This window comes from Euprymna scolopes, chromosome 7 (assembly GCF_053919585.1).
Source record: "Euprymna scolopes isolate OS-2025 chromosome 7, ASM5391958v1, whole genome shotgun sequence".
NCBI lineage: Eukaryota > Metazoa > Mollusca > Cephalopoda > Sepiida > Sepiolidae > Euprymna > Euprymna scolopes.
Window position 1 is genome coordinate 54,483,499 of NC_136488.1, and position 72,089 is coordinate 54,555,587.

Sequence of the window (72,089 nt, forward strand, 5' to 3'; positions counted from 1 at the left end):
AAGAATGGCACTTTTTAGATATCGTTAACAATAAATATTAATTTTTAAGAAAGCCAAACGATATAAGTCCTTTTCCTTTAAAATAGATGTTTATTTACTTTTTAAGATATCAAGAAAGCTTTCTCCCCAAACAAAAGTTTTATAAAGCGATTCCTATTTTTTAATCATTTTTCTAATCAGTTAATTAAAAAAAATATTTCATTCATAACGAAATTAAAAAAAAATGTCACTTTTTCGAAATTGTCAATTGTTGCACCTGAAAATACTTTTATGTTTCCCATTTAGCACCTTAACGAACTATTCTCTAGATGGATTTTTACATCTCCAAAGAGAAAAATATTATTAATAAAATAAAATTATTTGATAAAACCCCGATCGTGGCGACATATTTTTTAGTGAAAAATCTTATACATGAGAAAAATCGTCCGGATAATACAAAAATATTTATCAATCCTGATCTAAAAAATATACATTCATCATATCAACAAAACAGATATGACCCAGATTTATTAATATATAAACATAGAAATAGACTTGGCACTGTTTGCGCTTTGAACTCCTAACGGCTATGTTCGTTGGGGCAGAAAGAAAAAAAAACATTTCACTATTCACCAATAACAGCCAGTGTTAATACACCTGAGGATGGCCGGGGGTTACATCGGCCGAAATGTTTTAAAAATACAACCAATATGGGAATAATAGTCCAAATAATACAAAACTAATTATCAATCCTCATCTCCAAAGTATACATTCATCAAAACTTATATCGTTTGGTTTTATTATATATTATAATATTAAAGATTCTATCATTATTTCCACAGTCCAACAAGGTCACAGCTCACAAGAGCCACGACAGCAAACAAAGCGGAAGTCTTTGTCAAAGAATCGAGTTGCGCCCTCATTTGGACTAATAAATTAGGGCGAAACTAAAGTCTTAGACTTCCGGTTTGTTGGCTGTCAAGGTTCTTGTGAACTGTGACGTTGACTATGGAAATAATGATATATATATATATATATATATATATATATATATATAAAGATGAGAAAAAGGTAGGTAATATAGCAATATAGATAGACAGACTTACGGGCAATAAGATAGTCGAGGTTGAAATAGCTTACTAAACCAGTTTGGCAAATTGTTAGATTGATAGATAAACGATAACACATTCACATATACATTGATAGTCACACGGTAGACACATACTTACACATATACATTGATAGTCACACGGTAGACACATACTTACACATATACATTGATAGTCACACGGTAGACACATACTTACACATATACATTGATAGTCACACGGTAGACACATACTTGCACATATACAGTTATTTCCTGAATTTATATTACCTCCCAAATCCTTTATTTAATTTTTCGTCTTCTGGCACATCCCTGGCTTTTCAAGTCGGAAGTGACATTCTCATAATATTTGTTTATTTTTTCTTTCTTTCTATTAACAAAATCCAATTCATCTCCTCAATTTTGTATGTCAGAAACGGCACATCCTGCCAATTTCTTATTGCAACTTAGTAAAACTGGCCTGCCAACATTATATTCTGTGGATGACAGGCTTTATTGAACGAACATTTCCCCTTAAATTGGTTATATCAAAAGAGATAAGTAGAGAGAGCCTTATGAAATATCCGCCGTCCTTTTACACCATAAAATTAGAATTGGACTCGAAATTTTCTCATGTCGGAAATGCCGTTCTCGTGCGGTGGTTAACCAGCTCGAGTTTGATGGCATGCAAGCGAAAAAGAATGAAAAAAAAACTTGATATAAAAGTTACGATTGACATCTTTATTCGTGACTCCACAGATACAATCAAGAATTTGCCAGATAATTTAACTTTTTCAAAAAATAGAATATATGTTCCTTACTTTTCTACAGTATACTACGAGGTTGACGTCATTATATGTATTTCAACGTTTTATTAAACAGGGAAGGCTGCATGGACTATGAGTTGAATTGCAGAATATGTAAGACCTCAGCAGCAATTTAACCAGCTCTCCAAGATCTGGAGAAATAAAACATCCACCTTAAGATCTAAATCTATATTTTATAATAGCGACGTATTGTCCACAGTTCTACATGAAAGTCAAATTTGCCATTATAAAAGTGAAAAGAATAACATTTGATGCGCTTGATTCAAGTGACTTAAAAAGATTTTAAGTATTAAAGAGAGCGATCAAATACCAATCAAGAAGTCAGTGATCGCACAAACCAACAGCTGGTATCTTCAATAATCTGCAAACGACATATAGGCTGGCTCGAACATATTCTAATATTGGCCCTAAGGAGAAGTGGAAACCAACTGCCCAACGGACCGATGATAGAAAAAAAGAAGATAACAAACAGACTCGAAACGGACAATCTAGAGACATTTCATTGCAGCAGGAAAAATTATGGGAGGCTGTGGATTTGGTGTCAGATGGAAAACGATAGTATGCTTTAACTCCCTCATACATCTCAAGACGCCGGAGTTCCTAAGTTTAAATAAAGAGTTTTGATGCCGGTAGATTTATGGTTCACGTGGGAGTAATAGATAAAAAAATTAGGTAAAATATTGGCAACATTTACGCTTTGTTTCAGCACCTGATTTAGAATCGGTAAACTAGTGCTAACACATAAACAACGTCAGTACAAAATCGTAGCACAGTGTCTGCTTTATACTAATATTATGGTCAAATAGTCACTAAGAGTCATTAGGGAAATGATGAAAAATATATCTATCAGGCGTATAAGCACTATATCAACCGGCTATAAAAGACATGGAAAATGTTAAGATGTCTATTTTAAGAGGTTTCAATTTGCGATGAAGTCGATTTTAGAGAAAAACGATTAGTAAAATTTATTTTAGGTTTATGAGTCAATGCGAGAGACAGAGAGAAATGTAAAATTATATACACAAAACATAATGTGTTCCAACTTATGGATTCAATATATATATATATATATATATATATATATATATATATATATATATAAAGAGAGAGAGAGAGTGAGAGATAGATAGATTAATAGATAGATAGATAGATAGGAAACATAGATTGTTCGTTAATATTTCTATTGAGTCTTTACAGAGTGAAAGGCTTTCTTACGTTAAGATATCGAATAAGTCGGATTTAATAATTTAAGCCTCGTGAAATATCCACGTGTCTGAAAAATATCAATCAAATCTTCCCACTCAATATTATTTATTAATTGAATTCTTTGAGATGAGTAATCTGTATATTTGTTTATTTATTTGCGAACTGTCAGCTTCATCTTTATAGTTGCTGTTTCACGATATTTCGGCCTACGTCAGTGGTTTCAATCCTACACAAAGCCGACTAGAGGAATAGTAGACCAAAACGTGGTGAGACGCTAACAACTATGGAAGGCAGTAGATACAGAGGAAACAGTTAAGTGTCTCAGCATTCTCATCCCGTCGAGGTTAACCACCTGAAGAAAGTCAGAGAAATAGTTGTTCGAAACGTCGTAAAACAACAACTGTGAAAATGAGGATAACAATTCGCAAATAAATAAATAAATGAATAAATAAATACATAAATGAATAATAAATAAATAAATAAATAAATAATAATAAATAAATAATAATAAATAAATGAATAAATTTCTCCACTCAATTATATTTGATTAAAAGTTATTTAAAAAAAAGTAATATTCATTTTATATTTATGATTTTCGTTGTAGAAAAGTTCAGTGAGAAATATTATAAGCGTAAAAATTTATACTTTTATACATTTCTTTACAATCATTGTAAATCAACAGACCACAATTGCATAAAATCAAACAGTGTGTGTATCCGACCTTATATGGGGTTCTGGTGCAACCAAAAATGGCCATTTTGATTGCATATACAAAATCTTACGATTGATGAAAACTTTTCTTATTTGTTTTTTATTAATTCAGGTGGATGCATGCACGAATCCGATTGCGCTGTAAAGAGTTTAAGCATTTTCATTTTGGACACCGAAGGATACAGTTCGTTGTCACAAATGTACTAAAACATTCCAACCTAGAGCTTTATCATTGATGATTTAATCAACTGCCACAAACGTGTCTTCAATGACAACCCACCGCCTAATATTACCTTATTTTAGCGTATGCACTCTCCGAAGTCATAATCATATCGTATGAATCCTAAGATTCTGTTGTTGGCAGTCGTTTACCCAATATTCTCCTATTCTGAATTCTGTGTAGAAAGACAGCGGGGATTATGAGTGGGACAACGTGAAGGTTGCAAGCATCCTATATAAATGTGATTTTTATGGAACAAACTGGATTCGTACTTAAAACACAATCAGTGTCGTTAACCACTAGCTAACCGTTAGCCTCACTCTACAATATTAACAGCCAGTTGTTCGTTGTCCACGCGAATTCATTTCTATTATACTAATCAGATGATTCTATTATTGGCAATGATTTTTCCCATATTTTTCTAGTTTGGTAATTTCATTTGAAAAAAAAATACTTGATATCATGTTTGTGGCATTTTACACTCGTCTTGTTCTATTTGCTCTGACGCCCGACCTCTCACCTATGGTCTTTTTATAATGTCTTTTTAGGACAACTAATTTATTGCTATACAAATGAATACGTATCAAAATACAAACCCATATGATCCTTACAGGTCCTCTCATAAAAACCCGTGCCCAGATCGGCACGCACATCTCAGGGCTTCTAGACAAGGCTATCACTCAATACACGGCTAAATACAGCTAGCGTTTTCCACACAGCTAGACATAGCTAACGCTTACTACCAGGCTAGACATAGCTTAGCCTTTTCACACACGGCTAATACAACGCTTACATAGACGTAACAAGCAATTTACACACAGCTAGACACAACTAGCGCACACCACAGGACGACACCAATTCGAAAGAAAATATTTTTTAAAGTCCGGCTTGAACTGTAACTTATTCCTCTGTTTAACAAAGCACGTCTCATACATCAGACGCGAACAGTGTTCTAATCACTCAATTTCACAACGTCGGCACTTTTCATAAAATCCAACCGAATCATATTTTAATCTCTTCATTTTACGTCGACGACACATTTTTTTTTATAAAATCCGACTTGTCTCGCAACTTTACATTTTTACTGAAATAGTTGTAATCTCACTAGAAAAATAATTGATATTTTATATTCGTCTTGTTCGATTTGCTGCCAACCCGTTCTTCTAGCCTACGGTCTTTTTATAATGACTTTATAGAGTAGCTAATCGATTACTATGCAGATGAATGCATATAACATTACTAGAAGACACGAGTACTTGTAGATGAGCATGTGCTTGTTCCAGCTTATTGACCTCACCTGACCTTGTGCCAAACCTCCTAAAAACAAGGTAAATAAAACTTAAAGGCAGGAATTAATGCATTTCTCTCGAAAGAATCAGATTATTATGTCATTGGTACTGGTTTATCCCGATATATGTCTCGTCAGAGTTCTTTTAAAGAAGAAATCGGTTACTTATGGGACGAACGACATAAAGATTCTGAACATAAAAAAAAATTATGTGAAGCGAACTCGATTCGAACTTGACAAACCTAGGTCGTCAGTCCCTGTCATTAATCATTTAACCGCCGTTCCCTTCTATCCAATCGAATGACGACACGTCACTTTTTTACACAAGCATCACAACATTATCAAGGCCAATAAGCCACTCGAGGATAAGGGTTAAAGAGTGTACAGTAGAAATTGGACAAGATAGTAATCAATTCGGTAAATTTGTTAACTTATATGGAACGTCTCATCAAGAACTTGTTTACGTTAGATTTGAAGACAACCATATTGCAGTCAGCCGGAAAGCAGGAAAACGGAAGACAATTCCACAGGCGTGCAGTTCTAAGAAAGAAGCTTTGTTCATGGAATCTACGTTTAGGTTTAGGCACAGATAAAGAGTGGGGGATTATTGATAGTATTTTCAGCTAAACGAGTGTTTCTTGTAAAAGTTTGGAGATGGGGGACCATAGACTGAAGCTCAGTCGAACACTTTCCATAAAAATAACGATACATCAGAGACACACTCGCGACATCTCTTCTGTGAGATAGAGGTTGCAGGGAAGAGAAAAGGACATCTACTACGAGACTACGAAGTCTATTTTGAACTCTATCAAGGCAGGACAAGTCCTTTCTAGCAGTTCCTGGCCAGACGTGGCAACAGTATTCCATCCTTGGACGTACCTGGCTCTTATATAGATAGAGAATTGCATCAGCAGTGAGATATCTACTGGATCGATAGAAAGATCCCACCATTTTTCCAGCGGCCTTGGCAACAGATTTGATTACGTGTTCCATTTAAGATCAGGAGTAACGGTTAAGCCCAGAAGCTTGTAAAAACTTGATGCCTCCTGAAGACGAGAGCAATTCATTTCAATTGATGCCAGATGTGTATCAGAGTGTTGATGATGTAAAGAGAGAAGTTTGGTTTTAGAAACATTAAAAGTAACTAACCACTCCTTTCCCCATTGTACTACGTGCTCAAGATCAGAGGAGAGAGAATCACTTGCAATATAGTTAATCCAGAATAATTTCCCATGTTGCTTTGAATGGATAATACATAGCATCGGAGCAGTACATGTGCAAAGTCATCTAAACATTACGATTGAAAACCCAAACATGGCACAAACTATGCATAATGATTTATTAAAAACTAAATATTAAACAGTTAATAATGTAGTTATAACACGCATTAACCTCGCAAAAACGAAACTCTTTTCATAGAGTGGTATAAAACCAATGTTAGTGTAGCGGATTGATACGTGATACCGATACTTATTTTACGATGTGATTGCTATCTGGTTTCTTCACCTAAATAAAAGAGTAAAACGTAGAAGACTAGAATATTATCAAATCATGGGTAGTTATTTTTGAAAAAAACCCCAAAAAACCCGAAAATCAAAACTAAGAATTTCCGATCATTAATTTCAAAAATACATTTAGATTTTTTACATTCAATGCTCGAATGTATAAAATCTACATGTATTCTCTTTTGAATATTGTTTACTTTTCTGTTTGACTAATTTTGACTGTTTTAGAGCGGCCAATCTGATCAGTCCCACTTTATCAACTAAGCCCCAGCCCCTGTCTCATCGCCGCAGTGCTTCTCATCAATAAAGAAGCATACTGCGTTATTGTTCACTACTGTAATCTTGGTGACAGGCGAATTCGCGCATTACTGTATATTTTCAAGGACCTGTTTAATTCTCTATCTTGTTACATCACTTCAAAACCGTTCGCTCAATATATATTTCTTTTTCAAAAATTATTTACGTGTTGAATCCGATCAATACGCCACAATATAACAAATTACACACAAAAATAATTCTCTTGCGCGAAATATTAAACTCTGACTATTCATTGCTCGAAAATAAACTTTGCCTACTCTTATGTTGTCACTAGCGCCTGGCTTTGTGCGGTCGTAAAATACGCTTAAATATGATATTTTAATTTGTCCAGATTATAGAATCGTGATTTCAAAATAAAAAAAAATATATATATTTGGGTCCCATCGGCTAGAATCGAAACCGAAAGCAAAAGTGCAGCATTATGCGACTTTTAGTTTCGAGGAGATAGAGTTTGAAGATATAGAGACCGATAGACAGACAGATAAACATACAGTCTTTTATATATTAGATATAAAGATTACAATCTAAAAGAAAACATTTATAAAATATTTTTGAAAGATAAATATATTTTAAAGAAATGTTTTAAAAATAGAAAAGAAAAAAGTTAATGAGTTGATTCATGCAAACGATTTCCCATTTTCACTAATTATAAAAACGCATGTGAGAAGCAGAAAAATATGATTAGTGAACGAGCCAAATTTAATAAAGTAATGTTTGTAAATATATCTTGCGCCATTTTCCGACTTTACATTGATACAATATATACACGACTTTCATTTATATAATGCATTACATATCATTTCATATCAATGTTCAATGAAAGAATTTCTCACTTAAAGTCGACACCCATAGATCCTGGAAAGAATTTTAATAACAAAAGTTGCTTATATTCTCCCCAAGGCAATAGTGTGGGTTGCATATCTCGTTTAGAATTTTTATGTTGATGTAACAGACCGAGGAAGCATGTATGGCAACTATATGCAAATACCGAACCGTGTGCGAAATGATGTCATGGTAAAGAAAAAAGTAAAATACTATAAAAAGGAGAGAGAGAGCACGTTCGAGATCACGTTAAAGAAGACGACCACGCTAGAGAAGTTGGTAACGCCACAACCGGAATGGGAAGGAGAAATAAAGGTATTTTCTTTAAAAATGAAACAGGCGTTCAATTTCTTTCCTATTCTTTGTCCCCTTTGCAACTGAATTGACAATGAGTTGCGTCCCGGATGTCTACAGGTGTGCACGTTTAAAAATTTGTAACGCCATATAGATTCCTATACAAACAGAGAGCTGTCGTTTATAAACACGAAAAAAAAAGAAGGCATTTTTGTAGATGAACTGTATAAACATAGAAGCTTTATATTATATATTTATTTTTAATTTTATCTAAGACTAGCAGGGAGATCCGACGTTGCCCGGGGTTGAATGATCATAAACGAATGTTTCAGACTCTTATATTTTTATTGTCATCTAAATCCGTGAAATCGCACGGGAAAAATTTTCACATGCCCCTATGTCGTAACTTAGTCCAAAATATATATTATTTTACATTGCAATTATTTTATATCAACTTCTTTCCAGTTAGCGAAAAAAACACATTAAGAAATTTACGTGCGGAATTTGAAACTACAGTCCACGTCATGCAAAAATAAAAAAAATCGTAAATTTTCAAGTCTTATAAAATTGTTTGCAGTTAATGACAAAAAGAAAGAGATTTGCGTGCGAAGTTTGAATCTATAGAAAACGTCATACAAAAATAAAAAAGAAAAGCCAACCAAAACAAAGAACGCTATCACTTACCTACAGTAGATTTTACGGCCCTTTGAGGCGACATGGAAAAATTGTTTTACAGATCATAGATAAATTAAAACAACGGTTTAGATTATTGATTATCGGTAATTTTCGGGGTTATTCTGAGACAAAACTTATCTAAGATCACTCCCAAACTCATACACTAAAGTTCTGTAAATTTTAAAGAAAATCTGCTCAGCAGGAATGAACACACACAGAGACAAAGCTGCATTTATATCATTATAGAAAAGAGATTTGTCCGAACAGTTACCAACAGTTAGCTGCATCCGGAAAAAAAAATCGGCATCCATGTTATTCCATGTTACGATTATATAATAACAGTTTATGATAGATAGATGCCTTAAAACACATATATTAATCCAGACCAATTATTACAAAACCTTGATACTGTCTAGATTTTTATACTATCTTTTTTTTTAATAAACGTTTCTTTAACAAAAGTAAATAAAAACATGAACTATCATTTCTTTTTTGATTTCGTTTGAAAATAAACACTTAATCCAAGCCATCTGCTGAATTCGATCTGACCTATTGTTAAAACTAAAAAAAAAAAAAAAAAGACAAGAATAGTTCCCTGACACCACCATACGGAGCTGAAGTCACACACCGTTTCGCTCTAAATAGTGAAAGTAAAAAAAAAAAAAAATCTGAAAAATAATAATGTAACCTTCCTTAGTGTGTGGCAGCCATTAAAAGAATTGTGTTTGCTATTTTTCTCAGCTTCTACTAGCGGGGATGGAAGTCGATGGAAGTCGATGCTTGTGAAGCAAGCGGAAAGCTTTCACACAGTTTTTGCAATTATTTCAGCTTTTCTATCGAAATATTTTGCCAACAATTGAAATAGATGAGAAAAAATCGCCCAAGGAAAAGAAGAAAATAGATTAAAAATAAGAAAAAAACAACAACAAAAAAACAGAATAAAAAGAAACGCACGAAAACGATTGCGCACATCGACGTAGCGTATTATCAATAAGAGAAGACAACATATGTACTGGATAACTGAACGAACGAAATGTACCGATCGGCTATTGTGTAGAGGAAGATCTAGTTGGGTGGCTTTACTATCAGCACAATAAACAGAGGTTGTTAAGTCTTGTCCTATTTGCTATTTCCTCCTATTACTTCAAATAAAGAACTGGGCGTATTCTTATAGTATCGCAACAATAATATTGAACTTGTATTATATATAATACAATGTTTATTTTTAATGACTCGTTGGATTTCTATGAAGACGCAAACATGAGATAATTTATATTCTGGTATTAGGTATCACATTTAAGTTCTGTGAATAAACATTTGGTTGATTTTTCGAATGTCGCAATAATGAACAATAGTGTGAAGTAGATATTGTACTAGTGTCTACTAAAACATATCATAAGGACGCACATTATATTCGGGGTAGACCATTTTAATAGGGAAAAATAAGTTGGAAAATCAGTTTAATATTCAAATGCAATAATGTCAAATATAACCTTAGCTGCTTTCCAGCTTTTTCCCTTTTCCCTTTCTTCTCTCTCTCCCTCTCTCAATTTATGTCTGTCCTTTTTTATCACTATCTTTTTTCCCTTTCTATTTTGGGATACTGATTGGATAGTTTTATAGTTTTAACGGTATTTTTAATGATTTGTCGCTACACGATATATATATATATATATATATATATATATATATATATATATCGTGTGTATATATATATATATATATATATCGTGTATATATATATATTGTGAATGAAAGTATGTGTTCTGCGACCCGTTTCAAGGAACATTTGGAGAAGTTTGGTCTGGAAAGCAAGACCTCAGAACAGCTGAGATTGAGATCACGCGTATTGGGATTACATGTCCAGGAGGAGCACGGAAAATTATTATGGCGCGTGGAAGTAAACTTACTCGCCGAAATAGTCGGTCGCTATACGAGGGAGATAAAGCGCCATATATATATATATATATATATATATATATATATATATATATATATATGAAATTGGTATATTTAGGCAGTATTTTTTCATTCAAGCAAATATTATTAAATGTAACGGGGACACTTTGCTTTATGATTCTTTTTTTTGATTTGATAGAACATAACTGTCCCGCCTCCAATCTTAGAAAGATCCTCGTTGACAACATAAAAATTATACAACATGAAAATAATATAAAAAAATGCAAATTCTTGAAGCATTACATATTAGAACCATTCAACCCACTATAAATGAAATCACATTCGAGAAAAGCAGCAACGTTCTAAAATGTCCTGCGTAGTTCGTATTGGACGAACTTTGATAATGCTGTCCACGAACTTGATAACTATAATACCTGAATTTTAATCGACCTCTATTTTTAATCATCTTTTCATCGACTCTATATATTTTAACTTATCGCAGTTTACTGTATATTTTAGTTTTCACTTTTAATACTCATTATTAATAGTTTTTATTTTAATACAAAATTAATATTTTTTATTTTGGCACAAAAAAGATTATACGGAAAATCAAAAAGTTAAAAAAAATAATCATAAATAAAGTGTTTCGTTGCATTTAATAATATTTGCTTGAATATATATATATATATATATATATATATATATATATATATATATATATATATATATATATATATATAGTAAGTTATAAAATACATATGGCGATTAAGCTACACTGAATATTCCGCGTTTCATCCATTCTAGGACTCTTCAGGCTTATCCTCATAAGCCTGAAGAGTCCTAGAGTGGATGAAACGCGGAATATTCAGTGTAGCTTAATCGCCATATATATTTTATAACTTACTAACTAGCTCTACCTACGTATTGAGAACTTTTGTAGTAAATACTTAAAGTTTACGCATAAATTTATACTTTCGTATATTACTCTTATGTGAGTAAATGAAGTAGTTATATATATATACACACACATATATATACACACACATTTATATATACACAAACATATATATACACAAACACACATATATATACACACATATACACACACACATATATATACACACACATAAATATACACACACATACACACATATATACATACACACACATATATATATACACACACATATATACACACACGCATATATATACACACACGCATATATATACACACACACACACATATATATATATATATATATATATATATATATATATATATATATATATATATATATATATTAGAAAAGCATTTCATCCAAGGCATGAAAATTGTTAACCAAAATGTTTTTACTATAGGCTTTAAAAATAAAGGTACAAGATTCAATTTGAAATTTAGTTATCTTCAAAGTGCACTTTTATAAATTTTACAACATAAGGTGTAAAAATTTAATTTAAATTGAATCAAAAAATTACCTTGGCTTTATATTATGTAATGAACATTCTGTTGCACTTTTTAAAATAACTCATTGAAAATTTTATATCTATATCATTAATTGCTCGATGAAAGATAATGTTTTTAAATTGCAACAAAATGTACTTTACATAAAATAAATCCAAGTAATTTTTGGATTTAATTTAAATTAAATTTTTAAATATTCCTTTGTAAAATTTATAAAAGTGCACTTTGAAGATAACTAAATTTCAAATTGAATCTTGTACCTTTATTTTTAAAGCCTATAGTAAAAACATTTTGTTTAACAGTTTTCATGCCTTGGATAAAATGCTTTTCTAACTTGTATCTTATCTTTTTAAGATTATATTTAAAAATTTCTTTCTCTCTATTTCAGTTTGTATTTCTCATCATACCACAACTCATTTTTGCAACCCTCTCTTTATATTATTACAGGTCTGAATATTTTATGTTTCAGTGTGTATTTCTCTTCACACCACAACGCATTTTTGCAACCCCCTCTTTGTATTTTTACAGGTGTGAATAATGAGAAAATCTGAATTTTTCAAACTAAAACTTAAAAAATCTTTTAGATGAAATTTTTAAAAACTTCTTTCAGGATAGAAAATATTTAAAATTTAATAAGGAACATATTTCATATAGGTTTCATTAACAAATAATCAGTACATAACGAGAAAAATAGAGATGAAAATTTCAAAAGAACTGTATAACTGGTTACGGTCAATAGTAGTCCTCGCCAACGAAAGTCTTTGTTATTGGTATTCTATTATTATTATTATTATTATTATTATTATTATTATTATTATTATTATTATTATTTAAAATATTTTGTGTCCTGCTCTTTCGCGCGAGATGTAATATATATATATATATATATATATATATATATATATATATATATATATTCACAATTTACGAGACAGTCTTTCACAAATTCTTCCACGCAATTCCGAACACTACTGCCGGATGGACACGCCACAAACTAATTCGTTGAATCGACACACACGTTTCTACGCAACACCGAACAGTCTCGCCGAACCACGGGAATGAAGCAGACACGTTATCAGAACAAAGTATTTCAACCACAAATCACTTATTGGCTTGTTTTTTATAATCGTTGAGCGAAATTAAATCGTCGCTTTGGTGTAAGATGGGTATAGTTCATCAGTAGACTTGATTTGTAATCGAAAGTCCCTGGTTCGCTTTTCACCGCAGTTAGGCCCGAACCATACGCTTGTGCGCTTCCGCATATGCTGGGCACACCCCTCTGATCTCGAGATCACACAAATGACAATGCTGGGCAGGCCGTTTCTTCCTGGTACTTTGCCTTAAGCGTAAAGTCTAAGGAGCTTCCACAGTGGTGCCTGCGTCTACCGCATCACTAAACTCTCTCTGTTCTGAATCATTGGGTGCGTCATCTTCTGAAGAGCTTTCTTCATCTGGTTATTTGTACAGCAGTGGGGTTTCGTCATCTGATGAGGTAAGTTCGTCACTGATTACGCAATCACGTAGGCACGCTAGACGCACATCCTTGATGCGGCGTAGTGTTCCATTAACTGAGATCGAATGTTGGTTATTTATTTTTTGTCACTGTTCATGTGTCAAACTGCATCGTGCATCTTCCCTGTGGATTCCTCACCCAAACCCAAACCGCATCTCCTTTGTATGAATTAACAACTGTAGTGTCGGACATCACTTTATCGATAGCCTTGACACGGATATTATAATTGTATAGCACATACGCAGGTGCCGTCATGGCCGTCTTGTCGTCCTTAGGCGTGACGTTTTGCCAGTACACTGCTTTCAAGATCGTGCATTTGTTCTTGCCGCAATGCGCTTTATTGTGCGATGGGACCTCTCAATTATTTCGTTTCCGGAGGGTATATGGGCGCACCTAAATCGAATGTGTACGCCATATATGTGTATGAGCTATCTCGGCCATCATGGTCTTCGATCTGAAGCTCATAGCTGTATTAGATGGCAGTGAACCCAAACAGTCAATAGTGGAGTGGTCGGAGAAAGCTGAACAAATATGTCAGCTAAGTGGGGTGAAGCGCATCGAGTGCATTATTCAGAGGCGCTTGTCAGGCGGCGTGTATGTTGTGTACCAGCAATTAAGTGACGAAAAAGCGGGTCGTTTTGAGTGTATAAAAAAACACTGCACACAGCGTTTACTTTGGATCCTTCCGCTGCATGAAAGCAGTTTGCAGCACGCCGCCTCCAGCCAGGTGAAACAGTCGGCGTATTTTTGGCAGAACTACGCAAGCTTGCCGTCCTGTTTGGCGGAGTATCGATGTGCATTCATTGCCGGATTGCCAGAGCATGCGGAAGACTTGTTACGAGCATCCTCCCAGATGGAAACCTAGATCTATCACACATGCTGGCGCGCGCTCGTACCATTTCAAAGAACTACATGGGAATTCGAAAGTAAGCTGCATTAGCTGCACGGTCAACACAAATTAAACCTAAGAAGACGGACACTTCACGGTTGTATTAAAATGTAATGGACTCAATCATAGAGCAAGGGATTGCCTACTGGATAGTGCGATGGGAAGATATGTTAGTGTCAAGCCTCGACAACCTACCACGTGTTACCGATGTAAGCAGCGGAGGCGCATTGCTCGATTTTATCGGGGAAACGAGCAAGTGGACGGGAATTAATCGCCAATCTCATTCCTCAATCTGGTGTAAAGTGTAAATGGCGCATTGCCCGTTATCACTGTTCACATCAATGAACTACCGCGTACAGCTCTAGTAGATAATGGATGCACACATTCACTGTTGTGCAAGTCATGTTGCAAGGAATGGACGAGAAAAGTTGTCCCAGTATTCCCAACAGATGGAAGCACACTTAGCAGCTGTGGAATAGGAGTCGTGCAAGTGAACCTTGGTGCAAGGCGAAGCATAAGCTTAGAAGACTTAGTGTTGGATGGTTACTTACTGGGATTTGATTTATTGTTTGGGTTTGACGCAATCAAGCGACTGTGGGAGTAGCTGTGTCTAGTGAAAGTGAGGTGACATTTCCTCATTTTAGTAAGGCCAATTTTTCTGCTCTCACCCTCACCGAGCCTGACTCCTCTGCAGAGTATGAACGGAACACTTGAAAGTGGACCACATTGTGGAAATAGGCTGGCGACCATCCTCCACTTACGCTGAGAAATAGACTTGCAGAGTATCCAGCCCCAACACCAATTCATGAGGAATATGATCGCGAACTGCAGATGTGGATTGCTAGGGGTTGGCTCCTGCAATATCCTGAGGACGAACTTGCCCCCTAGGTCTAATTCCTTTCATGGCTGTTGTACAAAACAAACAGAAAGTGCGACCCGTTATGGATTATTGAGAGCTAAATAAGTATGTGGGTGTTCATACCGCCACTACGGATGTTTGCTTACAAAAATTGAGGGAATGGCGTCAATAGGTACCAAAAGTTGCACTGCTGGATCTACGCAGAGCCTATTTGCAAGTACACCTTGACAAATATCTTTGGTCGTTCCAAACAGTAGAGATAAATGGACACTGATATTGTATCACGCGCCTCAGATTTGGACATAACGTTTCCCCTTAAATAATGTGGGCCATTGTTAATTCTGTCCTCAACCAGGATAAGACTATAAACGCGGTTACGTCTTTGTATATTGACGACATTTTTGTGAATGAAAGTATGTGTTCTGCGACCCGTGTCAAGGAACATTTGGAGAAATTGTTGTCTGGAAAGCAAGATTGGGATTACGTGTCCAAGAGGAACAGGGAAAATAATTATGACGGCGTGGAAGTGACCTTCCAATAGTTTCGATAAATTATTCATCGAAATAGCCGGTCACTACACGAGGGAGATAAAGCGCCAAATATATATTATATGATTATAATAACATCTTTTACTTAGGTCATTAATTTATTACTATAACTTAAAACCGGTTTCGAAACTTAGAAGCTAATGATTTTTCTTTTTCATTCAGCCCCTTTTCAATAGCAGAGAGGTCGCGAGCTTGTCTGCTCTATCGCTATTCTTATGCCAAGTGCTCACATTTATGGTTCCTTCTGCCAAACTTTTACAAAAACACACGACTAGCCACAACCAATATATAGGCAATTTAAAAACAATGGCCAGAAAAAAAATGTAAGCATTTTCTACTCATACAGTTAAACATTTGTTTGTACGCAAGTTCTGGTGTGTTTGACTGTGTGTCATGTAGTGGTATTGGGTTCCAGAATTTTTGTAAAATTTTCTGTGGTCGAATATGTAAAAAAAAAATTCTAAGTACAGCCCAACTCTTGCTTAACGACTAATAGATCATTAGATTGTTTTAAGTGGATTAAAATGGCCAATGACGTCATAAATGGAGAGTTAAATACCATATATTAAAAGTGTATCGGATAACAGAAAACATAAATTCCGTTTTTGAAACGATTACCGCAGAGAGGATGTGCAGTTGGTTGATAATTGTTGTCAAAAATCAAATAAAATAGAAAAACAAAAACAAAAACAAGTCGCTGATTACAATAGTATTCAGAAACGATGCCAAGGTTTATCCATGCATTTATGGGTATACACAATAATATTGTTAAAGGAGAATTATCGAGGAACAACAAAAATTCTAATCAGGTTCATAGCCGGCAAATAATTAAACTATTAAAAAATATTCATCAAAGAAAAATATAGATGAAGAATTTATTGAAATTTTCTTTACAAAGTTTCCGATTGAACAGCGCCTTAAAAATACAGGAACCGAGGAACCAAGTTAAAGCTGAGGAAGACCCACTTAAAGTTCTAGATTAGCCCAAACCGAAAACAGTATAACTCTGACGGTAATTAAATCCAATCATGGACGATTGGTATATCTTACCCACCAGACTGCAAAATAATGAGTAGTCATCCAAATCGGTTCGGGATCATTCAATCATATTCCAATTATTTGCCTTTCTCATAATGTTCATCAATACTAAGACAGACGTCTATCTTTGGAACAAAATTGCTGAAAAGATTTGATAAAAGTACAATTCATGAATTTATACACAGTGAGAAAATTTTATAAATTGACAATGATATGTTTAAATAATTTTCATATGCATGAAACAAATTAAAATGGTTTATAATGCCCCTCATGAAAACAGGCAAAAGAATTTGAACCAACCTCATAATATTTATAAATTTTCTAAAATTTTTTAACTACTCTTTTATATGTGGAATTATTACTATAAATATGTAGACATGAGACCTACATTATAGCAACGATTTATATTCGTTTCAGCAACATAATCAGGTTATAATTTTATATGGCATCAGGAGCGCAAATAGACATTTAAAACCTGTCCTTATGAGACAATAGTATTTTTATAGTTGTGTATATCGGGCTAATATAACTCATATTAAACGGCCATATATATTACTAATATAATCAAAACTATACTATTCTGTTACTTATGCAATTGTACTATCTTAAAGGCTTTATTCAGAAGCTGAAGAGCAGTATCTGTTTTCTTGTAATAACGCCATCATCCAAGGTCTTACTTTCTTCTTTGGGTAGGGACTAGTGTATGCTAACATAAAACTTTCACAATAATCAGGTTCATAGCCGACAAATGTTTCTAATAATTCTTCATTATTAAAATAAAAACTCAGACTTTTTATTGCAGCCAATATATACGATCATTAAAGTATATATATATATATATATATATTATTATTATTATTATTATTAATGTAAATATAAGAACATATAATTTTGTTCATATTACTGTAATATCGGCCTTGCTTCATACAATAAATGCAATGCTTACAGTGAACTACACCATTGTTATTTCTATTTGTATATTTACTACCGTTGAATGTGATGGTAAATAAATTGCTGAGTTGATCTGGAAACAAATAAATCATCGAAAATGTCTATTGTAGTAAATGTTTACTTCTATAATACACGCCCAGATTTAGTACGAAAAAAATATCAAAAATACATAATATTGAAGACAGTATTCTAGTGATTCACATAATTAGCTGAGATCAACATGGCGTACAGCTTTGTAAACTCTAATGGAGAGTATGTGTCTGTACTAATGTGATCAATACTGAAATGCTATTTAAAAATAACTTTATATAATTACTTGCGATAAATATGTTTAGGTACACCAATTATGCGACTCATTTCGTCACGACGTTAATAGTCTCAAGGATATTTATCGATACTTTTGATTGACGCGGGAAGTTCTTTCGCGACATTTTCTTTCAGAAACAACCTAATAATGTCGTCTATTTAAAAAGAAATTGAAAGCTAAAACGAAAGAAACATTAAAATATTAATCTAATATTCAGGAATACGCAGAAACGCATACATACTACGAACGTGAGAATAACCCTTATGCATACTGTTGTAGAATAAGCTCCAAGTAGTTACAATCCTGTTATTTTATTTTCTTTCTGCCCAGAAGATTAGACACAAAGTCAGGTGTGAGTTTGATAAACTTGTTTTTGTGGAATAAACTGGATTCATACTCAATACACAAAGGTTTCAGTCCGTGTCCTTAACAAAATGAATCTTCACCCCATGAATCAGACTCTGCTATATCAATTGTTTTAATTTTGGCCATGGCATAAAAATGTTGACACATTGGTTCGCACCAGATCACCGAAGTTAAGCAATGAGGAGGCTGAACAGTAGTAGATAGGTTACCATTTGGGAATACTATGCTCTGTATAAGGTTACTGGGCAGCACTAGCGTCAAAAATAAAAATAAAAATAAAGCGCCTTCCCCCTTTCGCCAATCAGTGGGAGACACTTGCGCAAAGTCGCGAACCCACTTCAGTCTTCGATCAAGGTTACGTGAGCTTATGGAAAACAGGTTACTAATGTAATCAGACATAATTCTGTTCATGGTTTCGTATCACGTTATGCTAAGCAGAAACTTTCTTTGAATACAATGGTCAAGACAATCGCCCAGTATGGGCACTGCTCGGACAGGAAAAAAACCCTAAGAAACAAACAGACAAAAATTCATTTATTGCGGACTATTATCCTCATCATTTTTAGTTGTTATTTTACGACGTTTTCGGCAACTATTCTTCTGGCCTTCGTCAGGTGGTAACCCTGACGGGATAGGAACTCCGAATCTCCTAACTGCATCCTCAACAATTACTGCCTTCCATAGCTGTTGTTGCCTCACCACGTTTTGTTCAAGTAAGCCTCTAGGTAGGATTGAAATCACTATCTTCAGACAGTGCTCACTTGGAATCATAGAGATTCAACGTCTCTATCCACTGCGCCACCGGCTCCGAAAGGCGATCAATGTTGGATATTTTGGTTTTATGAATCCACGTTTTACTTTTTATCTGATCTTCCATAGTCGGGACCGGACCGAATGGTATATATTATTTAATTAATTGAAATTCATTATTGAGGTAAGTATTATTTATTAATTTATTTATTGCGGACTATTATCCTCATCTTTTTAGTTGCTGTTTCACGACGTTTCGACTAACTATTCCTCTTTCTTTTTACATGGGGATCACCACTTATCAAGGCCCGGAAGCCACTCGTGGATAAGGGTTATTTTGTGTATAATAATCAATGGGATAATATCGTAGTAATAGTTGGTATTGGAGATTTGATAAAGTGTCTTATTTAAGGTGGTGATTAATCAGGAATGTGTCTATGTTGGACTTGAAGGCATCCAAGTTGTAGCCAGGCAGGAAACAAGCAAACGGAAGAGAATTCCACAAGCGTGTACTTCTCAGAAAAAAGCTATGTCCATGGAATCTACGTTTTGATTTAGGCACAGATAAAGGGTGGGAAAATTACTGACAGTGGTTTACTGAAGGGGAATGGCTGATCAAGAAGTTGTTTACATTGGACTTGAAGACGACCATATTATAGTGAGCCAGAAAGCAGGAAAATGGAAAGTGTTCCACACGTGTGTAGTTCTAAGAAAAAAGCTTTGTTCGTGGAATCTACGTTTCGGTTTAGGCACGAATAAAGAGTAGGGGAAATTATTAATAGTGTTTTCAGCTAGACGAGTGTTTCTCGTGAATAGATTGGAGCTCGGACGAGCACTTGCCATGGAAATAACGATAAAACAAAGACAGGCTCGCAACGTCTCTTCTGTGAGAGAGAGGTTGCAGGGAAGAGAAGAAAGCACCCCCCCTAAGCCACGAAGTCTATTTTGTACTTTGTCAAGCAGGATAGGTTGTTTTTTGAAGTCCCTGCCCAGATGTGGCAGCAGTACTCAATCTTTGGACGTACTTGGCTTGTATACAGATAGAGGATTGCATCAGTAGTGAGATGTATTCTGGAGCGGTAGAAGGATCCCACCATTTTTCCAGCGGCCCGGACAACAGACTTGGTATACGTGCTCTATTTCAGATCAGGAGTAAAGGTCAAACCCAGGAGCTTGTCAAAAGATGAAGCCTCCCTAAGACGAGAGCCATCCATTTCAATTGATGCTAGATGAGGAAGAGAGCGTTGATGATGTAAAGATAGGAGCTTGGTTTTAGATTCATTAAAAGTAACCAGCCATCTCTTTCCTCACTGAACCACGTGCTCAAGATCAGAGAGGAGGGAATCGGAGAGAGTTTTGTCATTTACGGCCTTTGATGTGTTGCCGTTGATGGTCGTGTCATCAGCATAGATGTCAGCGAATGATTTAAGTATGTGTTTTGGGAGATCATTGATGTAGATCCGGAAGAGAGTTATGCCCAGGATGGACCCCTGAGGGACTCCAGCATTAATACTATGGGCCTCTGATTGCTGCTCATCAACCACTACTCTTATGAACCTATCAGAGAGAAATGATTTAATTATTGAGAAAACATTTCCAGTTATACCGTAGCTGGAAATCTTGTGAAGTAGGCCCTTATGCCATACCTTGTCGAAGGCCTTTGATATGTCAAGAGCAATTGCCTTAGAAAAGAAAGCTTTTGTCGATAGATTCACTAATCCTATGGGATATAACTGTTAGCACATCAGCTGTAGAGCTAGCAGAACGGAAACCATATTGCATGTCACTAAGGAGGTTATTTCTGCTGAGGTGTTTGACTATTTCTTTATTTAATATGGATTCCAGTTACTTACTCATGACACACAAGAGACTTATTGGGCTGTACTAAGAGGGAAATGACTTATCACATGAATTCTTAAATACTGATGAGGTTTTCCATGGTGTTAGTAAGCACTTCTCCTTAAGGCAACGCTTAAACAGTTTCGGAAGTATGGGGGCAAGTTCTGGTCGAAGATTTTTCAGCACTATAATTGGAATGCTGTCTGGGCCAGTCGCTTTACTGGAATCAAGATTCTAGATTTGTTTGACGACCTCGTGCACATATATTTGTATGTTGGATTGTGTGTTGTCTGTTGTAGGAGGAAATACAGAGAGTTGATGACCTTTGTCGCAGGGGGTAGAGTTAGCTGCAAAGTTCTTTGCAAATAGTTTGGTCTTGTCTGATGCTGATGAGATGACCTCAGGTCATTGATGATAGTTGGGATAGAACGCACGTATCTTTTCAGGATCCTGTTTGCTATTTGCCGAAACTGGTGGGAACCAAGCCACTGTTCAGCTACTTTGGATTTGACGGACTGAGCATATAGCTCTCTTGCATTTTTTATTACTCTTTAACAGTGGTTGCTGGCAGCCCTGAAGGCAGCTTTAGTCTCAGTACATCTATTATGTTGGTAGCTATAGAAAAAAGTGATTTCTGTGCGCAATGGCAGCAGCACATAATGGGGAGAACCATGGCTGGATGTTAGGTTTTTGTTGGAATTTTTTGGATGGTATAAATCGGTCTATCCCTACAATTAACCATTCGGTCAGGTCTGATACTATAGAGGATACATCCTTTTTAAACATGGAATGCAGAGGTAGATCAGATATGAATGTACGGAAGCTATCCCAGTCAGCAATAGAGTATCGGTATACAGTGCGGTGGGGAGGTATATCTGAAGACTTATTGTATTTCATTTTTATCTTAACTGATACAACTGCGTGATCGGTGGATCCCGGGAGAGATAGAACGAAACATGAATATAGCTCAGGGGAAGTTGTGAAAAAAAAGCCTAGAAGGCTTGCATACTGATCAGTAGTATCGGGCACACGGGTGGGTTCGTGAACAAGTTATAGTATCCTTTTATTATGAACTCATCTAGTGAAGTGGTCGGCCCTATGAAAGAGTAAGTCCCGTTTCGTCTCCTGTAATTGTGTTTCAACCTTTGGAAGATTAGAACGTAGACCACTGATGTTGGAGAAGGAGACATGGTAGTAGGGGTCTACGTTGGAAGATGGGGTTCGAGGTTTATTCGTGTTTTTTTAAAATATTTCATGTTGAGTTTTTGCGGTTTGTGGAATAGGTCGACAGACTTGGTTAGAGTAGGACAGAGAGGGAAATAAGAGAAAGAAAGAGAGGAATTTTTTTAGCACATGATAAGGTAAAGTCGTAACAATTACTCACAAGTATGGCATCGAGAGGTCTCACAAGAAACTACTGCATGGTCCAGAATCCATTCCCCAAATGGCAATACAGCAGCCCAAGTACTTTATACCTGCTGATTGGACATCCTCATTAGTGGTTAACCAAAGTTCGGGTCACTGACTATCAGGCGGGTAACGTCATCCCAGATGAAACGTTTATCTCCAGCACCCTTACTAGTGACGTGGCCACAAAGATAAACATAGAAACAGAAAATTTCCGACATCTCAGAATACTGTTCACGAAGTATTACCGACCTGGAAAGCAGCTTTTTCTTCACCCTTTGCCAGAAAAATCACTCATTGGAAATGAAGACTGACGGACAAAAAAGGAAAAACGAGAGTTACTGGAGCTGCCGATAACACAACCACAGTTTATTATCTACTCTCAAATTAAAAAAAATGTAAGGGTTTTTTAATATCTACATTATAAGTCCGTTACTCCGTTCACAGTTTAGAAGAATATTTGAAAAGAATTTTCTCTCCCATAATTATGCGTGGATATTTTTTTGGTTTTATCTAACCTCGATAGAGAATGATTTGAGCATTCAAGCTTTACCTTAAGAGTAGAACAAATTGACTTAGGTACTAAGTTTAGACTGGTTAAGAAATAATGCATACTCCGGAGAAAAAGCATTTTTCAGTGTTTAGTTAATAGTGCAAATATAATTTAGTAAAAAAAAAAAAACAACAGCAAAAAAGAGCAAAAGAAAGATAAGTGCAGTTGAAATGTTTAGAAATTTAGTCAAACCTGGAAAAAATAAATGAATAGAAAATAATGTCTGCAATACATAAATTTTGCGATATCAAGACAGTGGATTTCAAAATTATGGATAGAAAATGGCATAACTTAGCTTTTGGATGAGTTTGACCGTGTTGTCTCGAGTTCATATCGAGGAAGAGGGAAGGACTAGTCGTCCTAAGTGGTTTATGCCGGGTACTTAAATGGAAGTGTTGGGGGTAAGTGGTGGCATCTTGGGTTCTGTATTTTTATTTATTCATTTATTATTATTTTTTTAATTCAACAATGCTTTTGTTTTATTTTGTTTTTGTTAGCTTTAACTACATCGATAGAGAATGTTCGAGCATTTTAGCTTATATGTCCGTTACTCCGTTCTCAGTTTAGGAGAATATTTGATAATAATCTTCCCTCCCATAATTATGTGTAGATATATATTTTTTTTGCTTTATCTAACCTCGATAGAGAATGATTTAACCAGTCAAGCTTTACCTTATAAGATACCGTAATGGAACTTTCAATTTGTGAGGTCGAGTCTTTTTTTTCTATTAATTTTGTTTGGAAGAACCCGTTTCAAAGCTGGTTAAGAGTAGAAGAATTTGTCTTAGGTACTAAGTTTAGACTGGTTAAGAAATAATGCATACTGCTGAGAAAAAGCATTTTTCAGTGTTTAGTTAATAGTGCAAATATAATTTGGTAAAAAAAAACAACAGAAAAAAAGAGCAAAAGAAAGATAAGTGCAGTTTAAATGTTTAGAAATTTAGTCAAACCTGAAAAAAATAAATGAATAGAAAATATTGTCTGCAATACATAAATTTTGCGATATCAAGACGGTGGATTTCAAAATGACCACGACAGAATATGAATTCCAAATTTCCTAACTTCATCCTCAGCAATTACTACACAATAGTTGTCATCTCACCACGTTTTGTCCAAGTAAGCCTCTGGACGGCTTTGGGTAGGATAGAAACCGCTATTTCCAGATAATGCACGCCTGGAACCGTAGAGATTCAACCTCTCTACCCATTGCTTTCAGGTAAGCATTGTCTTAAGATAGCGGTGTCAATCCTACCTAAAGCCGGTCAGAGGCTTACTTTGCCAAAGCGTGGTGAGACGACAACGACTATGAAAGGCAGTAATTACTGAGAATACAGTTAGGAGATTTCGAGTTCCTATCCCGTTGCGGTTACCTTCTGATAAAAGCCATAGGAATAGTTAGCCGAAACGTCGTGTAACAACAACTAAAAAAGATGAGGATAATAGTTTGCAATACATAAATAACACTTATCTCAATAATGAATTGCAATAAATAATTAAAAAAAAACCTTGTAACCTACTGTCTGTATAAATGCAATGAAAGCTATATTCGTGACAGCGTGAATGGGGTTGTGACTGATGAGCAATAATGAATTCATTAATGACCTGTGACAGAGAGATAGAGCGTGATAGTCGTCTATGCCTTTACCAGGCAGAACACCACTTGAATGAGTGAATAATTTTGTAAGAAACTTTCGCACTTAAACGCTTACATATTACTATGTAATATTCGTTATTACTGGTTTCTACTTTGTCAAGGTAATCGATGAAGCGATAATCTTGTGTATTTCAAAATAACGATATCAAAACCATTGCCTGATGATGTTTATATCTTTGGGTGAATTGAACGACTTTCACCTACTGCTGCACAAGTGATTTGGTTATATTATATACTTATTCTATATGATAAATATAAAAAAAGGTTATCTCTCAAAACATGTGGACTTAATCATTTAGATCCACCTTTTAGCATATTTTAGGTCTTATTCATTTCCTAACACTTTAAAAACTGAAACTAAACGATTTCCTCCTCTCTTACATAATATATTGACTGTTATGCGAAATAAATCTTTTAGTTTCCATATATTCCAACCGGTTTGTTTCTTTAGTTTTCTATCCTGATTATAATCCAACGGTGTGTTTGCTAACATAATAAACTAGTTTCGTCTTCTGAAACGAGTCTATTTTTAATCATGCGTCTTTCTTGTAAGTTGATCATCTTGTTCCGTTTGTTTGAAGGAGGTGTAAAAATTGTGTTGGTTTAGCGATTACCAAAGCAACTGCTTGTAGTTATTAACTTGAGATGCGTATCGGCTTATTTCACGATTCTTTTATTTATTAATTTACTTTTTCAACACCTACTGTATTTTCTAGCGCCATCGAGAGAAGCCTTCTAATTCAGAACAAAGGACTGCGCGCGTGAACGAACGATTGGCCGAGTTTCACTGATCAGTTTCAAGCCAATTAAGCAAGTCATTTTCGTGACGACTTCAATCGTCCCCGGGAAATTTAACAGCAATTTTGATTGACGCCGGAAGTTTTTTCGCGAGATTTTACTTTCAAAGATAACCGAAAAAGTCATCTATTTAAAAATACACTTGATAGCTAAGACAAAAGAAACATTAAAATGTTTCTCTATACACAGAAACACACAGGCACGCGTACATACTCAGTTGGAGATGACGATAGCTTAGTGGTTCACAGTGTGCCGTTCGAATTTTGTTTATTCCATTAAAAATAGGTTTGTTCCACAAAGAACAGTTTCACTTATAGATGATTGTAGCCTTCACATGATCCCACCTCTGAGTACGTGGTATCGTCCTGTAAGAAATAATTAATAAAAATATATCGAGGATACGAATGCAAACAAAATAATCATCGACGTCTACATACTGCAGTTGTGCGATTTGCTTACGCATATTACTTTGGAACCAGCTCTGGCGAGTTCAAAACATATTATATCTATTGTCATAATATTGTTATGTGTTTTCTCTTCGAATACACCTAAAGTACTATATAATATTCGCTGTCGATAGTTTCTTCTATTTCAAAATAATCGACGAACCAAATATATTACACATTCCAGAATACTAAGTAAAATTCAGTTGGCTAATATTATATCTGCTAATGTTTGTGCCTTTTTTTATACAGACAACTTTCCCTTACTGTTATACACTGAACTACATAAGATTTGATTCTCAGTCAATAATGTAATAGAGCTCAGATGCGCGTATGAGGACGGTAGGCATATGCCGAACTGTGCGTGAAGTAACGTCCCGGTAGGGAAGAAAACAAAAAGTAAAACGTGTTCACAGACAGCGGATCACATTCGAGAGGGTCACGTTCGAGAGAGTCACGCTAGATACGTGGATGACGTTGTAACCGCAGCGCGAGTGAAGTCACGCGTAGCAGGAGAATAAGGAACAAAAAATATGTTTTAAACCTAAAATAGAGAGTTGAATGTTTATTTTATTCTTTGTCTTTGTCTTCTGTGCGGAGTGTACAGCGTATGTGGTTCCGAGGGTCTACATGGTAACATGCGTGCAAACGTGTAACGTTACAAAGAGATGCATATCACATCCATTGTCGCATTTAACACAGAAACGGGTGCAACTATCGTTCTACATCGTCGACGTGTCGCTATATGTGATGAGTTATGGGAAAACGATCAACCACGTTGAACACAGTTTTATCATTAAAAAGGAAAATGAACTACTTTTCAATTACTGATACTGATCTTTCAGTTCCAAACTATTCCAGGTAATTTTAATTTACGATTAGCTAAAAATATTTGCTGACTTTTATGGTTGCAAAGATAATTAATAGAATTTGAAGGGCCTGAGCGTGACTTTGCTTGTTTCTCATCAAAAGCATAGTTTAATCAACTCACGACATGGCGACCTATTCATTGTTTTGTAAAATTTGAGGCTTTAACTTCACTTAAATAATTGTAATTTGTAAACGAAGTCTCAGATTGGACTAAAAGTTTGAAACAAACTATTTTAACGCCAGTACTTTATACAAAAATCCTTATTTCTCTTTTTGATCGTTATTAAAAGTATTGAAAATTATATTTAAATACATGCGTTCAAATCTTTGCAAGTAACACAAATCTCAATTGCAACACTTTGAAAAGAAATGTTGCCCATTATGTTGTTGATTATCCTTATTTGTACACAAAGCAAATGTTAGTGTGGAATAGGAATATATATTGTAATAACTTGAACTGAATCTTGTAGCAACTATAAAAATCAACATTACTTCACTTTATATATATATATATATATATATATATATATATATATATATATATATATACACTAGAAAATTTACCCGTCCTTGCTCTTTATTAAATGTAATGTTAAATTCCTTAAAAATGAAAGAAAAAACAGAAAGAAACTGAGGCGTGCATACGAGTATTATGTTTTCTTCTAAACAGGTCACTTCTTATAAGTTAAAACATACTCGGGCTGAGATCGAAACAAGACCTAAAGACAGTAAGTTAAGTACGATAACCATATAACCAGCTTGGCCCGTTTATTAAATGTGTTTTAACCTCGTGAAATATTTGATAGACAGATAAAAATCCGATGACACCCAATATCAATGTTTAACATTTGACACCTTAGCAGCCGTTTTTATCCGGTTGAAAACCGATTAAAAAGTTTTCCACATGTCGAAATACTATATATACCTAATTTCAAGTATGTAGATCAAACGTTATTTGAGTATATAGGTTGAGACGTGTGCTCACGAACATTCCCACTTATATATATATATATATATATATATATATATATATATATAATCGTTAGAAAAAAGATGGGCCAAACAAATTTTATACATTTTATTGCACTAAAAACTACATTAAACAAAGAACAATTGAACAAGGAAACTTAAACGAGACTAATAACACAGAAGAAGACATTTGCTTTAATAAATGCTTAGGATGGAATCGCATTCCCTTTTGATTTCTTTAAAAGATCAATCCTTTTAGACATGCTCTCAACCAAAGTGGAACACTGTGAAGAGGAGACGCTATTCCATTCGGTTTGCACAGCTTCCCACAGTTTGTCACTGTTCAAAAAAGTTCTTACGGCGAATGCACGAGATATTATGGCCCAAATATTCTCGATAAGGTTTAAATCGGGGCTTTGACCTGGCCAAAATATCACATCAATTAAGTTATCAGAAAATCATTTTCTGTGACTTTCGCAGTGTGTTCAGGGGCATTATCATGTTGAAAAATAATGTTCCGTGACAATCCCAGCCTCTGAATACTTAGTAACAGTTCTGTTTCTAATATTCGAATGTATTCCTTTGCATTGATTGACTTTTCACATCTAATAAGTTCCCAAACTGCTGCTGCAGTAAAAGTTCCCTATACCATTATCCCTCCATTCCAGTGTTTAACTGTTGTTTTTATGCAATTTGCGAAATCTTTCTCCAGTTCTTCGATTGCACCATTCAGGAGCATCGGAAGCATTATTAACAAGTCAGAATCTTGATTCATCTGACCAGAAAACATTCGTGAACCAGTCTGTATCTTTCTTGCCACAACATGTGAAAAATCTCTTTCTATCATTTATGTCCTTCTTAGATAAAAATGGCTTCTTTGCACACCTTTTAGAGGAAAATCTCATTTCTTTAATTCGTTTCGATATTGTATATTTAGAAAGAGAATTTCCAATTTCTGTTCTGAATTCATTACTATCGTCAACATAAGTTTTCTTTCGATCCTTAAAAACAGTTAATTTAAGCCCGTGGTCGTCTTTCAAAGTGAACGCTCTAGGGACACCCGGATCCAGATTTCCCTTTTACCAAGCGTTCGACTTTGAACCTTTGACCAATTCGCTTCACTACAGAAAGAGATGTTTTCACATTTTCTTTTCTTAAAATATAAAAAAAAAAATAGCGTGTTAGTCATTTTTGACCGACTTAATCCTGCAATTCGGTTTTTATATCTTCGCCAAGCTGCGGTCTTACTATTTTTAGGATTAATTGTTTCACTTATTATTATATGTTATAATAATAATGATCTGTAAAATAGAAATTTTCAGTTAAAATGAACAAAAATTCATGGAAAAATATTGAAAAATCGATTTCTTCCTTATTTCACTCTTGGCCCATTTTTTTGCTCATGAGTGTGTATATATATATATATATATATATATATATATATATATATATATATATATATTTGTTTAATATATACAGGAATTTGCATTTATATCGGTAGTCGGTACCGACGGTTTCAAGCCCGGTAGTTGAGGACTGCTCTTAATGTCCGCCTCAGGCTCTCTTAAGCTGACTCTCATCTGTCTTTAACCGGAACCGAAACTCTATATATGCACACCATAATTTTTATTTATTTATTTTATCCTTTTTTTTAAATTTTTTTTTGTATGCTACTTTTATAAGGTAATAAATTTGAAGCAATAAATTAAAAATTAAAAAGGATGGGATGATGCCTTCTATATTATTATTTTTCTTTAAGCACCCCCTATCATTCAATTTAAGTCTCGTTTAAAAGCGTTTTAAACATTCATTTTAAGTTATGTCTAATCTCGTTTAAAAATAGGGTAATAAAATTTAGATTTAAAAAGACCTAGGAAGTGCCCAGGGGATGGTATATACTAATATTTAAGTATAGTTTTGCGTTTAAAAAACGTTTAATATTTATTTAAAAATAATCTCTAGTTTCGTTTTAATTACGGTAATAATATTTAGTTAAAATAGACTTAAAATGTGTAAAAATTTAGCATATGTTTATATTTAAGTATCGTTTCACGTTTAAAATTATTTAAAACGTTATTTTAAAATTATATGTAATTTCGTTTTAAAAACGGTAATAAATCTTAGATTGAAATAGGTCTAAACGGTATCAAAAATTGGCGTTTTTATATTTAAGCATATTAAGTATAACATGATCTCGCTCTATTTAAAACACGTTTAAAAACAATTAACATTTTAAACTTAAAAATTCTCTCTAGATCTCGTTTAAAATGGGTGATAAGACCTACAATAATATAAAATAAAATATTTTGGCATGTGTCTATAACTAAACCCCTTTTTATCTTCACGTTTTATCTTTTTTTTCTATCCCAATTAATAAGAAGCGATCCTCTTCTATGTATACAGTCCTTCAAGCATTCATTTCTTACATTTAAGCATCCATCTTCTTGGGTTGCTTTTAAAATATAATATTTTTCGGCATTGCAGAGCGAGCATTGTTTTAGCTCTGGGGAGTATGAAGATTTTTGCTCGATTTTTTCCATTTCACCGGAAAAGGTGCACCTTCTTCTTTTAACTGCCAGATAACTGCCAGAAGGATAAAATAAATAAATAAAAATTATGGTGTGCATATATAGAGTTCCGGTTCCGGTTAAAGACAGATGAGAGTCGGCTGAAGAGAGGCTGAGGCGGACATTAAGAGCAGTCCTCAACTACCGGGCTTGAAACCGTCGGTACCGACTACCGATATAAATGTAAATTCCTGTATATATTATACAAAAAAATATACTGCTCTTATTTCGAGAAAGGGGTTTTCCCTAATAATAGAGCACTGTATGGGATTTCTTTTTTTACAAAAAAAGTACAAATTACATATATATATATATATATATATATATATATATTTGTAGTCATCGACATGCAGTCCTGTTTCGTTGTATCCCAACTCATCAGTGCCGCTAGACTAGCATCTCTCCCAAGCCAAGGATTGAACCTAGAACCGTCGTGTTGACAGTCAGCATATATATAAATATATATATATATATATATATATATATATATATATATATATAACTGAATTTATTAATCAACGAAGAAATAAAGTCGTTAGTTTAATAATCACGAGTGTATATATATATATATATATATTATAAATGTATATATATATATATATATATATATATATATATTGATACCTATTTACTCATATAAATGTTTCTATTTACTCGCTCCCTAACGAGGACATATATATATATATATATATATATATATATATATATATATATATATATATATATATAGGGATATAGGGCCGGGTTTTAATATAGTGGAAATACAACTCATCAAAAAAGAGCACTCTAAATAGGAACAAAAATAAAATTTGTCTTAGTCAGGAAAGCTTTCCTCTTTATCGACTGAGGGCAGAAAAGGTGAAGTGTAGCATACGAACAGATTCTTCACTGGTATCATGGCCTAAAAATTTTATTCCTGCACTTTGAATGACAAACTTTCATTTCGGATATGGATGGAAATGTAATTACATCTGTTTGTAAAGTTGCTGGAAAACTGGTTGGTATATTATTCCGCTTCAGAATACACCTGCTTCTGGGTTTTCGAGTTCAAACCCGGCTTCATAATAATAGCTCGATTGGCCTCTAATATAAGTTTTTGTAGTAAGACATTTATATCAAGAACTTGACTTATTACCGTATGTAATCATCGTTAAGTTTCCATGAACAGAGTTTCTTTTCAAAGCATTTCGATTAGGAAACGTATTGACGCATGTATACTTTCACTCTATTTACGATTTGCTTGTCTTCTATTAAATGTCAATAAATAGTTCTCTTATGTAATCGAGGTTTTGTTACTGTCCACCATTTTTTACTCTAATTATATGACTCAATATCCAACAGAAAATTAAATTAAAGCTTATCGCCAGGACGATTTTGCTTTCATTCGTTCGGACTATAGGGATTTGTGGTTCCCTCGATCGTTTATTGAGACTTAATTCGAAATGGCAGTCTTTTGGATGTTGACTGTTAAATCCTGATTGTAGCCGATAATAACTGCGAATAAACACATTTAGGAGAACATTGGCGCCTTTGCTGACATTGCTAGAAAGAGAGTTACTCATCGATAGAGTGTCTTAGGATTGTCTAGGCTGAAGTCTCTTGTGTTGATTGCAACTGTTCTTTAACCTGTGAGATAACATTCATTTTACTAAAAACAAAGAATACTCAAACGCTAAGAAATTTATGTGGAATTCAGAGTATTCTAAAACAGTGTAACCCGGATATAAGATAGTTCTTAGGTCCCTAAACCTCTCTTTTATCCGAGTCACACTTATATTCGGGGTTCTTATATTCCGGTTTAACTGTACATTAACACAGGCTCTAATGCAAATCTCTCTTTTGTTTTTTTTTATATAATCGGGTCTCTTATATGCAGTTTACACTGTAAATTGGTATCTAAGGAATAAAATTCAAGATTAATGCCAATCCGAAATATTAGTGATTGTGCCTATGTAATGCTACCTAAATCTGTTTAATTACCGCAAAGAAACTATCTAGTACTAACTATAAAAAGTAACAAAAATAAGGCAACGGAATTGAGAGAATGGTCAATTCGTGAATACAATAACTTTCTAGAGTAGCCAAAAAAAAAAAAGCCCCAAAATATAACGTGTAGAAATAAGGACTTCTAACGTATAAATATTGTAAATTATTGCTGGAAAATGGGCAATGGTAAAACAAGAAATATGAGTTGTATCAATCATATTCTATTCATGATTTTTTTAGATGAGCATTGATAATTTTTATAATTTAAAACATTTGGAGCACTGTTCTCATCTTAGTTCTTATTCACACAACATTTCTGCCGATGTACCTTCTTCATGTGTCTCTTTTCGAACTCGCAAATGTTTCTGTCTGAAATCTGCATTAGGGTTTTAAACAGAACCATTTATTCAATCCACTGGAGTAGCATGCTCCTGTTCCGCCAGGCATGGTCGGGTAGAAAGTATAGGCAATTCGAACTGCCACACTAAGAATTGAACCTTTCACCGCCACAAGATTGTCACTTACAATTGAATTTTCCTAGTGCTTTATCTCTTACACCACGAATATTGCGGAGGATTCTAACAATGAACTTTTGGATCCTTAAAACTAAACGATTGCGAATAATATGAATAATACCTGGTATCGAGAAAAAATATGCCAAAAAGAATATTTCTGATATAAGAAGGTTGTAGGAGATCTAATTTTGAGAGTGAAAATTACTCACACTTTATCTATGAATATCTATTTAACTAGAAGAAGGCGGATCAGAAAACAATGTAACAAATATTGAAAATAAGATAGCACTGTTTTAAAATATTGGTGAATGAAGTTTCAAATTATTTTTTAGAAAGTCAAAACGATTTTTATATCCCCAAGAAAAAAAATTGATAAACAAAACAAAATCGTTCGAAAAAGGACTTTCCGAGCCCAAGGCTTGCTCAATATATTTTAATATGTATTTAAAAAATCGTTTTGGGCTTCTAAAAATAAATAAATTTTTACTTAAATGTATTTTGAAAATAAACAAAAAACTGTCATCCTATCACTTATAACATCCTATTACTTATAACATCCTATTACTTATAACATCCTATTACTTATAGCAGTGCTATATGAGCCGCGTGTTTGCACTTGGAGACTTTAAAACTGTCCAACCAAAATCTCGACGGACTACTACCAAGATAGATACAGGATAAGTCACGAGAAACGGACGTTTTTAGGAAAACAAAAATCCTCGAATATTTCAACAAAAATTTTATAATAATTATATAATATAATAATATTTCAACAAATATTTTATAATAAACATTTACTAAACCATATCATTATAGTATATTTAGAAGCGAAAACTTACGTCTGAAAAATGATGGTCATTTTCACGAGCACAAATTTTAAGCCGGTTTCTAAAGTTCGCCTCCACTTTCACCTATTTTTTGATATTTTCGCGTATTGGCAGACTGCAATACGTGGAGATCTCCAAAAACTTCTCGAAGTTTGCGAGGTTTCCCAGCATAGACGTGTGATTTTAAAAAACTCCACACATAAAATTAGCACATGGAAAAATCGGCTGAGCGCGGAGATCAAGGGAGATCTTCAACGTGTGAAATGACATGATTAAAGAATGAAGCTCGAAGAACAGCCATGGACGCTCTATGAGTAGTGGCCCCATCTTGTTTGAATCACATTGATCCCCTATTGATTTCTCGTCTGTGAAGCACAGGAAGTAAGCTGTTTTGAAAGATTTGAATATAGCGGTCTAAAGTAACTGTTGCTGTCTCTTCTTCTTCAAAAACTAAAGAAAAAATGAACCAAAAATCCAGTGCTTTCCCAACCAACACCAAACCGTCATTTTTTGGGCTGTGTAATGATCTCTGGTGTAATTCACGAGGAATGTCTCAATCCCAGTATCGAAAGTGTTGCTTGTTAACTGTACCATTGAGATGAAAATGAGCGTCATCACTCATTATTAGGGTCAAAGCCTCGCTTTCTTCACACATGTCAACCATTGTTTGGTAAAAGAACAAACGGTGTCTGGTAACCCCGCGGATTCAATGGTTGGACAGTCATAATTTTGTATGGCTGAAAGGCTAGGTCTTTATGTAATATTCGCTGCACTGTGCTAAGGCTTATTTCCGTTCTGAAGAGTGTGTCCTAGCAAAGCGCATGGAACTACGAGTAATTGCCTCTCTCACTCGATCCCCATTTCCTCGTGTTTTTTGCGGTTCTCGCAGAACCGGGTATTTAGTTTTCAATAATCAACCAGTAATTCTTAATGCACTAACCCATTTAAGAATGGTATTAAGGCTTGGTACATTACCGTGACGAGCGATGTTGAATCTTTGCTTGAAGAGACTTTGGGGGTTAGTCACTGATTCACTATTGTTTACGTCACGGTGAATACGACTCCAGGGTAGCTTCAGGACAATGAACTGAAAAGAAAGCCAATTCAAAATCAATCACTAACTAAAGCAACATTTAAGGTAAAATAAAAATATCTAACTAAACGGCATCTTAAGCAAGTTTAAAGACTACCTTCTACACCTCCTATCCCTTATTCAAGGAGAGTAAGGAGCGTTCTAAAAACGCTCGTTTTCACATCCTGTATTTACATATCAAAGAAACAAAATGATGAACAAGAGAAATCACTAGAAAAACGGCTCCTTCGAGACAAAATCCCGCTTAATATACTTAAAGAAAATAAATATATCGTTTGTATTTTCTAAAAGAATAAGTCTACTGTAACAATTACTGAAAAGAAATAAAAAGGCACATATACTCCGAAAATGATTAACAAGTGACTAAGGTGTGGTTCTATATATCGCTCACGTAAATACAGCTAAGTCAGTCAATTAAATAAGGGGAACATTGATGTAACTGTATTATATATATATATATATATATATATACATATACATATATATATATCATCTAATTAGCAGAAATACACATTCATATATAAATATATATGTATATGTGTGTATGTATGTATATCACTGAAAATATTAGGTTTTTGCTTTTTCTCAGCTAATCAATAAAGTGCTGTTCTTGTCGAACACGTTTGACATATTTTTGATTAAAAGCAGATAAACAGAAGCTGACGAAATTAATTAGTTGATGACGTCTTGAGACAATGCTTCGATTAGGCCATATAGGAGATGAGACAATACTTATATGTATATTTTTTATCTACATTAGTCAATACATCAGCATTTCTTTATCTTTCTCTCGTTGTTCCTATTTACACTTATATATGTAAAGGCGCGCACACAAACCTGTACACAGAAAAAAAAACGAATGAAAATGTGGTAACCTTTTCAATAAATCCGCATTAATCCTCACACACAAATGCATTTGTATACGGTCACATGCATATATATATATATATATATATATATACATACATATATATATGTGTATATATACATGTATATATATATGTATATATATATATGTATGCATATATATACATACTCTTTTTATTTGCTTTTACATGAGCAGTAATATGTTGCTACACAGTCATGAGCATGTATCGGTCAGCTTGTTACCAGTAACTAGAGACAGCTTATACTGCGTGTCAAATTATTAACGAGATAACATTTTTTTACTAGTTTCAGAAACTTACCCGCAGTTTCGTATCAAAAGCTTCGGAAACGTTGGCAATGCTGAGCGTCGCGTACTGTGAAATGTTCGTACTGTTATGCGCAATGTAAACAACTTGCTATCGAAATTGCTGAATCCACACTATTTGAAGTGTGTCAAATTATAACCAAGGCAGTTTGTTTCGTCAATAAAATGGGTCGTAAAGGTGGTTTGAGTAGTTTTAAAAAGTATACTCTTACAGAACAGCTAGCAAAAGGTAAAACTACCCTCGAAATATCGAAAATGTTAGAAAGGTACCATCAAACTATAAAAAACTTTGTCAATGACCCTACAAATGTACGTAAGAGAGCTGATAAAGATAAATATAGAGTTGTTTCACGCCTTCTCTACTCCAAATTAAATATGAAGTTGTTAAGAACCTTAGGCAGACAAGTCGAGAAGACTTTGACCAAGCCGGACTGAAAAATGTCTCAAAAAGTACTCGATGTCGCCTTCTGAAAGAAGTGGAAAAGTCTGTTAAGTCTGTGATAAAGCCTCCATTTAAGCAACATCACATGCAAAACCGATTGAAATGGGCAGAGGACAACATGAAAACATATTTTTCCAAAGTTCTGCTCAAGGATGAAGTGCGTGTCACTCTTGATAGCCCAGATGGCTGGAGCAAGGGATTAGTCCTCGATGAATTACATCGTCATCAGCGGTTAAGGCGCCAACAAGGTTGTGGTGGGATAATGACTTGGTCTGAGATTATCAGAGGTACGTTAGTTGGCCCATGGAGAGCCACACAAGGCGTAAAAATGATGTCAAATGCTTACATAGCTTTTCTGAAGGACCACTTTGAACCATGACTGAAGGAGCAAAGGTTGACTTTCAGAAGAACCATTATTTCTAAGGAAAATAATGCTCCCTCGCATGCAGCAAATAAAAGTAAAGAGTATTTGCAACAACTGGGATACTCTAGGCTACGGAAGATGGAGCGGTCTGCGAATTCACCAGATTTGAACCTAATTGAGGACCTTTGGAATATCATGAAGTGACGCCTCTATGCAAGTGGACTCCAATTTAAGAGCAAAGATGAGTTGTGGGATGCTCTCCAAGAGGTATCGCGTGGAATAACTCTTGAGGAAATCACACATTTGACTAATTCTGTAGACCAACCTCTTTTACAAGTCATTCATTAAAAAGAATCGCATATCCCCTATTAATTATGTCAACGTAGAAATTGCTATGTAGTTATTGTGTTCTAAAAGGTTTTCCTAGTTCATTTAATGTTTGAAAATTATTTCAATAAACAAGTTATGGTATATTGTGTGTTTTTTTCCCAACTTCGTTAATAACTTGACACACTGAAATCAACAGATATTACTATCTTCTGCCATAGCTTCGCTAATACTGCGTTAAATACCTTTTTTTTCTGCCTGCAGTAGCTGAATAGCATTGTAAGCAATTTCTTAAAGTTTCATGGATTTTTATTTACTCGTTCCTTAAATATTTAAAAAACTGTAAACTCGTTAATAATTTGATACACAGTGTATACGAAAGCAAACTTTGCTTTCATATATGCTCCATCGGCTGGAGAGGTCTCTAGTTACTGGAAACTATCTGACCGAAACATGCTCATGAGTGTGTAGCAACATATTACCGCCCGTGTAAAAAAAAAAAGAGTCTACCCTGATCTACTTCGGTATTGAGCAGTATTTTATTAACCTCGATACTCTTCATTCGTTACTTCACCTCTGGATAACAAAACTCTCAGATTTTGTTGGGAGAGATGCTAGTCTAACGGCACTGATGAGTTGTTATGCAACGACACATGACTGTATGTCGATGACTACAAATATACTTTTAGCCCTATTTTAGGGTAGATCACTGTCGTAAATAATCTCACCCGCTTCTTAATTGTCTGAAAAAATCCGAGGTTCGCAGTTTGTTTATAAAGAAGCGGTTTTGAGCACTATAAACGTGGTGGACGAAGTTTTTTTTTTAAATAGACATTTCGCGAGGTTATTTGCGGGCACCGCTCCCGTGAGTCGATCGATATAACTGCTGAATATCAACGCGATTGTTCGGGGTTTAATCCTCGGCTTGGAAGAGGTGCTAGTCTGGCGGCATTGATGAGTTGTGATACAACGAAACAAGACTGTATGTCGCTGACTACAAATATATATAATGTATATTTATATATATACATACATATATGTGTGTGTGTATGTGTGCGTGTTTGTTCATATATGTGTGTGTTTCTTCATATATATGTGTTGTGTGTGCGCGCGCGCGTGTTTCTTCTGATAGGTTTCTTCATTTGTGCGATGAGAACTTATATTTTGTTTTACTTGGATTATTAAGACTACTGTCCTTATGCGAGTGTTATTTTAATAACGTTTTAGCTAATGTAACCTCCGGTTTACTTCAGATGTCTTTTGTCGAACTTAAGAATATTTCTCCTGAACTCGGGAATCAACATGGAATTACGAATTTAATTGATTTAATCAATTGAAGTGGTTTCCTCAGCAATGAGGGAGTAGAACTCTTAAGTAACTCGCAAATGGGTTCTGAATAACTGAGGATTGAACATGCAACTCTAGAAAAGTTGAAACTGAAGTTTTACTCGCGTGCAAGTGACTCTATAAGTCACTCCGTCGGTCGGTCAGTCTGTCGGTCGGTCTGTCGGTCGGTCTGTCCGTAATACTTTTGCGCATGGGCTTTTTGGTTAAGAGTAAAGGTCTGTTATTAATAGATGCTGTTCTTAGCTTTTTAAGCTTTTTCTTAGCCTTTTGGCCAAGATCAAACTGTAGTATCTGTTCCGGCAGATACTGCAAGCAAAGACCATATGTGGGGGCAACTTCACATATAAGACCTTGGTCAATGTAGAGGCAACCCATTATACCAATTGCCACTATCCAGCTCCCCTACTCCCCGGGGAGCTGGTCCACACTTCCCCTTTATTCCTCACATTAAAAATCGGCCTTGTGCCTAATTTGCCCAGTGGGGGAGCAAATAAATGCCCTTTTCTTGGCCTTTTGGCTAAGATCAAAGTGAAGTGTCTGTTTCGGCAGATACTGCAAGCAAAGACCATATGTGGGGGCAACTCCACATATAAGACCTTGCTCAATGTAGGGGAAACCCTTCATACCAATTGTCACTATCCATCTCCATCCAGTAAAAATCGGCCTTGTGCCAAATTTGCTCTGTGGGGAGCAAATAAATACCGCCTTTCTTGGCCTTTTGGCCAAGATCACAGTGTAATATCTGTTCCGGCAGATACTGCAAACAAAGACCATATGTGGGGGCAACCTCACATATAAGACCTTGGTCAATGCAAGGGAAATCCTTCATACCAATTGTCGCTATCCAGCTCCCCTACTCCCCGGCGAGCTGGTCACTATTTCCCCCTCACTCCTCACATTAAAATTGGCCTTTTTTATTTTTGATTTTGAATACATATTAGTTTTTTACATATAAATAATTTTAATTAAATTACAGGCGTCCATAAGTAAAGGAACGGGGAAAATTAATACGAGCTTTTGCAATTTTACAAAATGTTGTCTCTGAATATTCGAAAAAATCTATCTATACAAGAAAAACAGCTTATTTGTGACCAGTATAATGAAAAAAGACCATGGGGTTGTTGCTAAAATAGTGAGCAGGTCTAAACGCATTGTTTTATGGTTATTAAACAGAAAAAAAGGTATAATATTGACTTAAGATAAAAAAATCGGGTCGACCTCGAATAACAACTAAGAGGGAGGATAGAAAAATCACTCGATCATCTCGTTCTGATCGCTTTAAAACTGCGGCTTCGATATCCCGGGATTTTACATCCGAAACTGGACAAAAAATTTCCAGACAAACGATCCCACGAAGATTATACGAAATCTGATTATTTTCTAAGAAGTCCATGCTCAAAGCCTTTCATTTTTATTACAAATAAAAAGGCCAGATTGTTATTCACCGAAAAAACATTTGTTTTGGGAAATAAAAAAAATGGGAAAAGATTCAGTTTAGTGATAAATCTAAATTCTCTCTTTTCGGATACGACAAAAACCCACATGTCAGAGGAAAATGGAGAAAGACTGAGCCTTAAGTGATTTAAAAGTACAGTAAGATTTGAAGGGGGTAGTACAATGGTATAAGACATGATGTCTTTGTGAAAATTCATGGAAAAGTAAATGCCTGAACGTACAGAGATTTGATTAGAGAGCATGTGGTTCCTAATCTTTCTGATTCCTAATATCTTTATGGGAGACAGCGCATCGTACCATAAAGCAAAAATAGTTTTAGAAGAGACCCAACCTTTAGCCAAATTGAAAATGTTTGGAAAATTATTGGTGAAAAACGCCCCAAATCTTGGAAAAATATTTCCCTTATAACATGTGAACGATTAGTTTTGTCTTGCAGCAAAAGGTGCCATAGTGTGATTGAATACAAGGAGTTTTTCACTAAATACTGGAAGGATTATTTGTATTTTTATTAATAATTTCCCCAGTTCCTTAACTTTTGGACACCAGTAATTTAATTAAATTCGTTTATGTTTAAAAAACTAATTTTTTTTATTTTATTTAACTCTATTTCTCCCTCTCTCTCCCAGAAAGACAGCTAGCTAGCGAGCTAGATAGATAGATAGATAGATAGATAGATAAATGCTTCTATCCGGCATTTATCTAACATAGGTTTATGCATATGTATAAGTTCTGAGTTTCCCGATTTCCGATTCCGATTCTAATATTTTTTACTGCCCATCTAGTTTTGGCGTCCCGTGTATATATATATATATATATATATATATATATATATATATATATATATATATATATATATATATATATATATATATATATATATGCATATATAGAGAGAAATTAAAATACGCACATATGCACAGAAAAAGTATATATATATATATATATATATATATATACACCTCCATTCTATTTCATATATATATATATATACATATATATATATATATATATATATATATATACTTTTTCTGTGCATATATGCGTATGTTTATCTCTCTCTCTCTCTCTCTCTCTCTCTCTCTCTATACATATATATATATATATAGATACACACATAATTTATATATATATATATATACACACCTCCATTCTATTTCATATATATATATATATATATATATATATATATATATATATATATATATATAGAGAGAGAGAGAGAGAGAGAGAGAGAGAGAGTGAGAGAGTGAGTGAGAGAGATTAAAATTTTTATACATAGATAATTATTTATAATTCCCAATGTGTCTTTAATGGAACGTCGTTATTAACCACTAAACAAATTATAGAGTATAATAAAAGCAAACGATGACTAGTTATTCAGATATACGTCAAATTATCCGTAATGCCTTACTTTTTCTTCAGAGAAACTATTTAATGGCATCAAATAATCAGGCTTGTGTTCGCAATTATACTTTCGGATACGCCCTGTGAAACCCAATCTTGAACCTTTGATATTACAAAACTGTGTTCATTCGATACGCCAGCTCTATGGCTTACTTAGTATTATAACATTGAGAGAAACAATTGACAATATAATGAAAAGTAAATGCAATTTCTATTATAAATGTCCTTAATTAAATTTCATGAAGAGAATATTCAAGACGGTGCTATACTAAGTCTATTATAAGCAAAGACAATTAATTAGTTTCTTCCCCATAAAAACTGTTTCTGTAGTGACATTAAAAGATCTACTGTATTATATGACTTATAGCTTGTGTAAACAGTACTAGCTTAAACATTTATAAATGATATTGGAAAATATGATAGTATAAAAATACCACGTTTGCTATAGAAACGGATAAACTACGAACATTTACGCCTCTATCCAGTATTGAGCAATTTTTAAGTAAACATCTTAAACAGGAAGGCAAAAACATGATAATATTAATAAATAACACGTAAGGCAATGAAGCAAAAAGCGACTGACGAAACACAAATGGAATTTACATTGTTCATGTTTGTGCTACTTTATTTATATTCCTGTATGTTTGTATTTGCGTTAGTTTTTAATTTCAGTTTTATTTGCCATTCATTGTCTCGATGAATGGCAAATAAAACTGAAATATACATAATGTCCTTCAGTACTATGCAGTATGCATATATGTATATGTTTACTTTATTTGCTATAGTCGAGAGAATTCGACTAGTCGCACGGAAAGGGATGTTAGCTAAATGCGAGATAGTAATAATTCTCCCTTCACTTTTCTCATCAATTCATCAAAGCTGGTGATGGGGCATCCTACCGAATGCTAAACTTTCACCAACTATCTAATATATTCAAACCGAGAGGTCTTTTTTAGATTCTTACCATTCCTTTAAAAGCAGTTGTTGGAATCTCTCCTGCACTTGGTTCACCGGGTGTATATAGAGAGTAGATAATACAGTGGATGTGTTATCGGCAGCTCCAGTAACTCTCGCCTCTCCTTTTTTGTCCCTCAGTCCTCATTCAAATAAGTGATTTTTCTGACAAAGGATGAAAAAACAGTTGCTTTAAAGGTCGGTAGTACTTGGTGAACAGTAGTCTAAGATGTCGGAAATTTTCTGTTTCTATGTCTATCCTTGTGGCCACGTCACCATTAAGGGTACTGGAGGTAAACGTTTTGTCTGGGATGACGTTATCCGCCTGATAGTCAGGGAACCGAACCTTGGATTAACCACTAAGGAGGCTGTCCTATCAGCAGGCGCAAAGTACTGGGACTGCTGTATTGCCATTTGGTGAATGGATTCTGGATTATGCAGTAGTCTCTGGTGGGGCCTCTCGATGCCATACTAGTGGGTAATTGTTACGGCTTTACCTTTTCATGTGCTACAAAAAACATTTTTCCAGTCTTTTTCTCTCTTAGTTTCCCTCTCTGTACTGCTCTAACCAAGTATGCCGACCTGTTCCCCAAATCCCAAAATCTCAACATGAAATATCTCCAGAAAAAAAAACTCGAATAAACCTAGAACCCCATCTTCTAACATAGAGCCCTACTACCAGGTCTCGTTCTCCAACATCAGGGGTCTACGTTCCAACCTTCCAGAGGTTGAAACCCAATTACAGGAGACGGAACCGGACATATTCTTTCTAAGTGAAACTGGAATAGGGCCGACCACTTCCCTAGATGAGTTCATAATTAACGGATACTCTAACTTAACAGCTAAATCTGACCCCCAAGATCGCCATGGGCATGGAACAAAATAGACTTCGTTGCTTTGTGGGGGGGGTGCCCTTTTCTCTTCCCTGCAACCTCTCTCCCACAGAAGAGACGTTGCGAGCCCAAATTTCCCCCACTCTTTATCTGTGCCTAAATCAAAACGTGGATTCCATGATCAAAGCTTCTTTCTTAGAACTGCACGCCTGTGGAACTCTGTTCCGTCTGCCTGCTTCCCACCTGACTATAACTTGGATGTCTTCAAGTCCAACGTAAACAAATTCCTAATGAACCGCCCCTTAAGTAAACAATTCATCAAATCCTCACACTAACGTACTGTACTTGCAATAACCCTTATCCCTGAGTGGCTTCCGGGCCTTGATAAGTGGTGACTACAAAAAATATTTGCCAATGCCTTCAATGGGGAGTTATATATAGTTTAAAATATAATAATCCAGTAACATGTTATGTGGCGTATTAAAACGTTTCATTACTTACTACGCATCTACGTGCACGTGCAGGTGTACGTTTTCGATGTAAGTGTGAGTTTTACCGCGTACCGTAGATTTCTGGTATTTAACATAAAATATATTCGCATATACTTCATAACTAGTTCTGATTACACGCCCACATTTATGTAGACACATCATTAATCAAAGTTACTTAAATTATAAACATATGCATTGTTAAATAGATAAAATTATACAAGCATTGTAAATGTATATATACATATACACGCACACACGCATACACACACATATAGTGTATCACAAAAGTGAGTACAGCCTACATATATTTAAATATATCTCTTCGTGAGACAATACTGACAAAATGACGCTTTGACGCAATGAAACGTGCTCTATATGCAACAATGTTAAGTTATGTCCCCCTCAAAATAACTCTAAATATAACTATTAAAAGTTGAACCCCTGAAATATACAATGGTGGCAGATTTCTTCCCTCAAAAGCTGACTTGGTTAGACAAAACCAGCAACTTTATGAGGATTTGCTGCCACCCAGACAACGCAAGTATTGTAATATCTGTAAGCTGGTATTTAGATGTGCAAGCGGTTTGACACGACACCATAGAAGAGCCAGCTTATATTGGCAAGTTTCTCTGCCACATATGTTAACGATTATGAAAGAGCGTGCACACCCGATATCAACCTGAAGAGATGGAAAGCACCTGTCAAGAAGCAGCAATCATTATGCTTATATATATATATATATATATATATATATATATATATATATATATATATGATTGTTTAGCTGGATTAAATCCGACGATATAAAATAAAATGGAGGTGGAAGGACCTGGTACTCAACGTTTCGCCCGATTTATGCGGGCTTCTTCAAGAGGGATGGTCATTGACGAGAGAGTCGGAGGATTGGGGCTATATATAATGATGGGGCAGAGCAACGTGTTTTCCTTACATAAATTAGATATAATATATACATATATATACATTTTATGAGAGAAAAAAATAAATAAATTAGAGTAAATTAGTGTAGTGGATTACGTCTAGAAGTTAAAATATCGTAGAGATTAAAAGAAATTGTGTTTGGAAATATAGCGGTGATAGATTAAATAAATAAAATGGCACGAGATTACGAAAGAATTTTTTTTTAAAATTAGAAATAATTGAATTGGGATAAAATAGCGTAGTAACTTAAAAGATGGTGTCTAAAAATAAGAATAGGAGGTGATAAAATGGAGTCTAAAAATAGATAATGATAAAATAAAATACAGTAAATAAATAAAATAAAAATAATAACATTAAGTGAAATTACGAATTTTTTTTTATATCGTGTTTAACCGGTGTCTAAGTTGTTCTCTTTAATAATTATTTTCGACAGAAAGGGAGCAACGTGGAAAAAAACTTTTCTTTGCTTAATTATATTGGCTTTGTCTGATGCTGACGAGATTACCTCAGGTCCATTGATAAGTGTTGGGATGGCGCACACGCTTCTGTTCAGGATTCTGTTTGTTATTTGCTATTTGCCAAAACTGGTGGGAACCAGGCCGCTGTTCAGCTACTTTGGACTTAACAGATTGAGCATACAACTCTCTTGCATTTTTTATTACTTTCTTACAATGGTTGCTGGCAGTCCTGAAAGCGGCTTTAGTTTTCATACATCTATTACGTTGGAAACAGTGGAAAAAGTGATTTCTATGCGCAATGGCAGCAGCACATTCTGGAGAGAACCATGGCTGGCTGTTAGGTTTTTGCTGAAACTTTTTCGAGGGTATGAAATGGTCAATACCTACAATTAACTATTCCGTCAGGTTTAATACTATAGAGGACACATCCTTTTTAAACATGGAATGCAGAGATAGATCAGATATAAATGTACGGAAGCTACCCCAGTCAGCCTTAGTGTATCGATATACTGTACGATGGAGAGGTACGTCTGGGGACGTATTACATTTCATTTTTATCTTAATTGATACAACAGAGTGGTCGGAAGATCCAAGAGGCGACAGAACAGAAACTGAACATAGTTCAGGGCAAGTTGTGAGAAAAAGGTCTAGTAGGCTCGCATACTGGCTGTCATTGTCGGGCACACGTGTGGGTTCGTGAACAATCTGAGTGAGGTTATAGGCAATGGAGAAATCATGACAGAACCTCCCCTCATCATCGGTCTTGTTTGAGTGGGTCAACCATTCCACGTTGTGAACATTGAAATCACCACATACGTGTATGTTAGCTAAAGGATAAGTAGAAAGGACTTGGTCAATTTTCTCAGATATGCTTTGAAAGATAGTAACTCCGCTGTTATGGGGGCGATAGAGAGTAAATATAAATGCCGTAGTGTGAGCTAAAGCAACCCGGAAGCACATATAGGGTAAGTTAGGATCTTCCCTGGAGATGTCCCTACCACATGGAAAGTTATCCCTAATATAGGCACATATTCCATGCCCATGGCGATCTTGGAGGTCAGATTTAGAAGTTAAGTTAGTGTATCCTTTAATTGCGAACTCTTCTAGGGAAATAGCCTGTCCAATGCCAGTTTCCCTTAAAAATAAAAGGTCTGGTTTAGTCTCCTGTAATTGGGTTTCAACCTCTGGAAGGTTAGAACGTAGACCCCTGATGCTGGAGAAGGAGACATGGTAGTAGGGGTCTACGTTGGAAGTTGGAGAACCGGGTTTAATCGTGTATTTTTTCTTGAAACTTGTCATGATGAAATTTTGGAATTTGTGGACTAGGTCGTCAGATTTACTTAGAGCAGGACAGAGAGGGAAACTAAGAGAGAAAAAGAAACGAATAATTTTTTTAATTATTATTTGTAGCTAATGATAAGGTAAAGCCGTAACAATTACCCACAAGTATGGCATCAAGAGGCCCTACCAGAAGCTACTGCATGGTCAAGAATCCATTCACCAAATGGCAATACAGCAGTCCCAGTACTTTGCACATGTTGATAGGACAGCCTCCTTAGTGGTTAATCCAAGGTTCGGGTCCCTGACTATCAGGCGGATAACGTCAGCCCAGACAAAACGTTTACTTTCAGCACCCTTACTAGTGACATGGCTACAAGGATAGACATAGAAACAGAAAATTTCCGCCATCTCTGCCAACTGTTCGCGCAAAATACTGCCAACCTAGAAAACAGCTTTTTCTTCTCCTTTTGTCAGAAAAACCACTCATTAAAAAATGAGGACTGAGGGACAAATAAGAAGAAGCGAGAGTAACAGGAGCTGCCGATAACGCATCCACAATGCGTTTTCTACACTCCATATTTTTTATTTGTGAAATCGCAAGTTTATAATATATAAAAATCTATAGAACATTAACTCTATAATAATATATGAGTAATCTGCAAGAATAAAAATATCATATTTAAGTGTAATTTACGACCGGGCTACGCCGGCCGTCCCTGCTAGCTTCGATCAATACTTTTGCAAGTTTGACAAAAGAGCTGGAATAATATCAGAGCCTCTCCATTTACGCTGAACATCTACAGAATGCCAACATAAATATATGAAAGAGTCCGTTGTCAAATTTGCATAGGTCGCGCTAGAATGCATTTTATATATTTGTAAAATAAATATGCACGCATTATGCATTTATATACATATATATGTAAATACGTGTGGATATCCATATTATTAGGTATATAAACATATACAATATACAGTATATATGTGTACACTTTGTTGTACATATAGATAAACGGAAACACATACATATGCGCTTGTCTATTCGTATTTCTTAATGACGTCGTTAAGTGCCATTTTGTCATTAGGAAGAGCGCCCATCTTGTGTGATTTTTTTTTTTTTCACTTTTATCATTAGTTTTTTTTCCAATACTATGCTGACGTTTATCAACAGTTCCGTAATGAACAAATATTCAAGAGAAAATTCTTGTACAACTGGTAGAATACACGTCCATCGACAAGTTTATATTAATAATTATTGCTATATTTATTTGTTTAGATAATATCAAATACAAAGACTTCGAACATGTTTCTCATAAATAATAATAAACATTAATAGTTACTATAACGCAGTTGCATTGTCAACACTAGGTTGTTTAAATCAAATGTTATTCTTTAAATCTGCAGAAACTCGAGTGGATTGGTACATAAATCACTGGGTGGTGCAGAAATATTGTTTTTGCAAAATAAATGTACTTAATTGATTTTCATTTTAATTCATAGTTTAAAGATAAGGATTTTATTTTGATATATTTATGTATGAAAATGTCATGTACATAAAAATTAATTTATCGAAAAATTTTTTTTTTTAAAATGATAAAGTGCCTTACGTGACACCCTGTATATACCCACCTATGGATAGTGGTTTTTTAGTAGAATGACATCGATCTTTAGACTTTGCATCTAGACAATAGTATTCAATTAAAACGACTTAAATACTTAAGTGTATCAATACCGTCATTACTTAAATAGATTGTTAGTTCCATTTTTTTACGAGAATCAAATATTAGTCTAGAATTTTTCCATTCCCTAAAAGCAAGGCTGTTTGTCGATAGAGCGTCGGATGAAATAACCCATGTGTGGCAGGTATGGAGAGTTACATTTCATTTAGGGAAACATGAACTACATGTACTGTCAAATACTGCAGCAGAGCACGAGCCCTTCCTTCCAGAAACTGGGTCGCAGAGCAGTGTTTCAGCATGACAATGGCCCAAAACACACGTCCAAGACAACTACTGCTTTACTGAAGAGGCAGAGGGTAAAGGTGATGGATTGGCGAAGCATGTTTCCAGATTGAACCCACCCAATAGAACACCTCTGGGACATCCTCAAGCAGAAGGTGGAGGTGCGCAATGTCTCAAATACTCGCCAGCTCTGCGACGTAATTGAAGAGCGGAAGAGCATTCCAGTGAGTATACGTGGAGCTCTGATAAACTCCATACCCAAGATATTAAAGGCAGTTTTGGATAATGTATGGTAGCCGCACAAAATATTGAGAGTTGACATGTTGTATGTTAATATTGAAAACTTTTCGTCAGGGGTGTATTCACTTTTGTTGCCAAGGATTTAGCTTTTAATAGCTATATTCTGAGGGGAAAATAAATTAATTCTGTCATATATGCTGCAGACAAACTACTTTTTATTGTGTCAAAAAATCATATTTTCAGTGTATAAAGAGTTATAGTTGAATATTTGAAGAAATGTGAGGGGTGTACTCACTTTTGTGATACACTGTATATATATATATATATATATATATATATATATATATATATATATATATATATATAAAATTACTCTTATGCGCATGAGCGCATAGTTCTACATTTTGTTTGTTCATGTTAGTTTATTTTTTTCCAACTGACAATTTTCCAGTTGCTTTAATGCTACGGTTTTGCTTTTAGATTTCGGTTTCGATTCTAACTGATGACACGCAAGTCATACTTTTTCTTAACTTTTGAATCACCACTTTACATTGGGTACAGTATTATATGAATTAATAGTAGGATAATTGATTCTATAATAATATATACGAAATATGGATACATTAAATAATAATATTTAAGCTTATTTTACGACCAAACAACGCCGGGCGACGATAGAGTTTCAGAATAGAAGCTCCATCGATTTGTTTATATATTTTCAAAAGCAATAATATAAATTGGGGAAGAATTAAACTAGACAGAATTTTCGGAATTGAAAAAAAAAGTTAATTCCTGAAATACATCGTTTAATCACGAACACCCAACCACAAAATAAAAACAGAACTTTTATGCCGTTTGTTTTCAACTCAGAAGAATTTATGTGACTCAAATAGGAATTAAGTCCTGCAAAAATATCTCTCAATCACAAAACCATTTATTTTCACAATCCATAATATTTTCTGATTTTGTTTAGAAAATTCTTAAACAAAATTCCTTGTAAGTTGATTATATTCACATCTACATATATTATGGTTTTACTCCGGAAATTATCGAAGCAGTTTACAACTATTTTTTTAAAGAGCTAAAACATTTAAATAAATATATAAAATATAAAATTATTTAAAATATTTTAATCACGTGAATTAGAGTAAAACATTGAAAATAAATGAAAGTAGCATATCTATTCATTTTAATCATTTATAAAACTCATTATCTCTGTCTGTCTGTCTGCTCTCTGTCTGTCTCTATATTTTGATTTCTAATTTTGCTTTCGGTTTCGATTCAATCTGATTGCACGCAAGTCACAATTTTGCTTACTTTTCAAATTACGGCTATGCATTAAGTACAATATAATATGAAATAATCGATAGCGAATTGACTACTAAAATATATACGAAATCGGGATAAATTATTTCCGCGATTCTGATAAAGAAGTAAAGAGCATAAATATACAATTGGATGGTTTCGAAATAAATTAATTAAAGCTTAATGTAACCGAACACTTTCGTCATTGTAATGTATTTCTTATGGAAAACAACACTTGTGGTTAGTTACTGGCACAAATTAATTTGCTCATTACGAGCAAGAAGTTGACGTGCCAACTTGAAACAGAGGTGTGACATCTATTTCACCTGTCTATATTTCTGTTGGCTGATGAATCACATCTACAATGTATCCCCTCCTAATTTGATGCAACGAAAACTGCGATGCTTGTACAAGAGATGGACAGTATGAAATCTTTGATAATAAATAAAATTGCATAACTTGGTGAATATCGCATAAATTTGAATAACATTTTGGGAAATGACTAGCCTTAAAGCCGTCTTTTAATGATACTATTTTAATCTTGTGACGCATATTTAGTGAAATATTGATATGTTACTAATTTGCAATAAAGCGATTTACACAGTTTCTATACACGAACACACATACACACACATATATATATATATATAAATATTAAGATCTCTCTCTCTCTTTCTCTCTCTCTCTCTCTCTATATATATATATATATATATATATATACATTTCGTAAGTAACTCTTAACTATATTCTCATTATCCCCTGCAATTAAATCTTCAATGTTCAGAAGACTTTCACTTATATTTACTTATTACCTCATTCTTTACGTCGTAGCCAACCATTACATCGGCCGAAACGTTGTGAAAATAACATTTAAGTTCGGAACCGTAATCCGAATAATTCGACTGATACAAAGAAACATTTAGTGCATATAATTGAAAACGATGTGCGCGGTGTTTTTTTTCTGTTCTGCTTTGTCATAAAATAACTTTTTAATTATCATTTTTATCAAGAACGATGCTATAAACAAGTTTGCATTTTAAATTGAATAGCACTAATGCAATTAAAGTTCAAATAGCAAGAATCAGAGATGTGGTTGATAAAGTCAGGACAAATTATATTGAATGATTTGTCTGTGAAATTGGCATATGTGATTGGTTTATAATCACTGGTGAATATGATTAGTTGATAATTATAAGTGAATATGATTAGTTGGTGACGACTTGTCGATGCGACTAATGGATAATAATTTAAGTGAACAGGTTCAGATAGAAGGCCGTTATAGTTGATCACTATCACAATTGTAGTCAATCACACAAAGATGTCTTTGTATCGTGAATAATTCATAGAGGTCTAATGATCACATGACATCGGCATGCGTAGTCAAATAAGTGAAATCTCAAATACGAGAGATGAGACTTATTAGACAATAGTTCTTATTATGGCAGCATTTTCATTCATTAGCCAGACAAATAAACCATAATAAACGCTTAAACCATTGAGTCATATATATTAATGCTGTCTTAGGTCTGCATCTATAAGACAAACATGATTTAGTTATTATAACATTTTAAACTATCAGAGGCTTTTATGCGATTTTACGAGGGTCATTTCAAAAGTAATTCTCCAATATTTTAACATAAAATGTTTAAGAGCGACGAGGAAGGGAGTGGAACCATTAAAACAAGCGATATTTTTTGCTTCAGAATTTATTTTTCTACATAGTCACTTCCATTGTAAACGCAATTTGCCAAGATTTCACTGATGCTTTTTTGCTTTTGACGAATTATATTGAATGAAATTGTCATATAACAGGGATTGATTTCTGAATGCATATGTTCAGTTCTCATGACAATGCAATTTGCAATCCCCTTCGATCTCATCGATCGATATAAAAATATGAGGAATTACTTTTAGAACATCCCTAGTATAAATACTAAACGTTTGCTATGTTTGAAGCTGAAAGAATACCAATACTTCGCTAAAATTACTACAGGATGGAACGTTAAAATTGTCGCCTTAGAAAAGACGGCATTCCATTTCCGTTTGATTAAAAACCGTTTTTCTTTGTTGCAGGCCATCTACTAGTTGGCCAGTTGTTTAAAATCCCAAGAGTGTTAGGAGGCTTCTATCATATCTGAACGTAACACAATGTTCAACGAGTGAGATTGGAGATGCGCCGCTGTACAAGTCCTGCTCTCTACTGATCCAAGATATGACAGTAGGTTTATTATCAGCACCCTCAAAATGCAACTCCGAATAAAAGACACGGGACCAGGGTGATTAAAACTAGTTTCCGGATACGGTTATGCCATGGCCTCAAGTATCGGCTACATCATGCCACATCACATCTTAAAAGTCGGGTTTAAAGTCAACAGCAAATTGTGCCTGGATGTATTGAATACTGTGATAATCTGATGCAATAAGGTGGCCGATGGAAAAACTTGGGTGTGGCAGCAGAACTTGGCTCCGGTCCACAAGTTTAAAGACATTAAGGCTTGCCATCTAAAGTAGTGCTACGACTTTGTACCCATCTCTAAATCGGATGCACTATTAGTTTGGTCATACGTCGAGAACATCACAAACAAGACCCCTCAAAACACCAAAGCCAGCCTGATCGCTGCCATCCGCTGCTGGCGCTCGTGAAAAAGGCATGCTTTAAGTTCCGGACCCGAATCGAAGCGGTGATGTAGGCTAAAACCAGTTACATACTCAAGTTACCCGAATTAATTTTTTCAATAAAAGTTTTAAAAACAAGCTTCAGAGACATTTTTTCTATAGCGACAATTTTATCGTTTCCTCCTTTATTTTTCTATCACAATGCTTAATTTAGTTTACTATGCCATTTTTAACTAGCACATTATCTTTCAATGCGTAGTGCAAGTGGAAGCGTAGCATCATACTTTTGTTACGATAGAATCCTCTTAAATCACCCCCTAACTTTCTTGAGGGGTAATTGTAGTGTACGTTATTTTTAACAAGACCATCTTTTCAGATATTTCCGCTTCTTTGAACCAGAATATGATCATTTCTGTTTTCATGAGATCATATGCTCACACACCTCTTTTAGTGTATTGCATTATCTGTTCGTTTATCATTATATGATTAACACGTAATATACTCCTATTAATCGCATATTCTTTTCAAAAATATTACTATGAATTATACAAAATTTCCACAGTAATGTTCAGTGAAAAAATATAAATCATGGAATGTGCTATTAATATGGAGAACACAATATTAAGCAGAGGTATATGATATTCAACTTAACATTGTTCGTGCCTTTAGGCAAGAGGTAATTGTTTGACAGAAAGTGAGACAATATTATCAGCTATGGTGGAACATGTGTAGGCCATTCATTATTTTTAGGGCGCCTGAATAGGGATTTATTAACATTAGATTTGAAGAATACCATGCTATAGTCAGTCTGGAAGAAGACACACGGTATTGTGTTCCACAAACGGACATTTCTGGGAAAGATATTCTGCCCAAGGAATTCTCGTTTAGTTGTAGAAACCTATAGAATGTAAAGGAAATTGTTAGCAGTTGTTGAAGCCAGGCGAGTATTTATTGCGACAGTTTTACAGTAATGGGCCATAGCTTAGAGCTCAAGCGAACACCTACCATAAAAATAACGATAGATAAGACCAAAATCGCCACGTTTCTCCTGTGATGTTGAGGAAGTAGGGAGGCGAAATGGACATAACCCACTAAATTATGTAGACGTTATTGTTCCCTGTGAAAGCATAAAACAAAACTCTTAGGATCTCCACCCCAGATGTTGTAGTAGTACTCTACCGTAGAACGTATTTGACTCTTGCATATGTAGTGCATTGCATCGGGAGCGAGATACTTCTGGAGTGTTAGAACGAATCTAATTTCTTTCCAGTAATGTTTACAACGGATTTTATGTACGTCTTCCATTTAAAGTCAGGAGTAACGATCAGTTCTAGAAGTCTGTCGAAGCAGTATGCTCCTTCAAGACGGAAACAGTTAATTATTCTGTGGCCAAGTGCGTTGGTAGGGAAAAGGTAGAACTTCTGTTTTGGATCCGTTAGAAATAACTAGCAATTTCTTAACACCTTGCACCACTCGCTCAAGGTCAGAGGAGAGATAATCAGAAGGATCCTGGATCTACCTAATACCACATTAATAAACAAAAAACTATATACGCATGTACTGTGTTACAACTTAATCGTCTATTTAACACATTATTATGTTGCACTAAAACTAATATGCATCTTTAATATATATATATATACATATATATATATATAACTACTTCATTTACTCACATAAATTTAATATACGAAAGTATTGATTTATGCGTAAACTTTAAGTATTTACTTCAAAAGTGCTCAATACGTAGGTAGAGCTAGTTAGTAATTTATAAAATATATATGGCGATTAAGCTACACTGAATATATATATATTCGCTAGTAAAAAAAAATAAAAAGCACCGTATAAAAACAACACTAGAGAATAAATACTGGGAACTCAAAGAAAGCGGACATTCGCCGGTAGTCGAATGGAAAATAATAAGACAAGCTACCACGTACAGACATTTAGACGACCCATGTAAATGATGCCTTCAGAAAAATTTGCTATCCTGTACTTAAAAAAAACCCCAAAATCTATTAAAATGTAGACGAGAAATAGCAAACAACTGTGTTCACAAAATAAAACTTACTCTAGGATAGCGATAAAAATAGCTTTAAAACTAACAATAACAATAGAAATCAAACAAATAAACGATCACACACACACACACACATATATATATGTATATATATGTGCATGTATGTGTGTACACATAGGTATATTTATATATATATATATATATATAAGAAGGAAAACGTCTACCTTAAACCACTAACCTAGTTCTAAAACAGAACCTTTGTTCGATAAAATGCATGCCCATTGGCTAATAGGAAGGGGCGCGGTGGATACTAGAAAGCTGATTGGCTAACTAAAAATCCTCAACATATATAAAAACAAGAAACAACCACAGAATTCGCGCATAAGCCTGACGAATCCTATAGTGGATGAAACGCAGAATATTCAGTGTAGCTTAATCGCCATATATATTTTATAAATTACTATATATATATATATATATATATATATATATATATATACGACTTAGGGATCACCGCTTATCGGAGCCGGAAAGCCACTCGAGGATACGTGTTAATGAATCTAATGCACTAGTGAAGTAATCCTTAATGATGTAAATTGAATGGAATTTGTTTATTAATGAGGACGACCTAACAGGAATCTTTTTGTTTTAAATTCGAAGACTACCATGTTGTATTCAGCCAGGAAGCATGGCAACGAAACACTTTTTCAAATGCGGACAGTTATGGGAATAAAGCTGTGTTCTTGGAATTTTACTTTACATTTAGGCACAGAAAAGGACTGGAGAAAATCCCATATGATGGTTTTAGCCAGTCCCTTGATGTTTGAAAGTTTGGCTAGCGGGAATCTTAGATTGATGTCCAGATTAGCACTTATCGTAAAAATAGCGATAGAACAGAGATAGGTTGGCGACGTCCCTTCTGTTTGAAAGCTGTTGCAAAAATATAAGAGCATTAAGTACTAAGTTTCGGTTTTTAAGTCTATCAAGGCAGGATAGGTGTATCGAAACCCTTCTGCTTAGATGTTGTAACAGTACTCCATTGTAGGGCGCACCTGGCTCTTATACAGATTGACGATCGCATCGGGAGTGAGATACATACTGGGGCGGTAGAGTGATCTAACCATCTTTAATGCATCTAAAACCAAGCTTTTATCTTTCCAGCGGTCTTGGCAACCGATTTGATGTATGTGCTCCATTTCAGATCAAGATGAATGTCAGTTGCAGAAGCTTGACAAGACACGGAGTTTCATTAAAACCAGATCCATTAATTTCAATCGGGGCGTAGTGAGTATTAGAGCGATTATGGTGAATAGAGAGAAGCTTGGTTTTCGATGCATTATAATTAATCAATCCCCTTTTCCCTCATTACACAACGTTTTCAAGATCAGAAAAGAGAGAATAAGAAAGATCTTTGTCATTGCTGGTCTTGGAAGTATGTTTTAATCTATTATTACTCCTATTGTCTACTATTACGTTTATCGCTGCTCTATTCAGTTGTATGCGAGGTGCCTTCTATATGTTTCCAGTCTTTTTCGTATAAGTACTTTTATCAATAACATCCCCACGAAACTATAGAACCATTCGAAGTAATCCCCTCCGGTTCAATGCCCTTGTTCTACCGTTCCAACAACTTTTAGAAGGCCCCATAGAAATCATTTTATGTAAGCGTGTCAATGATTCTTGTTAAACTCTCTTTTATCTCCTCAACTGTCTCATAACGACAACCTATAAGGTTTTCCTTTATCTTAGGAAACAACCAAAATTCACAGAGAACAGAGGTCTAGACTACAGTGTGGGTAGGGATCTGTCTTCATGCCGATCTTGTTCAAATAGTTTGTGACAAGGATGAAGTTGTCAACTGGTGTATTTGCACTGATCTTCTTCATCTTCAGTTCCCCCCGAATAATTATGTGTACAATTCACACTGCTTTTGTCCCTTAGTTTTGGGCGCTACTGTATACCCCGCAACTCGCCTGAATATGGCGAAATCCTGGCCTATTTTTCATAAACTTTACGTAGTAAATTGGGTGTATTTTGGCAATAACACGTCGGAGGTTGCTTGCAATTGGTCTATTGTGTTTTATCAGCGTATATATCCAAGGAAAATATTCCAATGAGCTTAGAGTTTACAGATCTATTTCATGAAATTGTTCGTTAATCTAATGTTTCTCTCAGTAAATTGATCGTACGATTTGCTATTTAGAAACTCTGCTCGGGTAGTAGTCTCTTCATGATAAATTACTAAACACAGCTGAACTCAAAACAATCGATAGTTCACAAGCCTGCAATAAAAGAGAACAGAGTTGTCAATATAAACTTCTTCGCCTCTGAAAATTTCCTGTATAACACACTTAAACCAAAGGTAAATCACAGTGTGTTGAACATTGAATTGCTAAAGAACATATACGTATTTGTTTTAATTTATAAAATATGAAAGTTTGAGATGTTGATTGATTGTACTATTTTGATTATTTGAACTTTTCTCTTGGATGTAATCAGTGCTATGTAAACAAACCTTTAAAACACGAATAGACTGAAAGCTAGTAATCAATGTATATACGTGGTAAGTAGACATCAGTTCTAAGTGATAGTTTCATGGAGGTTAGGGTTTAATTCCTCGTGCCGATTCTATACACTCTCAACTCGAACATGTTTGACGGACCTAAATCTACACGGATTAAATAAAGGGTTCCGTTCGGAATTTAGAAATAAATTCCTAATGGTTTTTGCGAGTCAGAATATAAGACAAACTAAATCGGCTGAAATCTTGTGAAATCTAAGATGAGAAAAGTAGTTTTTATAATGCAAATAATACAAAATCACAAAATTATTGACAATATATGATTTCATGCTTGTCACAAAACATTTGCATTTATGTCGAAAACATCCGATTTTTATTGTTCAGCTCGAATTTATTCAAAATATGAAGATATCGGAGAAAATAACATAACCTTTTGTGGAATATTAAAATTATCAATATTACTTAATTTTATTTCCATGATTGTTTAACTTCCCCTATGAAACTGGTTTGGTTAGGCTGTTTGGTTCTAGTCAATAGGTCGATGAAGTCGACTTTTTAGCCCTGGCAAGAATAAAGTCTACGATATCGAACGTTGTGGCAAGGATCATAAAAATATTGGCACCAATAAGATATTGGAATTCATTTTGCAACGACGACGGTGAGAAAAAAGTGGCTGTTCGACATATGAGGTTGAGAAACATTTTGGTCAATAAAGAAGGCCGAAGATATTGGTGCTAAATTGTAGAGCTGGCGTCTAATGTGTAACGCCAAAGCGGCGCCAATTCCAAACGAATGTGAAAGGTAATCATTGGAGCGGAACCTGTTCAGGAGAGCGGCAAAATGGCAGTGGCCAGGTTGGCCTCGGATCGCACATAACTGATAAGGTCGGGTCGGGGTTGACAAAAATTGGCGACCAACATCATCAGCATTTCTTCTTCTTTGGCACATAACGAATAATATGTGGCGCAACTGAAAACATAGGAACACATCTCAATGGTAAGGAATAGGCTTTCATTTCAAACCTAATTTATTTAAAATCATTTAATATTTATACTGTACTAATCTCTGTTATCCATATGTAGCATAATAACTTTTGAGGATATGTAAACATTTAGAGAATCGTTATTGATATATTTATCTATATAAAGTTAGTAATGTCTGTATAATTGTGCGGGATAAACAGACTGATATGCCGGTTCTCATTAGGTCACACTGATGTTGAATTGAATCAATACCTGATAGGTACGGTATGTAGGACAATTCCTGCCAGAACTGCAAAACCTAACACGGTCATCTCCTCTATTCAGGATATACATACGACTGGGGATCCTTTGTTAATTTGATATTTCCACGATATTTCCTCTCCGGAGACAAATCACCTATGGTAAAGTGCCGCTGCCATATATATATATATATATATATATATATATATATATATATATATATATATATATATATATATATATATATATATATATATATATATATGTGTTTAACTACTTCATTTACTCACATAAAATTAATATACAAAAGTATAGATTTATGCGTAGACATTAAGTATTTACTTCAAAAGTGCTCAATACGTAGTTAGAGCTAGTTAATAATTTATAAAATATATATGGCGATTAAGCTACACTGAATATTCGGCATTTCATCCACTCTAAGATTCCTCAGGCTTATGCGCATAAGCCTGAGGAATCCTAGAGTGAGTAAAACGCCGAATATTCAGTGTAGCTTAATCGCCATATATATATTATAAATTACTATATATGTTTATATATTTGTATATTGTTTTCTAAAGTAAATTCACCCCAAACAAGTCATCTTGTTGCTAAGATATGAGGTGACTCTGTTAATTAAGGATACTCTTAAGTAGAGAGTTCAGAACCGAAACCTGTGATAACTTTGTAAACTCCTAAACGGTTCATAATGTATTTTACAACACAATAGCAAACTTTAAGGAGGCAAGTGAACTATAGTTGGCTTACTTTAGTAGTGATAAAGATAAGTGATATTCCGTCTTGAAACTGCAGATACCTTCGATGTTGAAAAATTAAAACAATGCGTATTAAACATCAAGAATTGATATTTTCCAGATTTCAGTTTTTTGCGAACGTTTTTAAACATATTAAGGAGCATAACGTATGCAGAAATTGCGATTTAAAAATTTAGTTGACACCAATTAAAAATAATTGCATGACTTTCACTTTTTCTGTAGAATTCTTTTAGCTTCAATCTTGGATTGAGATATTTTACAGAATCAATATAACGAATTAGAATAAGAATTCCAGACAAATGCGTTCGTGTCATAAATATCATGAAATATCCAAATATTGGTATTCTTTTAGTTTATTGTTAAAGAGTAATAAAACTGGTCATACCGTTTACAAATTATGCACATATATTACGATAAGGCGATGAGTTGCACTGTTCTGAATTGTTTATGATTACATTCATTTCCAAAAAAATCAATGAATTATCTTAACAATAGATTGCTAATTTAAAACACGATAACAGTTTTCCTTCACTAGAATTACTTTTCATTCGAACATATAAAGTAGAATTTCTACCATTATATAAAAGGACATTCGTCTGTGTCTGAATCTTTTTAGAACACAATTGAAACATGATATAAGACTTTTGCATTTTAAAATTTAAGTGAATCCATTATTTACACATAATTTTATAAAATTGACAGTAGATTATGTATAATGTAATTTAGACTACAATGTTAAATGTATTGTGGACTGAATTACTGCGGGGACACAAGTGAAGTTTCTTCAAATACACAACGAGGTTGCCCCTAATTAGAACAGGACATCAGTCGATTTGATTATAAATAAGCGATTTAATCGATTTCGATTGCAATACTGTATGCAAGGGGTAACATTTGTTGATCCTCATTCAATCCCGGATAACACTGTATCTCCCTACGTGTGTGTTATTCTAACTGTGACGTTTTTGTATTCAAAGTGTTACGCTTTTATAGAGACCACATGCTCGGATATCTACTCCAAGTAAGCATCTCGCATTTTGAAATGTAAACGGGAAAATACCAGTGATGCAGCAACTGTATCAATAAATAGAATATTGCAGTTACATCATATAAACTCATATTTTTATCAACACGTCGATTATAACACTAGATATTTACGTACATTTTTCTACTTTAACACGGATGAATTTATTATTACTAGTGCTAGTATAATTAAAACACAACGAATTTAATATGATTCCGTGAAACAAACACTTAACGCACCAAAGTTACACCCATCTCTCTTTCTCTCCCTTTCACGCACACACACACACACACACACACACACACTCTTTCTCTCTGTATTTATTTATTTATTTATATACAATAGCATGTAATCTTATAGATTCCTGTAAAAGGACATAATATCTGTATCGATTTTCAGCATTTCCTTGCTTAAACACATACGACTCTGTAGCTTAATATTATATAAATTCATAAATTATTAACTATCTAACTATAAAATTTGTTTTCCATCTGTTTTCCTTTAGTTTTTAAACTATAAAACTCGTTTTTATGTTTTAAACTAAACTTTTCCTGAAGTTAATTTCTATGTTATGTTTTTTTTTCCTCTGTATCACTTCCAACAGTAGATTCATTTGACTCTACGGCTTAATTAAATTAGTTACGATAAGGGTTACGCTTGTTACATTATTAATGACCATATTCTCATCTACTATCCACTATAACCTCACAGAATACCAGAAATACAAGAGTGCACTTATAACCTTGCGTAATATTACAGCAATAGATCGAATCAATTCTTTTTATAATATATGCAAATGCTATTCAAAATTTAAGAACAACGAAATAGTTAGAAAGATAAAAGCGTACCAACTGTGATTATACTAGATCAGATGACAAGTGGATTACTCCTGTCCTATTTATATGGGAATTTCAACTGCTAAGGCCCACCTGCAACGTTCAGAAGCACTCTGACCCCTATAGAAACTATCTAACACCCTGAGAGTAAGAATCGGGCAAGTCTAAAGATGGTATAATGATATCTTTGGGTTTCTGTTTGCATCCAGCGACCATACAATGGAAATATGGCACATACTCCTATAAGGATATTAGAGATAAACCGTAATAACGAAATATATTCTGACTACATTAAAAGATTTCCTACCGTAACCGTTTTAATAAAAGGGATACAATAAGCGGGGTCTCCTTTTACGTTGAACTTTCACAGACTTCCAGAAGCAATACATTACATATGAAAGATGCGCCGTGGAATTGCCACAGGTCTCGCTAATAATAATAATAATAATAATAATAATAATAATAATAATAATAATAATAATAATAATAATAATAATAATAATACATGAAAGGTTAGTTCAGCAACTGTAAAGATTCATCCACGAAGCACATGTACCAAAATGGATGACAAAAGCTAGAATTACATTGGTGCAAAAAGACAGAAAAAGGGACCACCCCCAGCAACTACAGGCCAATAACCTGTTTACCCACAATATGGAGACACCAACTTCACTTCATTAACTTAGGGAATAAATTTTTCATTCCCTTCATAACCGCGGACTAGTTCCAGAGGAACAGAAAGAATGCCAAAAAGGAAAAATAGAACACATGACCTATTATGCATACACCAAAGGATCCTGAAAGAGGTAAAAAGTAAAAAAAAAGAGTGTAGCCATGGCATTGATCGACTATAAGAAAGCGTATGAAAGCATCCTGCAAGCATGCATAAAAGAATGCCCAAGAATATACAAAATACCAGACAAGATTATTTGATAGAAAATACAATGAGAACATGGAGACTTGAACTGACAGCTGATGGACAACAAATGACTGAAATTAAAATACAAAGAGAAATATTCCAATGTGATTCCTAATCACCACTACTGTTCATCATTGCCATAATGCCCTTGAACTATATACTATACAATGCCAAGCTGGATACAAGTTCACCAATATAAATGAAAGAAGGAACTACCTAATGTACATGGATGACCTGAAACAGTTTGCCAAAACACAAAAAAAACACAACAAAAAAAACAAAGACAGAACAGGAAACACTAATAAGCACAACCAGAATCTTCAGCCAGTATATCCAAATGGAATTCAGTCCATCCTGAGCCCAACTCACTTCCTGATCTACATTAATGATCTTCCAAATCACATCCTTACATCATTCGTAGATATTTATGCTTATGACACTACCATCTATGGTAGTACATCTAAGACAATACACGACCAAGTTCTCTGCGATTCTCTCTCCCCTGATCTTGAGCACGTGCTACAATGGGGAAAGGAGTGGCTGGTTACTTTTAATGCGTCTAAAAACAAGCTTCTATCTTTACATCATCAACGTTCTGATCCCCATCTGGCATCAATTGAAATGGATGGCTCTCGTCTTCAGGAGGCCTCAATTTTTGACAAGCTTCTGGGCTTGAACTTTACTCCTGACCTTAAATGGAACACGTAATCAAATCTGTTGCCAAGGCCGCTGGAAAAATGCTGGGATATTTCTATCGATCCAGTAGATATCTCACTACTGATGCAATTCTCTATCTATATAAGAGCCAAGTTCGTCCAAGGATGGAATACTGTTGCCACGTCTGGCCAGGAACTGCTAGAAAGGACTTGCCCTGCCTTGATAGAGTTCAAAATAGACTTCGTAGCCTCGTAGGAGATGTCCTTTTCTCTTCCCTGCAACCTCTATCTCACAGAAGAGATGTTGCGAATTTGTCTCTGATGTATCGTTATTTTCGTGGAAAGTTTTCGACTGAGCTTCAGTCTATGGTCTCCCCTCGCCAAACTTTCACAAGAAACAGTCATCTAGCTGAAAACACTATCAATAATTCCCCCCAGTCTTTATCTGTGCCTAAACCTAAACATAGATTCCATTAACAAAGCTTCTTTCTTAGAACTGCACGCCTGTGGAATTGTCTTCCGTTTTCCTGCTTTCCAGCTGACTACAATATGGTTGTATTCAAGTCTAACGTAAACAAGTTCTTGATAAGCCGTTCCACTTGTTAACAAATTTACCGAATTTCCATTACTAACGATTACTATATTGTCCAATTTCTTCTGTACACTCTTTAACCTTTATCCTCGAGCAGCCTCTTTGCCTTGATAAATGGTGAAGCCTATGTAAAAAAAAAGAGATGATATTACCAAATCAAACAGAGTTAACGACACGATGCGAACATAGTAACTACAAATACTTAGGATGTCTTGAAGCAGATATCATCAAAGCAACAGAAATGAAAGAAAAGTGTAAAAAAAAATACCGTAGAAGAACAAGGACACGCCCCAAAACTAAACAGTACAGTAGAAACCTGATTAAAGGAATAAAGACATGGGCAGTGTCACTAGTAAGATACTCTGGACCGTTTGTAAGTTGAACTAAAGAAGAACTGATGATATTAATTTATTTTATTGCGGACTATTATTCTCATCTTTATTGGTTGTTGCTTTACGACGTTTCGGCCAACTATTTCTCTGGCCTTCGTCAGGTGGTAACCACGACGGATAGGAACTGCATTCTCAGCAACCGCTATCTTCAGACAATGCTCATCTGGAACCGTAGAGATTCAACGTCTCTATAAACTGCGCCATGGGCCCCGTGGCGAACGTGGTGAAAGGACACTAACTACAGATGGCAGTGATTGCTGAGAATGCAGTTAGGAGATTCGAAGTTCCTATTCCGTCGCGATTACCACCTGACGAAAGTCAGAGGAAAAGTTGGCCGAAACGTTGTGAAACAACAACCAATAACTATGAGAATAATTGTCCGCAATAAAATAAATTAATATAAATAATACTCATCTCAATAATGAATTCCAATTAAAATAGTATACATGAACTGAAGAATCTCGACCAGAAGACTAGTCAACTCATGAAAATGCACAATACACTAAACTTAAAAGATGATACTGATTGACTATGTGAAATGGAAAGACCGCGGAAGAGGGCTGGTCTATATACAAGAATGTGTAAATAACACAAAAGAATAATTACCGCAGCAAGAGACACTGAAGAAACAAACAAGATAGAAAAAGAATAGACGAGGAAGAAGTCGATAAACGAAAAGTGGGAAGAGGAACAGCTGCACGGAAGATTCATAAGGGTTACAGAAATGAGACAAACGAAAACACTTGGAAATGGGTACAAAAGGTATACATGAACAGAGAATATGAATTCTTAATGGTATCCACACAAAATAATGCGATTATCGACAAAATACAATCAAATACAGACTCTGCGGACAATGAAACGAAACAATAAACCACATAATTAATTTCAGAAAACTAACCCCAAAATAATATAAAAATAGACACGATCAGGGGAGGAAGGCAGTATACACACAATTACGCAGAAAATTGCATCGTGAACACCCAGGCAAATGGTACAACACAAAAACAGTGCTGGAAAATAAAAGTCACAATATCCTATAAGATATGGATATTCAATCCATCCAAACATGAAGACTGGATGTCATAATAGTTAACAAGTCCTACTAGATTGTAGATTTTGCCGTTTAAGCAGACCACAGAGTGAAGATCAAGGAGACTGAGAAGTGGAGCAAATATAGAGAACTAGCCAGGGAGCTCAAAGGGATCTGGAAAATTTAAAAATGCTAAGATAACACCACGAATAATAGGAGCGCTAGGAACAATACCGAAAAACTTTGAAAAATGGGAGAGATTGGAATTAAAGATGCAATGGATATCAAGGAAAATCCTAGGATAATGCGACTAACACAACACATGAACTACAGACATAAACAAGGCATACAGAAACGGTTACAGATATAAACACAAAGGAACATCACATGGAATCATGAAAACTGAGACTGTATACTTGTAAGGCACCTCCATGTTCCCGTTGCAATCCGACCAATTTTTTTTCCTTTTTTTTAATAGGTTTATATGTCACCATAACTGACGGCACACTAAAAAATGAGGAGAGTCAAGGAGGATGAAAATACTGAGGAGAGAAAGCACTAGGCAGACGTCCATTGGATGGGTGTAAAAAGGACTGAAATCTTGGTGAGGCTTTTTGCTACGCAAATTCCACTACATAGAGATGTTCGATGCCAAAGGTTATCGAAATAGGTGGAAGGTGGAGAATACTGAAAATTTGGGGAGACTTGTTGTCACCCAGACTCCAGAGAACACCATTAGTTATCAAAGAGAAATATTTGATGATCGCATGTGTTACTACTCCTAGTGAGCAAAAAAAAATAATCCATTTCAGACACACACACACACACACACACACACACACATGTAGTGGAACGACGCCCCGGTGGTTCTACGCGAACTGATCGAGAAGGCTAAATTATTTAAAACAAAGGTTGCAAACTGAGATATGTATTTTGAATTTTTTGTTTCACAAACAAAACTGCTATTTAAAAGTAACGCGTGACAACAAGTCGCTGTACATTATATTAAGACATGTTGATGCGTAACTAAAATACGATATATATTTTCGATCTGCGCGTTTAGCGACAACATTACGATTACGACATCGTCGTAGAGAGAGGGTATACCGGAAAAGGGTTGGAATGGGACGTCTATGACAAGCAACTAAGAAACGTGAATGAGTTCATTTTTTTTATTTTTGCTTTGCGTGCCTCGACCTTTCGGTAAGCAATAAACGCGACGTCACAAACTCTCATTTTGAAAATCATTTCTTTCTTCGTTTCTTCTATATGTGATGACTTTTGCTTTCCCCTCGACTGACCTTCATGCTTCAATGGTTGCGCGCCCACAAATTTGTTCCCGTTGAAAATAAGATCTTTCTTTATTGAAGCATTAACCATTTCTTTCGGAGACTTGTCTTATTTTTTTTACCGTGACAACGGGAAAAGTTTCATTGACTTTTGCAAATAAAGGCAGCAAAGAATTTGTTGGATTGACTTTTCGTTGTTTTCTTATTATTTCGTTTTGTGCACCACTTTCTAGTGTTTCTATTCTTTGCGTTAGTGGATTCGTCTTCTTTTTTCATATCGCACAGTTTACCCTTAGCTAATTGCGCCCTTGATTTCCTTCCTGTGACTAAAGTTGATATATATTTCTTTTATGTCATTTTTTTTTCAGAATGCTTTTTTCAGATGTGGATTATAGATGTAAATTTAAATAATTCGAACTATTTTTCTAATCTTATGAGTTATTCTTACAACGCTTCATTCGATAAACAAGACATCTTCAACTATAACTTGCCCAATTGAGCATTCCGTACAAAATGGATTATATTATCATGACAAAATAATATATATATATATATATATATGTATATATATAAAGAGAAAGAGAGAGAGTATGATTTTATAGAAAGCCCCACTCTCCCCAATTGTTTACTTCGACTTGTGCAACTTTCATTGCAGCATGCATACCGCAGATTTAACCGACATAAGTCCAGTTTAAACAAACAAAAGTATATAGAAGCTAGAAATAACGTTAAGAAAGAAATAGCGACAGCAAAGAGAGAATTTACTGAAACCACTAAAAAACGCATCGAAGCACAAAAATTAGGAAATCATGCCTTCTGGAAAATCTACAACAGTGTAGTAAATAATGGGCAATCAACAATTCCTCCGCTAACCTACAATCACGAGGTTGTTTGCTCAGCAACCGACAAAGCTAATATGCCTGCCAGCCCGTTTACCTCTAACTCCACATCGAACCCTTCCAACCACCCCTGCTTGACTTTCCTTTGCGGACAGACGCCACGCTAGACGATCAAAGATTCACCCCTGTTCAGGTACATGCTATCATAAAAAATCTTGACACTTCAAAAGCATGTGGACCTGATCTCATCCCAGCTGTGCTATTAAAAATGTGCTCAGCCGAAGTAGCTCCAGTTCTCTCCAAACTCTACAACAAATGCCTTAATGAATCATGATTTCCGGGCTGTTGGAAAACTGCTTCTGTGGTACCAATATTCAAGAATTCTGGCGAAAAGAACTGACCCATTAAATTATCGCCCCATTAGCCTCCTCCCACTCTTCGACAAAATATTTGAGACCAAAATTAACCATGCTCTAGTCCGGCACCTTACAGATGCTAAACTTCTGACTGACAAAAAATATGGATTTAGACAAGCCCGTTCCACAGCTGACATCCTCACTGTAATCTCTGAACGTATATATAATTCACTGGACAAAGCGGGGGAGGGCAGAGCGGTAGCTCTAGATATATCTAAGGCTTTTGACAGGATATGGCACAAGTGTCTCCCCAGGAAAATTAAATCATACGGTATCACTGGTAGAATACTTTACATAATTAAATCCTTCTTAGATAAGAGAAAAATCAAGGTTGTCCTCGACGGTCGAACATCACAACAGTTTGATATAAATGCGGGAGTGCCTCAGGGGTATATTCTTGGACCTCTATTGTTCCTGAGATTTATTAATGACCTCCCCGACAAAACTGCCCCTGAGATGGGTATATATGCTGATGTCACTACACTCTATAACAGGCATGACAGGAAAAAAATGAACACATATATAAACAAATGGCAAACACACTAGAGGATGCCCTCCAATCTGTAGTGGAATGGGGACATAAATGGGTGGTCACATTCAATGCTGCCAAGACTAAACTGGTTTCCTTCAATAATTACAAGAAACCTTCTCTGCCACCAATAGCAATGGCCAGTGACTCCCTGTCTGAGAGTACATCTTTCAAACTGCTTGGCCTAACGTTCACAGGAAACATGAGCTGGAACAATTATATTGAAAACATTGCCAGGGCCGCTGCGAAAAAGGTAGGCTCTCTCTACCGTGGTAGAAAACTACTGACACCTGAAAGTATCCTGTACCTTTATAAGGCCACCATTCGCCCATGTATGGAGTATTGTTGTCACATTTGGGCTGGTGCATCTGCTACTAGTCTCGCGCTCCCAGACAAGGTTAAAAAAGAGTCGCCAATCTGATAGGCCCTGAACTGGCATCTAAGCTTCAGTCTCTGTCCCATCGATGAAACGTTGCATCCCTCTGCTTGTTCTACAAGTATTTTAATGGTGAATGCTCTAACGAACTGCAGACACTTGTGCCCCCACGACATAGACACCCTCGACAAACCCGACAGGCAGCTAAATCCCACCCCCACACTGTAGAGATCCCTAGATGTAAAAGATCTTTCTACTCCAGTAGTTTCTTCCCCAGAACCGCTAGACTCTGGAATTCCATTCCAGGTTCCTGCTTCCCAAAGTATACAGACATGCAGAAGTTCAAGTGCAACGTGAACCGACATCTTGCTGCCCAAATCCCTACATAGTGCCCTAGTAGTTGCTGCCCCTGATAGTAGCCCCCTACACCAAAGTGGCCATGTGCCTTGTTTGGGGTGAAAATGTAATTAAAAAAATTATAGCTTCCTAAAGTCTTGATAGTCTTCGGATATCCACTTTAAGGGTGCCTGCGTGTAGACTTTTTGTGGTAAGATTTGCGTGATCTCCAATCACGCCTCTCACTAATTGGCGTTATTAAATACCAGTAGCAAACGAAGGTTCAGGATGATTGGAAACAAGGTCGAGAAAAGCGAATAGCAGCAACAGCGCCTAGAATTCCCAAAAACTAACCCATCTCGTACTAGCAAGGCTCAACGTTTTATATCTTCAGTGATCTTACGAAAACCGGTGTGTCAACATGATTATCCAGTATATATATATATATATATATATATATATATATATATATATATATATATATATATATATATATATATATATATATATATATGTGTGTATATATATATATATATACAATGCAACGCAAAAGTATTGGATACATTACATTTTTCTACATAACTTTCATTAGGGTTCAAGATTTTACTTAAAATTTTGTCAGTATATTTCTATTACTATTCTAACTAATATTTGGGGTAGTAATTACAAAATTTAAGTTTAGAAAGTTTATATTTTAGGAAAAATATAAATCAACTAAAGCAAAAGTATTGGATACATTGACTTAATATTTCGTTGCATAGTCCTTATTGAGTTCAACAGCTTCCAATCACTTTCTATAGTTGTACACATGTTTTCTGCAAAGATATGCAGGTATTTTGCGCCATTCTTCTTTGCAGAACTGCTCTAGTTGTTGAATATTTTGTGGATTCCTCTTGTGAGCATTGATCTTCAATATTTTCCACAAATTTTCAATTGGGTTGATGTCTGGAGACTTACTGGGCCAAATAAGAACGTCAATTCCGTTATTTCCAAGCTATTTTTGGTTAGTTTGGCCGTATGCTTGAGATCATTGTCCTGCTGAAACACGAAATTGCTATTATGTCCCAACAAATCAGCAGATTTCTGGAGGTTTTTTCTCCAAAATCTCCCTGTACATAAGCCCATTCATTCTACCATTGATGATTTCTAGTTCACTAGTACGTTTGGACGAACCCCCCCCATACTATAATTGCACCACCGCCAAACTTTACCGTAGGAATGGTATTCTTTTTGTTATAGGTGGTGCCATTTTTACGCCATACATGTGCTGTTGTGTTTCTTCCAAAGATTTCGATTTCGTTTCGTCTGACCAGATTACCTTGTTCCAAAATTCTTGGGGTTATTCCTCATATGTCTTAACATAATTCAAACGTGATCTGACAATAATGGAACTTTTCTTGGGGACCTTGATACAAATCTTGCACGATTTAGAACTCTACCGATTGTATCCTTGCTAATATTAATCCCAGGTTCTGAGGTCGGTTTGAATTTCACCAATAGTACGAAAAGGGGGTTTTGTACCTTTCTGCTTACCCACCTTGATTTTCTTTGGTTTAATTTTCTTGGCCGACCACATCTTGGAAGATTTGCAACAGCTTGACCAGGGTTTTTAAAGTTTCTAATAACGTTTCCAACTGTACTAAGTGGTAGATTAAGTTTCCTTGATATTATTCGATGCTCTTTTCCTTCTTTGTGCGTATGAATGTTTTTTGACGAAGGTCTAGTGACAACCCTTTAGTTTTAGGCATTTTTATAAATAAACTGGTTGACTTTGAAGGAGTGATCCCAAACTGGAAGACTTTTATAAAATTATTTTAATATAAAGCTATCTGATTGGTCAGTGATAACTCGTTTGCGGGACTGCAACGCGCTAAGCAAACGTCATTTAAACTTATTTCAGAAAAATAATTGTTTAAAAGTGTATCCAATACTTTTGCGTTTGTTAATTCATATTTTTCTTAAATATAAACTTTCTAAACTTTTATTTTGTAATTACTACACCAAATATAATTTGCAATTGTATTAGGAATATACTGACCAAATTTTAGGAAAAATCTTGAACCCTAATTAAAGTTATGACGAAAAATATAATGTATCCAATACGTTTGCGTGGTAGTAGAAAGGCAGACTCGAACCCGTACCGTGAAAGAGCAAAAGAACGGGGGGGGGGAAACGTGACGTCTTTACTGTTACGACCACCGCCAAACCGGAAGTGACGTAGGTTTAAATTAAGGCTAGACAATCGAAAAGAGGGAATAACTTTCGAAAACATTGGTGAAAAAAGCGACCCCCTACTGTAGAAAAGTGCCCAATTGAGGGTGAACAAAGTAATGTTTTTAGCGAATTTTTCGGTATTTGTCGTTTGAAGGGTCGAGCTTCAAAACAATACCAATCTTGTGAAAATCCGTCGCCTCTGTCGAAAGTTTTAGGAAGACATGCAAACATACACACATACATTTATATATTGGTAGCTCAAATTTTCGACCCAGATCGATTAAAAAGCTTGCCCTGTTTCTGAATACCCTTTATGTAAAATTTCGAATGTTTTCATCAGAAATTGTCTGAGTAATTCACCGCAGAGATAAATTTTATTTTAAATTTGACCCCTATTATGACCCCTTAACATTTATTGTGTTGGGCTCAAATTAAGTAATTACGTTAGATCCATGTCCAAGGAACCTATATCTAAAATTTCAAGTGTTTAGACCCAAAATTGGCTGAGGAGTTTGGTAGAGTTCTCAAATGGCAAATCGTTAAACTTTGACCGATTACCAGCCAAATTTCTGGCCGAAAACATATTACAAAAACTTTCCTAAATCTCAATATGCTGTATATAAAATTTCGAGTCTGTAGACTGAAAATTGAGAGATATTGCGTAGGGACATGTACACAGACAGGCACATACAGACAGAGAAATAGACAGAAACTTTCACTTTTATAGATATATAGACTAGCATGGGTGCCCGGCGTTTCCCGGGTGTTTGGGGGTGTGTGTTAAGCAAAAAAAATAAAAATAAAGTGGTAGTATAAAGGCAAGCTTGAATCCGTACCGCTAAGGAGGAACAGAATGGGGGATAAAACGTGACGTCTTTACTGTTACGACCACCGCCAAACCGGAAGTGACTTTGGTTTAAATTAAGACTAGACAATGGAAAAAAAGGGAATTACTTTCGAAAACATCGGCGAAAAAACCGACCCTTCCCTGTAGAAATCTGCCAAGTTGAGGTTGAACAAATTAATGTTTTTAGCTAATTTTTCGGCATTTGTCGTTTGAAGGGTCGAGCTTCAAAACGATACTGATCTTTTAATAATCCGTCGCCTCTGTCGAAAGTTTTAGGAAAACATGCAAACATACACACATACATTTATATATTAGTTGCTCAAATTTTCGACCTAAACCGATTAAAAAGTTTGTCCTGTTTCTGAATACCCTTTATGTAAAATTTCGAATGTTTATACCAGAAATTGTCTGAGTAAATGATAGCAGAGATAAATTTTATTTTAAATTTGACCCCTATTATGACCCCTTAACATTTATTGTGTTGGGCTCAAATCAAAATTGAGTTATTATGTAGGGAAATATGCACAGGAAGACACACATACATACACTTTAACTTTAATAGATAGATAGATAGATAGAAAGGTAGAATGAATATGTATGTATTAGACGC